The following is a 72089-nucleotide window of genomic DNA, read 5'->3' on the forward strand; positions in this document are numbered from 1 at the left end:
AAGTAGACATGGGAGCACATGGGCAGGTTCACCTTGCAATGGTCCCCTGTTCCATTGTGAATGGCGAACCAGTAGAAGATCCTACCAATGGAAAGATTACAGGGAATAACGGTAGACATCGAAGGTGCGAGCGCGCTTGCAGATTTCGAAGTGATAGAGATTTTCGATCATAGCAATCCCTATCCCATGCTACTAGGAATAGGTTGGGCTACTGATATGAGTGGGGTGATAAATTTGAATAAGCGCAAAATGATTTTTGAGAAAAAGTCACTGCACGTAGTGGTACCTTTAGAACCTGCGGAAGGATGGAACTACATAGAGCCAGTGTGTGATGACAAAAGTGACAACGATCTAGAATATATCTACAAGATAACCGCTCAGGAACAGGATTGGGTAAATCCTACAAGAGATGGCAAGATTTCGTGGGAGCACAAAAGCTCCTGCACATCGGATTCGGATGAGGAAATAAAACGATGGCTGAACCGGTTACACGAGGTAACCACACTTAATTGCAACATGATGGTAATATCACTACGCTTCGTGACAATAGAGATAAGGGATCTACCTATGTATGATGGGTTGACAGCAGTGGATGAGTTCTTGAACAAATTTGAAAGAGAAGTTCCAGAACATCAGCGTTTTGACACTCTAAAACGGGCACTGCGCGCTATGCCCGCAAGGTGGTGGGGTACACATCAAAGCAGTTTTGAGAATTGGCGCAAATGTAGAACGATGATGCTTATATAGTTTGGAAAGCCTCAACTATGGATGGAAGCCAGGTATGATGGACAAAACAACCTGCACACCCATCTCTCTAGATGGGTACAGGCATATGGTACATAGCTTGCACGAACGCACACCATCCTCACGATAGAAAACAGGAACAACAAGAAGGAGTGGGCACGACGAAGGCGCAAATGATGAAGTATGATACAACCAAGTGCGCCGAAGATTATATGCGTGGAAGCCTTTGACAAGGTGTTTGATGTGTTGAACAAGGTCCACCATGCGGGATGCACTAACTGGGACCTGCACGTACAAACAGTTCTATGGGCTTATAGGACCATGTGCAAAACCTTGATTGCGCAAGCACTTCTGAAGCTAAAGTATGAAGCAGGGGTTGTGATCCCTATAGAGCATGTGAAGCCTAGTCCACACATAGCAGCACCCGTAGACACAATAGACAACGAAGCCTAGAACGAAGGAATCACACAACCATGAGAAACAGAACACATAATACTTGAGGAAGAAATTCAACAGGGCAACATTAGACTTCGCAGACTTGAAAAAGACTGGGTACGGCTAAGGGAGAAAAGTGCTTTGATGGATGTGGAGGTTAAGAAGCTGGAAGACGAAATAAAGGAAGAATTTGTCATCAAAAAATTGAGGGTGGTAAGGCAAGGTGCATATGATCAAACTGACAAGTTGGAGAACTATCGATGTGAACTAGTTAACCTGCTTCCTTAGCTTGAACCGCATATCACCAAACACAATGACCAGGGTAACGCATTGCAAGTAGTAAAGTGCGCAAGGCTAACCACAACTATGGAAGGTGGGGATTCTCCACGAACTATGGTGGAGGATGGGATGGAGCCCCACATGGGTTGTGTGACCACCTAACTAGCCACAAGAAGGACAATCTTAGCTCTCCAGGTAGTTGAAAGGAAGCGCGGGACTATAAACTATTCTGCCCGGAAGCTGTGCAATATTGGGGATGCGCGCCAAAGCAGAGCATCACAGGGTCCACAACCATGCATGGAGGGCTACGTTGCCTTGCGGATTGGCTGAAAAGTTACCATTGGAGTCACTATTCATGATGGCATGCTTGATTTTAGGCCAAATGGAGTGGGCGGTGGGCATTTAAGACGTAATTTATGGGCAATATTTGGGAAATTCTGCTACTTAGAAAGCATTAATGGCCCGAAATTGCGGGGAATGGTTGAATTCAAATTCAAAAGGAACTATAAAACACAAAGGTCTGGCCAGTGAAAAACACTTGGTCATTTGAGAATTGAGCACTTGAGCAAAGTGGTGAGCACTAGCATTTCGGCAATAATGTTGCAACTCCTGGGCTGCCTACTTTACTCTTATCAACTCGGTAGTTCGTAACAAACTTGGAAGTGTCGGTGCTGTATGCACAAGTACTAGTTCTCACTACAGGTTATCACTTGGTCAGCCAGCACAACATCACTAGGAGCTCAAGCTAACTTCTATGGATTCCAGAAGAAGCTTTATATGTGATGAAAGGAAAGAAAGATAGATGATATTCTAGCTGCAGAAAGGAGAAAGACTGAAATGTAAAGCAAACCTATTGAACCCTAATTAACCAACTAATTCTACTTTTACAAAAAGCACTATGAAAACCATGAAAGGAATGCCATTACCTATTCAAGGAAGTAAACAACATCTAACTATGCTATTTCTAGAATTAAATAAGCAAAAAACATATTTTTGTATTTTTATGTGAAATTGACATGCATGTAATTTATTGTGTGTGCATGTGGCAGTGAATAGGTGGTGTTGAAGGGAAGTTTTGGGACTTGAGGGGATGTAGGATGGTGTGGATGCACCCTAGGAGGCCTCATGTGGCCATCTGGAGGCTTTTCTCACACTTAGCCTTCAAAACAAAGCCTACAAGAAAATCTACAAGGGGACACAAGAAATCTATAGGAGGAAAACAGGGCCACTACAGGAGGCCTACAGGAGGAGGCCAAGAGAATTTTTCACTGTTTTGAGGGCGTGAGAGTGGTTGGAAAATGTGGATGAAGGTTGGAATGAGGTGTTAGGGCACCTAAGGTCTACCATGAATAACCGAGAGAGAGGAAGACGATTGGGTTTGCTCAAGGAGAGAGGAAGAAGTTATATGGAAAATGCAGGAAACTAAGGCAAAATTGAGGTGAGGTTTGGGTGACCTGTAGGGCATGGATCAGATGGAGGATGTGATGGTTGATAATCTGGCCTACTGCAAGAAGAGATCTGCTGCAAAGGAACTGACAATCAACCAATAAGATCAAGCAAGCAATGAAATGAGTGCATCTAGAAAAACAGAGTTTTGCATCAAAATAGTCTAAACTATGATCTATGAAAGGAAATGTTGAGAAATGCTGCAAGAAAGGAAAGCATGAAAGAATACTATTGCAAATAAATAAGTGAGCATGATGAAGAAGATCTAAAGCAAAGTAGAACTGGACTATTCACCTACTAAAAAGCTACAAACACTAGAAGTCCTATGAATGAGGAAAATCTATGTTTTTGGGGCATCAATAGGGTTTTTGCCTCAAATCATGGTCCCAAAGGGAGGAAGAGAGGCCAAGGCACTATTTCTAGCCTTTTGAATCTTCTCTTTATCACTACTTAACTTGCTATAGAAAGCATAAATGGAAGAAAACTACTGAATCATCAAAAACAACATATTCTTAACCATAAAAGAAATACATCTAACAGCAACCTAATCTACAAACTGAATCAAGGAATACAAATACAAGTAAAGAGGAGATTGGCTGGTCAGATTGGGCCCTAACTGAAGAGCTTCAACCCTCTGAGGTAACTCAGTGCTAGATCAAAAATGATTCCATCTTTATTTCCAAAACAATAGCAAGATTACATGAAATTGTCACAAAAATAAGCTCGAAGTTTGAGCAGAGTTTACATAAGAAAAAATCCAACAAAAATCTAACCCTAGTGAGGCCCTAGGCCCCTCTACTTATACAAATGAAGCTACCAATAGGTTCCTTAAAATCAGGGAGGCTTGGCTCCCAAAACTCAAGATAATCATTAGTCATCCTCCACTTGCTTGGCTGCCTTCTAGTGCATGATTCAACTGCTTGTACTCCGAGCTGAATGAAAGGGAATTCAAAGTGAGGAGTAATAAATGAGGGGAATTCCCTCCTATAAGTCCTCTCCTTTGTCCACTTTGAGTTATTGCTACCATTTTTCCATTGGATCCTTGACTTTGACCTCGAAAATCATCAATAGTCTGCATTAAATACACGTTAGACCACATGGCAGAATAGCTAACTCAACTTACTCTATAAGCATAAATGTTATTAGAAAATCATACAATAAGCTAAGAGAATGGTTGATTTGACTAGGTTAGGAGGTAAAATGTGCCCATAAAATTACCCATTTATGAGGCTCATCATCACCCCCTACTGAAATTGTTGCTCATCCTCTGAGCAGCGTAGTCAATCTCCTCATCTTTTATGGCCCTCGTGGCCTCCCTAGCATCCCAGGCTTTTGGTGTGGCCTGCTCTTCTTTGCCATAGAATCCTGCCTTCCTGTCTATCTCTTTCCACTACTCCTACTCTTCTTCTTCTCTTCTGTTTTCCAACATGCCTAATAGCAGTGGGGGACTCAGTTTGGGGCTAATCCAGTTGAACTTCAACCTCTGCATGGAACGCTTGTACATTGACACCCTTCTTAATGCCTCTTTCAACCTCATGGGGGAATGATATTCCATGATCTATAGACTATATGGTAAGGTGTTCCATCTCCTCATGCATGCATGCACACAGTCATCGCCAAGTAGCCTTTTCATATCCTCAAAGTGTGCAATGGCTTGTGCCTGATCATTTAGATATCTAGGGGAAATCTAGGGATTATTGGCAAGTAATTTGTGTGTGCTGATGAGTGCAATGGGATCTGAGGCCATGGCCATTAGTTGCAGGTCCCTTAGCCTGGAATTGGGGTCCCACACATTCATGTTTGTGAGGGCCATGTTATGTAGGTAGAATTCTGCCATCTTTTCCTTATCCTCTGATGTGCTTTGGTCACACAGATCCATAAACTTCCTGTGATCTTGGAAAGGTATTATGCCTCTTTGCGCTAGGGTCTTTATCTAGAATTGTAACCATTGGTCCTTGAGATATAGGCCACAGGATTTTGCTGGTGTTCTACACTGCAATGCCTCCATGGATAAGCTAGCCATGCATGCCAGCTGAGTCTCTTTCTCTTACAGCTGCCTCCTTAACAATTCATTTTCAGTTTCAAGGTGGCTTCTTGTAATTGCTTCCCTGTCTCTGAGAGCACTCAATCTGACCATTTCTATGAGTTTTTTTTCCATATGGCCAATATCCTCAACTCCTTTGGATTTGGCTATTTGCATCCACCTATGTGTTCTTATTCTTTCTTTCTCTAATTCCAAGAATAGTGGAATTGCAAATTTTTGTGGGATTATCCTTCCTCCCTCAAGTAGATTGTAATAGGAGGCAAGACTAGGCTGGGGATTAGGTTCTTGTAGCTATGTTGCTTCCTCATTTACCTGTGGCTATCCTTCCATCCTTTTCTCAGCCTTTTGGGTCTCTTGTAATTTTGACAGTGTCTCCTGTAGAACTGCCTGAGCCTCCTGTAGGACTATTTTTTGGTCCTGTGGTTCTACCTTTTCTTTCCATGTGGAAGATCTATGAGTCCCCCTTTCATATGTGATAGGTGACTTGGAATGGGATTCTTTCCCTTTGGCAGTGGGTGAATCTTCAATTGTAATTGGCATTTTTGAAGAGTGCTGAGGATTGCCTATTTTGATTCTTGTGCTCTTCCTAGCCCTAAAATACATGGAGGCTTGTATTTTCCTCTTTTGATTTGGCTTGGTTGGGGTACTGAGGGTAGTGAGGGTAGCTACTGCCTCCCTTTCCAGAGTCTCAGTGGATCCTTCTCCTTGTTCTACCTTTTCTGCCTCTTTTTCCCCTCCTTCTATCTCCTTTTTTGTCTCTTTTTTCTCTGTTTCTTTAGCTTTCTCCTCCTCTATTTCAGTTCCTTCCTCCTTCCTTACTTGTTCCGCTAAGTCACCAGTGGCTTCACCTTCTCCCCCTTGCTGCTCTTCCTTCTCACTACCAGTAGTACTGACATCATAGGTTAGGCCGTTTATGCAATCCTCAATTGTCATGTTTCAGAAGACTTCCCATTCTAAAGGGAGTGTAAATGTATGGAAGGATTCTTCCACTAGGATTTTGATTAACCCATGGTGAGCTAGCTACTTTGAATTCGTTTCTTGAACCTTAGTGCTGGAGGTAATGAGGGACTGCAGGAGGAAGTAGGAGATGTTGAGCTTTTGAGGTGCTGGAGTGTCCATGCCATACATGGAGGATTCTAAAGTGATAACCATAGACAATGCTGTACCTCCCCTCTTAGGAAATGCATTTGATTATTTGGTAGCTAACCTCATCCCAAGGATATGGTATGCTAGGCCTTATAATGCCATTTTTATCCTCTACAGGGGTTTCATTTTTTTGGAAAACGTTTTTCTTTGCGGCCTGGCCAATTGGTTTCTCATCCTTACTCCAAGTCAGCCCAAGAGGAAGGGTAGAGACCATACTGATAAATTCAAGGAATATCTCCATGGAAAGACCTCTAAAGGTGACAGTGGCATGATTTCTTGTGTGGGGTACTAGAGAGAGAGCAAAATCTTGGGCAATCTCTTCATCAAACCTCGGAATTTCTCAAAGAAATTCATCCAATTTTCCCTTTTGAAGATGTCCACCACTTGTGGATGTGCATGGAGCCTAGTGGAGTTAGTGGGATCCTTTCTCATAAAACCTCTTGTCATATTTTCTATACTCTTTTTGGAAAACCAAATATGGAGGTGTAGACAACAATTTTTGAGAAAAACAGAGAAGCAGAGGAGACTGTGTTTTTTTTAAATAAACATAATTTTTTTTATGTGTTTTCTCCTCTCCTAAAGACTTTATTTCCTCCTCAATTTGAAACCACTTCTTGCATATATTGATATTCAATGGGGGCATGCATGGAACCTACCTCCTTAGAGCAAAAATTTTGCTAAAACGTGTGTTTTGTCCGTTCAAAACAACTCATTGCCTCTGCTGTAGAAGCCTATTGTCCCTCTTGTAGAATTCTTATAGGTGATCCTGTAGAACCTATAGGTGCTCTTATAGAAAATGCCAAGAGTAGGAATATGGGAGAGATCAATGGAGGATTATTGTTACAAGGTTGTGGGGGCACAAGGAGACTATTTTAGTTGAGTTACGAGGAGAGAATGAAGGAAAAGGTGGTGAGAATGATTGGGGAGGAGTACTTATTACCCTTTATGGATATTTCTTGTGATGGGGGGTCAGCTGGCAAAGTATACGTTGGCCATATTTAGACCGTTGGTCCCCACCTGCCTTGTCATCATGTCTTTTCCTCGTAATCATCTCCTATCATTGCATCGAAGTTCACACTTTCTCCACTACCTTTCCTTGACATCTTTCTTGAGTTGACTGTGCGCATGTGTGGGTGACATATCGGATGAGTGGAGTCAACTAGATGAAGGTAGCCAAGTTAACTAGCCACCTTTCTCTCATTCAACCTAAACCATCTCATTTCTTTTTCATGACTTCTAATTACGCAAATGCAAACAAAGGAGTGAGCTAGTTACTTACCTGTGATTCGAATGTATTTGTTGTGAGGTACTGTGGCTCTCTCTCTGTTGCATGCCTTTATTTCTTTTGATGCATGCTATCTACTTGCTGATGTGTGGCTGTGTCTTGTGTAGGTTCTTCTCTAGATGGGTCTGAGCTTTAAGTGCCTTCTCAACCTTCATGGTTGCACTCTCTTGCTGCTGGTGCTGGATTTTAATGGGATCAGCTGCTAAAGGAATTCCTATAGGAGCTCCTATGGTTGTTTATCCCCTTAAAACTTTAACTTATTTCTATGCTTGGAGCTTTGAGGATGATGCCATAGGTGTAGATAGAGATGGATAAGTAGTAGGTAGGCTTCAGGTGAGGTAGATGGTGCTGCTTCCTCTCTTATTTTTTTTGTTTTTTTTCTTTTCCTGAAAAACTAATTTTTCTATGATTTTCTTGGACAAGAAGAAGAATGATGCTTGGCGTGTGATGTAGGCTTGGAAATGATGGCAAGGAGGTTTGAAGACTATAGGTGGGTTTATAGTTTTTTCTTGAATCTTCTCTGTCTCTCGAACTACCTTTTATATCCATTTTTGGCTCTCTATAATTCCTACAGGAGCCTCCTGTAGAAAACATAGAGCCTCCTGTAGAAAACACAGTTTTTGAAAAAGAAGCAAAGTGGGGCAAAAGAAATGCCAAAAATTATGGAGAAAAGTGTGGAGAAGGTAGGATAGGTGCCAGTGTGGATGTTAGGGTTCCCTTGGCACCTTCTTTTTCTCCTTGTAGTCCTCTTGCAAACCTGTAATGCAACAAAAATTCATTTCTTTTCTCTCTCCTTTTTTTTTTGTTGAAAAACAACTAGGGCACCTCAGAGAGGTTTTCACCCAGGGATCTTATTCTTTTTCTCTTCTTTTTTTTGTGTCATCATTGGGCCGCCTCAGAAGAGGCTTTCAACCTAATGATGGGATTCAAGCACCTCATGGAGGTTTTCACTTGAGTCCTTATTATTTTTTTATTTTTTCTTCAGTGAGTGGGTGAAGTGGAAGCTAAGACATGCTCCAATACCATCACTGTTTTATTCAAACCTTCAATAAACTCTCGCTTGGAGAGGGGTTTCTTGTAGAATTTTAACCGATGTCCATTTACAAGCATGGGGATGGCTTCATCATCAATGTTTCTGATCAGAATTGAACCATTGTCATTACATTTCTCCATAGTGTAGGGTCCCATCCATCTTGTCCTTAGCTTGCCTTTGAAATATTTGTATCTAGAATCATAGAGGAGTGCCCAATCTCCCTCTTGGAATTGCTTCTCCTTGATATTTTTTTCATGCCATATCTTTCTCTAAAGCTGAACTACCTTTGTATGGAGAAGGGCCTGCAATCTGTGTTCATCCAATCCATTGAGCTGAAGTAATATTTCTTTCTATGCATGGCTGAGGTCTAGGTCCAGCTGAGCTACCATCATTAGTGTATTGAACTCAAATTCTATTGACAGCAAAGCCTTCTTCCCATAGACCAGTTCATAGGGTGTGAACCCTATGGTGGTCTTCCATGTTGTGTTGTAGGCCCAAGTGGCCTCAACTAATCTGTCTGCCCAGTCTTTTCTGCTGCTGCTCACTACCTTGGTCAGGATCCCTTTTAATGCTCTATTAGTGACCTCCACCTACCCATTGTCTTGTGGATGATAAGGGGTGGAAGTCCTGTGCGAGAAGGTTTTTAATCAAATTGGAAGTGAACTGACTGCCTTGATCTGTGACCAACTCTCTTGGATACCCGAACTCGTGGAATATGTTTTCTCTCAAAAACTCAGCTACTTTTTCCTCTGCCACTATGATTTCTTTCGTCTCTGCGCGCGTTGTCAGGTAATTGGTGCACACAATGATGTATTGTTTCTACTTTGAAAGAGGGCTGATAGGACCCACAAAGTCCATGCCCCACTTCTCAAATGGCTCAAAGGTCACTTGAGGTTGCATGGGCATCTCATCCTTTGGAGTAGGTTTCCCCATCCTCTGACACCAATCACACTGGATAATATATCTCCTCACATCCTGGTGACGAGTGGGCCAATAGTAGCCTGCTTGCAATATCTTGAAGGTAGTTCTTTTTGCTGCAAAATGACCTCCACAAGACCGATCATGATAGGTCAGGAGGATGTCAAAGACTTCCTCCTCCCTGACACATTCTCTCAAGATCTAATCTGGGCCAAGTTTGAAGAGATTTCCCCCAATCCAAGTGAAAGGGGCAATTCTCCTTACTATCTTTCTCTTCTCTTTTAAGGACAGGTGTCATGGGAATTGTTTCGAAACCAAGTAGTTTTCTATATCAAAAAACCATGGAGAGAGTACTCAGATAGAAAATAGATGTTCATCTGACATTTGGTCATCCACCATTCCTTCTTCACCTCTAGGAAAATTTACTCTAGACAAAAAGTCAGCAACAACATTTTCTTTACCAAGCTTATCAATAATGGTCAAATCAAACTGCTACAGTAAAAACAACCATCTAATAATGTCAGCATTTACATCTGGTTTTTTCATTAAATATTTAATTACAACATGATTAGTGTGCACAAAGGTTTGATAGTCTGTGATATAATGTATGAATTTGTTTAAGGAATGCATGATAGCTAGGCGTTCCTTATCGGTCATTGTATAGTTTAACTCTACCTTTGAAAAGTTTTTGCTTATAATGTATATGGCATAAGGTAACTTTTCATCAGTTTGTCCTAAGGCTACCCCTATTGCTTTGTTCAAGGCATCTGTGTGAATGTGGAAAGGTAGGGCCCAGTTTGGGCCTCTCACAATTGTGGCAGTCATGATCTTGCTTTTCAACGTATCTAGGGCTTCTTAACAGTTTTTTGACCATATGAACTTGACATCTTTGCGTAAGAGGCCAAACAAAGGAGAGGCTAGCTTGTTGAAATATTTAATGAATCTCCTGTAATACCCAACTAAGCCTAGGAAACTTCTAACATCTCTCACCTTTTGAGGAGGTGGGACCCTTTGGATAATGGCAATTTTGTTAGGGTCCACTTGCAGTCCCTGCTGAGATATTGCATGACCTAACACTGTCCTTTCAGTCATAAAAATTTCACATTTTTCCAGACTGAGGGATAGGTTAATCTCAATACACTTGTCTAGAACTTTTCCTAGGTTAGATAAAGCTTCCTAAAAGTCAGAGCCATAAGGAGTAAATTCATCCATGTATATCTCTACTGCATCATGAGCTAATTCAAAAAATATACTCAATACTGCTCTTTGGAAAGTGGCCGGAGAATTGCACAAACCAAAAGGAAGGACCCAATATGCAAAGGTACCCAAAGGACAAGTGAAAGTGGTCTTATCTTGGTCTTCCAGGCTGATTTGAATCTGATTTTACCCGCTAAACCCATCTAGGAAAGGGAAAATCTTTTTCCTGGCCAGACCATCTAACACTTGATCTACGAAAGGTAAAGGAAAATGGTCCTTTTTAGTGGCTTTGTTCAATTCCTGATAGTCAAAACAGATTCTCCACTTACCATTTTTCTTTGGCACTAGCACCAAAGGAGAGACCCATTCACTGTCAGAGATGGGATAGATGAATCCTGCATCAAGCGATTTTTGTAGTTCTTCCTTAGAAATATCTTTAAGTGCTAAATTCATCCTCCTTTGAGGCTGCTTGACTGGCTTGCAATTCTCCTTGATGTATATATGATGAGTGCATACTGAAGGGTGCACTCCCTTCATCTCCTTATAACTCCAAGCGAAGGCATCTAGGTTTTCTCTCAGTAGGCTACACAATTCCTTTTCTTGGGAAATGGATAGGGATGGATTGATTTTCAAGGTTCTTTCTGGGTCGAAATCTATATTCTTAAAATGGAGAGAAGTGGAGTTGACTGCATAGAGATTGATTGAGGGGTTGTTTTGGGTTTCTCTTACTATGTCCTCTAATGGTGATACACTGGGATGTGGATTCTGAATCAGATTTTCAATAATATCATCCTCATATTGCTATTTCCACCCCATGGTGATTTCTAATGCACAAAGAGGTGCAGAATAGACTTCATCCTCATCTTCTTACTCCAACCAAAGAGGTAGATCATGTTCTAGCAAGTGTTGAGCAGGAGGATATAGGATTAACTGCTTGGACATGTGCCCATTCTTTATGGTCATGTTCCCAGCTCGACAGCTAATGTAAGCATCAGTGGTAGCCAACCAAGGTCTTCCCAGAATTAGAGGATACCCAGTGAGATTTGCCTTTGGCTGGAGAACTAAGAAATTAGCAGGGTACTCCCAAGAATAAATGGAGACCATCACATCTTCCACAATCCCCTCAGGGGTCATGGTGGAGCAGTCTGCTAGCTGTAGCATGGTCGTGGTCTTCCTCAAGGAGACCTGGAGGTTAAGTTTGAGCATTGTGTCCTTTGTCATCACATTAATGGCAGCTCCCAGATCAATCAAGGTATGTGGGGTCACGGTGCCATTGATGTGGACATCAACTACTGGGCTTCCAGGGTCCAGATATTTCGGACAGATTACCTACCCTAACATCAGGTTGGATAGTTTCCCTATGACACTGATGGTTGGGGCATCTCTCTTGCGCCTTCCTGAATGCCTAAAGCACTTCTCTTTGATCAACCTATTGTAGATAGGCACATCTTTTATGGCTTGGAGAAGTGGTATCTTCACACATAAATGTTTCAATTCTCCTAGGAGTTCAGTTTCTTCTGGGGTAGGCTGGACTGTCATGGATAGTCTCTCAAGAAAGGGTGGAATTGATTTAGGTTCACTTTCCTCTTTATCTTCCTCAACCTCCCTAGGTGGAGGCTGGCTATCTAGGGGAACTTTCCAAGATCACAAGTTAATTTCTTGAATATACACAACATAAGTTGGGCATGATGGTTCCCCACTATACACTTTCTGAGCTTGTCTGTTGTTCGTGTTCAGATTTGGCTGGGTAGGCATTTGGGGTTGCTTTGGTGGAGCAGGAGGTAATGGTAGTGGTTGGGTTGGTGGTGGAGGCAAAAGAGCGGGAAGAGAGTTGTGTTGGGGCTTCCACCGTTATAGACATTTTTGGGCACTGTAACCCCAATCATACATGTCCATAAACCAAGGGCTTCTAAGTCCCTAAAAGTGTTGCTTCACACCCTAAAGGAACAAGGTCAACTGATTACAACATCTCCCAGAAGTTCTCCATGGAAAACTGCTCAGAACTGGTCAAAACTAGACCATATAGGCTGCTCAGTGTTAAGGGTGAAATGCATCTCACCTGCTCAGTGCAGAAAGTGCGATGCATACTAGAAAGCCCTTCTGTAGGGTGTGATGAGTGAAAGTCGACAAATGGCAGAGACAATTTGCAAGATGGAGGATCATGGAATCTTCTAGAAACTTCTCCTATGACACTTGCCTCTCTGAATTCGCCTAGGGATGAGGGATAGATCATGAATCTCCAAGTGGAAACAAGAACCATCAGAGAGAGGACACTAATAAAAAACCCAGCAGCTGACTCACCCCCCTGCAAACATCTATATATGGATCCCTGATCACAGAGATCCGGAGGCTGGAATCTTGTATTTTGTAAGGAAGTGTTGTTGGTTTCTTGGTGAAATATCGTAGTGTTGGGTGATCTGAGCTTTTCATGAGGTGAAGAAGGGCTTTCATGCTGGGAGGATGATGTTGGGTCAGAACAATAGGTTGTAATCCTCTTTGCTATTCTTGATATTAATAAAGCTATTCAAGTTTTCCTCCCAATTCTTGTATGTTTGATGATATATGCATTTGTGTGGTCAATATATATCTGGTCCTATATTGTTTATGATTGTAGATCTCTGTTCTTCGATAGTATTATGCTGCTTTGACTCCATAGGTGCTCTTTGAAGCTGGGTAAACAAAGAAGGAGCAGTAAAAATCTGTCAGAAGGGAGAGGAACCAAGCAAGGAACCAAGCACAACACTGAGGTTGATATCTTTTGTTCCCCTCTTATCTACTTCTCATAAAGGAAAGCGAAAGTAGCTTTGGTTTGTTTATTTCTAAGATAGCTACCTGTCTTAGTGGGACTAGCAGCTCCAAGTGGACACTAGATTTCCCGATAACAAAATGGCGACTCCACTGGGGAGCGAATAGCTTGTTTGCTTGTCTATATTTGTTTGTTTTATAAACTTACAGACGGAGCCTGAAGTCAAGCCAGCTAGCCTTCGAACTGCATTTGCTATGCAAGTGCAAAGTAGATCAATGTTGATCTAGTCTATCTCCAGGTTTTGTTTATAAACTGAACAATCAATTTGAAAACATTCTAATTGCCCTGGTGGTGGCTCTAGTAACCTCATTAGATCAACCCCTGTGATTTATATTTACTGAACATCACTTGCTCGGCCTAAATCCCTGAACTGAGCTGCAAATTGTGATCAAGAACTAAGTTAAAGTCTCGTACTGGTACCATCGCACCCTCTCTTCAAGGAAATCAGATGCATCGCACCTCACGTGTGCAGTAGGTGAGATGTATCCCTATTTCCCTGTGTAACAGGTGCGATGATCAGAGAAGGCTAATTTTTCCTTCAGAATTTGGTTTTTCTTCACTCTCTTCAGCTCTATTCAGGAGTTTTGCTATCTGTGATCAGTATACCACTGTGGAAACCCCCTTCCTTTCCATCATTCCGCCTCCATTTTCCAAAGAACTGTGAATGTTTTTATGTATTGTGCGCCATTTTCAGTTCTCTTTTACAAAGAAATAGCATAATCGAACTGTCATTTCTTGGTTTGAAAGTGTCATTTTCAGTCATAGAAGAGAACCCTATTGTTCTTGATGGTTGATTATACTGTTACTCTTGTATTTTATTTAAATTAGTGGTTTTTCAAGTGTCGAAAGAAATTTTCAATTCAAAAATCGGAAAGTGTCGTCATTATCTTCCTTTCGTTTTGAAGAGAAATTTGTTAGTACTATCGCTTTGAAAAGATAATTCAGATTTGTGCTCAGCAATATTTTTGTCATTCACACATTAAGAAAGCAGAAAACAAATACATGCATGTGCATTTGCATTTACACTGCTTGTTGGTTTGATTTATGACAGTGCATCTAGTGTGTTCTCTATGCTCTATGTTGAAAGAATCTCATTTCTCTTTCCTTAGTAGCTATGATTTTCATTGCGAAAAGAAGATTAAACGATTGTTTATCATCTTAGATTGTATTTTAGGAATTATATATCTACATCACGCGGTGAACCTGCAAGGAAAATTTCTTAAGCAAGATCAACTGTAAAATAAATTCAATGAACATAAAAATGCTTTGGAACCTAACGCACAACATTTCGAAGTCTAGGCTAGAGACATATTCTGGCATCGTAAAGCCTGGTAACTATCGCTCTCATTGCTGGTTGGGTGATTCCTCCTCTTTGAGATGACAAGTGCCAGTATGGACTTGTGCTCCCACGTACCATTGAGTATATATTGGGAGGCCACAATAGGCTATATCCTTTATCCTTAGGAAGCTGTGTCTGCTTCCCTATCAATCGCAATGCACTGAACACAGCATTCAGGAAGATTGACTACCATACCGTAAAAATTATTCTGCGGTTTTGTGATTGGTTTGGTAATCCCTCTGTCTAGATTTCCAGAGTAGTCTCTTTCATTCCTTTTCAGACTCCTTAAAGGAAAAGGTCCATCTGAGCACTTGTCACTTCAGGCTCATTAAAAATCGAAGGCGACTAGAGTCATCTTTTGTTTTTTCTCGACTCTTAAAAATTGAAAAAACAAGTTGTGTCAAAGCGTCTAAAATTCATTTAATTTGGAATCATTTTCCCCTTTATTTTTAGTTGATCAATTAATCCGCAATCGTGGAAGAAAGTCAATCAAAACCCCGTCATTCGCGGAGTCTTATGAATCAACTGTTGTTGGCTCCGGAAACAAAAGTATTTCGGACAAAGCGAACTCATTTAACTGGATCAAAGTCCCCTGGTTTGGTTGGAACAAGTACTCCGACATCCTCAGAGACTCCGGTTACTCCGAAAATTTCTAGTATCCCTACCTCTACAGAAGAAATTTCGCAGCCACAAAAGGACATTACAACTGATCCTAGTGTGATGGTAAACACCTCTATTCCCGAACTGACTCCATCTACAGCTGATTCGGAAGGTGTTACTCCCAAAACATCTGTCGCTGCAGAACTTATACCTTCTTCGTCACCGGAAATATTTTACAAACCTGACGGTCTACCTCTTCTGCCTGGATTGATTTCCATAGAAGAGATTGTGGAAGATCCTCCATCTAGCGCTCCATCGCAATTTGGAGCTGGGATCACCCTATATCCTTCTTCATCAGAAGTTAGTCTCCCGCCATCGGAAGTTCCTGAAGAATCACTGAGGAATCTTTTGGATAGACTAAATATGTCTGAACAACCGTCGACATCTAGGACTATGTCATCTAACACAACAGTGGCAGAACTTCCTGCTGCTACTTCGACAATGTTCGCCAGCATACCATATGTCCCAACTAGCTCTCAATCACTGGATGGAATCCATCCAGGGGTTGTTTCGATAGTATGGTATGTTCCCATTTGTTCGTCCGGATTAATATCTGGAATCTCTTATGTTGAGTCTCAGCAAATTGATCCTTCACAGTGTCAATTTGGGCAATCCGGTCCCCAAAGGCAAATCATTCCTTTGAGCACTGGATTACCGCTATATGGAGGGCAGTATACCCTTTCATTGTCTCCTCTAGGAGAGCAACCATACAAGAGTTCACAACAAAATTTAGGTTATGCTGGAATTACATCTAGCGGTTGGGTGCCAATACTGCCTCAACAACCAAGAGTTGTATACTCGATGCAACAAAGTTTACCTGTGTCAAATATCCCCACTACGCCGGCTATTGTGACGGTGTTGCAAGTACAAGCATTACCTATTGTATGCCGACCTCAGGTTTCTCAGGTCGTAATACAACAACGTCTTGTCCCTGCGACGCAACCACAATCACCAACTAGTGGGATGACCCAGGTTCAAACAGGGACCATTACCCCTCATCTTGGTCAAACAGTCAGTACTAAACAATAGCTAATGGCTTCGTAACCATGTCTGGTACAATACCAACAACCGAAATTCCAACAAGCTTATCAAGGGTCTGAGCAACAAGTCTTTGCAAGTGATGGGCAGCCATATATTCAAAACGGCCAACATCAGTCATTTCATAATGGTTATGCTCATCAACCTTACCAAAGTTACCAGCATCAAATGCATTATGCTGGTATGCAAAGACCAACTACTCAGGCGATCCCATCCTATCCTGGGTATGCTTCGCCGAACTTGAATCAACAGTTGCCTTTCGTGGCGACTTTAGAGTTACCGGATCTAAATCGACTAACGAATGATCCAATTGCTTATGCCCCTTGGTGGTCGGCAATTCCGCATCAACTTCCGTCAAATATTCCTAAATTTAATGGAAATCCGGGTGAAGACCCATCGAATCATGTGATGACCTTTCATCTGTGGTGTTCATCCAACACTCTCAACGATTATTCGATCAGACTTCACCTTTTTCAGTGAACATTAACTGGTCCGGTAGCAAAATGGTATATCAAATTGCCTAGAGCTTCGTTTGATAACTTTAGTACCCTGGCCACAACCTTTTTAACCCATTTTCAGTTACCCATAAGGTACGAAACGGGAACAGAGCTTCTTACCAATTTCAAACAAACAACGGCCACTCACATATCCGATCGTGTTCATGAGTGGCGACGTCATCGTAGAATGGTAAAAACATATGTTCCTGATCAGCTGTGGGCTGAATGGTTTATTAAGTCATTATTACCTTCTATTACAGAAGATGTGGCAAAGGGAGGAGTCATCACTGAAGAGCAAGTTATTGCTGGTGCACAATATCTAAACTTGATCTATACTCAGTATGGCACGCTCTACGATAAAATCCCTGATGCTCCTAGACCAGAATTTTCCGTTCCTCCCCCTCCTAAATAAAACAAAGACTCTGATGCTGGTGATGGCGTGATAGGTACGGCTAGCATGAAAACCGTAAAGGCTACGTCAAAGAAGGCCCGCACGGTTTCAAGTCAAAATGAAAATGAGGAACTTCTTACCTCGGAAGTAAATGCCATGTTGACTGACAAAGGAAAAGAACAGAAGCAATCAGGAGGCAAGAAGAGAAAGAAAGGGAAGAAGAAGAAATAGGAGGAGTCGTCTCCTGAAAAATCCTCTGTAGACCCTTTTGGAGGTAGGAAACCAAATCATCCATGCTTTATATGTGATGAGGATCATTGGACATCAGATTGTCCATATAAAGCTGAGCTTAGAAAATTCGTAAAGAGTTCAAAAACCTTAGCAGTATTGACTGATCCGTTTCCGAATCCAGGAACAAATATGGTTGCTAGTGATAATGCTTCCCCATCCCAAGTGCTAATGTTGTCTATTTCAAAGCAACTAAATGATGCTTTGATATCGACAAGGAGTAAAGATTACGAGAATCCACAGATGTCGAACAACAAGGATAATGACCAACCTAGTAGTTCGACAATGACTTCGATCGAAGTTGTGCCACCCATCACTCCTGAACTAATGATAAAACTGGCAAAGGGAGTAGTACACAAATGGACGTTTAATCCTCGTGCCAGAGCAGCACAACATTATAATATAGTGGAGGATCTGGCCCAATCGCCATCCACTATGTCGACACTTGAGGTACTACAAAATTGCCCTTCCCAAAAGCAGGCTTTATTATCAGCGATAGGTGGGATTGACCCAATGGATTCCAATCTTGTGTCCTTTAATCATAGAGGATATGACCCTCAGTTACCAGCTCAACTAGCTTTCCTTATTCAAGTGAAATCCCTCAACAAAACTGTTCATCGAACAATTATTGATGAGGGGTCATCTACATGTATTATGTTGATGAGTTGCTGGAAAACTTTAGGGTCTCCACCCTTGTCGAGATCGTCGATGACATTAAAAGCATTTGATGGACAAACATACACCCCACACGGGATATTAAGTAACTTGAAAGTCGAACTGGGGGGCAAAATAGTAGAAATTGATGTTGAAGTTATCGATGGAAACCTCGATTACAACATCCTACTGGGAAGGCCCTGGATGTATGCCATGGCCACTGTTGTGTCGACCTACTTTAGGAATATTTCATTTCCCTTCCAAGGAGGAATTACAATCGTCGACTAACAAACATTTCTCCCCAACAGTTCACAAGTTACGGGAAGCATTCTGATGATCCAGGGAAGCGCTAATTCACTTCAAAATATCGGAGTAGGCCTACTAAAAGACCCTACATTAATGGGGACTTTTTCCCTACCGCCTCCAATCAATTCGGCGGAAGTGGAAACCGTAGGAACATGCAATATGATATCTTCTATTCAAGAGATGTCCCAAAATGATATTAACATGGATCATCTGTAGGTATTGCCTCTAAGCCCAATGGAAATATTATAGCAATCAATGTTTTCGGCATGGGAGGCAAACTCGAATCAACGCTCATCAAGCATTTGGATAGATAGGTCTAAGGAATATGGCACCCCTTCAGACCCTTGGTCGCAAGTATATTGTACAGATGAAGTAATTGTTCAGTCAATGATGATTGATGGGGCACCATGGGAAGATTACCACCATCGTTCCCATCTTCCATATTTTAAGGAAGATAGTTCCAGTGACCTTGATCATCCCTCAGTTTTTGATTTTCTATCAAATACTATAAATATAGTGGATTCTGAGTGAAACCTATCCAATATTGAAGAGACTATCGCCATAAATATCTCGACCAAAACAGATGTTGTAGAGAATATTCATGTTGGCAAAACTTGTTCTTCTTCAGAACTGGAAATATATTACGCTCTTTTTCGCGAGTTTAGAGATGTCATTTCTTGGTCATATGATGAAATGCCAGGCATTGACTCGAACATAGTTGAATATGAAATTAAGATGTATCCAGATGCCAAACCGGTAAGACAATGGCTCCGGCAGATGCACCCCAAGAAAGCCGCTGCCATCAAGGCGGAAGTCGAAAAACTCCATGCTGGTTTTATTTACCCGGTTCCTCTAACCGATTGGGTATCGAATATTGTTCCTATAATGAAAAAACAAGGAACGATTGGAGTGTGCGTCGATTATAGGGATGTAAATCAAGCTTGTCCGAAAGATAACTACCCTACACCCTTCATTGAACAGATTATTGATGAATGCGCCGAATGTGAAATCTTTTCATTTATGGATGTATTTTCCGGGTATAATCAAATAAATATCCACCCATAGGACTAGTCAAAGACTGCATTTATTTGTCCGTGGGGCAAATTCACATATCGCAAGCTACCCTTTGGTTTAAAGAATGCAGGGGAAACATTTCAGAGGGCAATGAATTATGCCTTCCATGACATCAAGAACATCGTTCAACCATATCTCGACGATCTTCCTGCTCATTCGCGAAATCGGACCAATCATCCTCAGCATTTGAGAGCGATATTTCTACATTGCCAACACTACAAGATACGACTCAATCCACACAAATGTGTGTTTTGTGTCAGTTTTGGTTGTTTACTTGGTTTTGTGGTCTCAAAGGATGGGATTCGTCTCGACCCATGTAAGGTTCAGGCAATCATTGATTTGCCTCTACCTTCAAATTTGCTTCAGATTTAGAAACTCCAAGGGAAAGCAAACTTTTTGAGGAGGTTCATTCCAAATTACATCAAACTTGCTAAAGGTTATACTCGTCTGTTGAAAAAATAAGTACCCTTCATCTGGGATCAAGTTGCGCAAGCTTCATTCGATGCTTTAAAGGAATCCCTAATAAAAGCATCATTAATGTATGCTCCTGATTATCAAAAATACTTTAACTTGTATCTGGCTGCAGCGGATACAACCATAACAATGGCTTTAGTACAAGAAGATGATGGAATCGAACATCCTATAATTATTTAAGCTCAAACTTAAATGATACAGAAATGAAGTACTCCTACATTAAAAAGCTGGCTCTCACAGCTGTTCAGGCGATACAAATATTTCGACACTATGCCCTCTTTAGAAAAACTACCATTTGGTCAGATTTCAACCCAATGAGTTATATATTGTCACGGCAGTTGCTGGGTGGAAAATATTCAAAATGGATAGCGATTTTACAAGAGTTTGATCTGGAATTCAAAAAATCCAAATCAAAGGAAGCCCTGGTTTTCGCAGAGTTACTATGTGATCTCCCATCATCGTCCAACGATGCAACATTCGAAGAAGAAATCATGGACAAATCTTTGTTTCTGATATCTTCAAGCAATCCGTGGTATGGAGATATAATAATGTATCTCCAAACCCAAACATATAGGTCTAATACCTCACGCTCGGAACAACGACGCATTCGATACCAAGCAAAAGACTACATGATCGTTGGTGATAAGCTTTACCGTCATGGTATTGATACAGTTCTACAGAGGTGCCTCACCCATGAGGAGGCCGAAAAAGTCCTAAACGATTGTCATTTAGATGCGTGTGGGGGGCATCAATCTTGCCATGCTTGTCAAATATTCGATCGAAAAACCAAAATACCACTTGCACCTTTGCAACCAGTAGTTGATGTTGGGCCATTTGCCAAATGGGGCATAGATTTCATGACATGTAACCCCACCTCGGGGGGAGGCATGGGTATATCATAGTCGCAGTAGACTATTTTACCAAGTGGGCCGAGGCGATGCCTACATTAAGCAACAATGGTGAAATGGTTGCCCTCTTCTTTTTCAATCATGTAGTCTCCAGATTCGGCGTTCCATAGGCCATAGTCACAGATCATGGATCGGAAGAGATCAGATCGCCATCGCTTCTACCTGAGATGAGAAATCTGACAGGCTTCGACAAAGGAACCAATCGACCATTAGGGATCCTTCCCAATGTGCCTATAACGTTGAGAAGGAGAACCGTTCATATGAATGTAATGGTAGTCCAAGGACCTCTAGATTATAATCTACTCCTTGGGCGTGACTATATTTATTTCATGGGAGCCATTGTCTCCTCACTCTTTCATGTAATGTGTTTTCCACATGAAGGCAGAGTGGTCCAGCTCATAGACCAGCTTTTGTTCCCCATCTCACACATAGCAAATAGTCAAATGCCATCCATAAATGGTCTTTTCATGCAAGGAATGTCTCATCAATCTCCAGTCCATCCACCTGAAGAACGCGAGTAATTCGGGGGGTCATGACTGAAACCCAGGGGGCATGCACCCTGGCCTGCTTCGGCAGGGAAACTTCAGGTATAGGGTAGGTTTCCGCAGAGGATATATGACTGGTCTAACCCCCGTCCGTATAGGAAAGAGGGGTTAGACTGGGATAAGATACCTCCGTGAAAAGGTAGGCCTTTCCCGATAGAACAAATGTTTTGTTGGCAGATTGAGGGCTAACCTGGAAACTCTACTTCGCTATACCTGGGGGCATGCAAACCTTTTGTGAGCAAGTGGAGAGCAACCTCTATAGTTTCGCTAACTTCAACTGCTTAAGTCGGGTGAGTGGTCGGGTCGACCGTTCGTCTTCGCTGGAGGCCAAATGGCACCAACAGAGTAAAGGAAGTGTTTTCCTACCTAACCTTAGTAGTTAACTAACCCCCAGGATAGTAGTTGGTCATTCTTAACTTGCATGTGAAAAGGTACAGAGCAAAGATTTGAAAGGTGAAAACTCCATAAAAATGGAATCTATCGATGAGATGTCCTTATTATATGACTGGCATGAGTAGTTTTTATGTGAAGTTCAATCTCGTTAAAAATTAAACCTAAGCAATGAGCAAATGTTTCCCCCAGAGTTTAAGCTCATTAAAAAATGAACCAATTTATAGTAAATAACCATTGTGAATGCATTATCATCAGCTTTTGAGCCTTGGTCGTGTTCTCATCATCACCTCCACTCTGTTTTGGCCGATCATATGCCTCCATTTGATTATTTACCCCTTTTTTAGGAACATCTGCAACGAGTGATTCTATTAGCCATCCTTGTGACACTACCGTGATTGGAAAATTCCAAACCTTACCTGGAATCAGCTACTACCCAAAATTATCACTCGTTCCTCAAAAAACAGGTCTCCTTTAAGCTCTTTTCATCTGACTCGTAAAATATGAAAAGATTGTTGAGCGATTGGCCTCTCCAGCTCATTAAAGCTACCGGATGTGCTATCCCTCCTCTAGATATTAATCTTTTTGGACCTGAGGGATTATTACACAAAAAGATCGAGCGCTTGTCTTGTTCGGCTCATTAAAACTATCGAAAATTCACTCCTTTCGTATCATTTTATACTTTTTCGGACTTAAGGGATTATATGACGAAAAAGGATTATTGGAGTTTCCTTACTGTCCCTTTTCAGACTCTCTAAAATTGAAAAAGGACCAAGTTATCATTGTCGTTAAACTCGTTAAAATCAATAGCAACAAACTTGTCCATATAGACAAGAACGAGTTTCACTGTCGCTAGGCTCATTAAAACATAGCGACGGGTTCGCCCAAAGGGTGAATTATAGAACAAGCATATGTTATCCTCCTCAAGCTTGATAAAAATAAAGAGGTATTGGTCAAAAATGACTGGGGAAAATTGGGAAGAAAACTTGAAGAAACTTTATTGGTAGCAAGTCACTCTTAAACATGACACTTTCTCTTCACGTCTAAGTCGGGTTGGGTTATTCCGTTCACCGGTCATATCACCATTGGTCCATCGTACCATCCATCTTTGGGGTTACGCTACCAATCCACTTCAGTGTCGCCAGCATGTTCAAGAGAATTCGCTCAGAGAATTCACCTGTGTCTCATTCGCTGCAATACATTCACGCTCCATTCTTTCATGACCGCCACCCTGAACCTTGTATCATCAGATCATTTTCACCTCCAAAATCATTTGCTCCGTTCCATGTCATAGATGTGGGATTCATTAAGGCCCTCCTATGGCGGGTCACTTCTTGTCGGCATCAGCTCATTATCCAAGAAGTCGACCTAGGAACAGCCCTTTTAGTACTTTGAAGCTTGCATGCCTCAACGGCAAGTTTCTCACTTCCGGCGACAGGTTTACATCAATGGCCTTCGACCGAAAGATTTTATGTGGTGTTCGATGCCAAGTCCCTTTTTCACACCTTGTGAATTCTACTACCGTACCTTGAGGGTCATCATCATTATCGGTGATTCCTCTCGCACCTGTTAAAAGCTTACATCATTAGCTGGTAATCAGGCAATGTCTTTCCATGTTTGACTCTAGAACATCTTTCACATGGATCGACTTGTACTCTGGGTGAAGATTGAATGAGTTTGAAAACCGGATCTAGTTTCATCCATCTAGGCTATGATATATTCAGGGAAATAAAGACATCAAATGTACATCATTTCCGAACAGATGATCATCTGAATCAAAGGATGATGACTCCGTTCGAATCATCAGTCTACTACACAGATGGTTGTCTATCCTATGTAAATGAAAATGAATTTATAAAGATGAGAATGGGAATGCCTGCCTCAGGTAGATCATGAAAATATTATGAAGATAATGTATTGTATTGTATCTTATTACAGGTCGCCTTCCAGCTCGAAAAACCTCGGATCCTCATGATAAAGCATTTCGCTCGACATCAAAAGATTAACGACCTCATGCTTTAGGGGGCAACTGTTATAGACATTTTTGGGCACTGCAACCCCAATCATACATGTCCATAAACCAAGGGCTTCTAAGTCCCTAAAAGTGTTGCTTCACACCCTAAAGGAACAAGGTCAGCTGATTACATCATCTCCTAGAAGTTCTCCATGGAAAACTGCTCAGAACTGGTCAAAACTGGACCATACAGGCTGCTCAGTGCTAAGGGTGTGATGCATCTCACCTACTCAGTGCAAAAAGTGTGATGCATACTGGAAAGCCCTTCTGTAGGGTGTGATGAGTGAGAGTGGACAAATGGCAGAGACAGTTTGCAAGGTGGAGGATCATAAAATCTTCCAGAAACTTCTCCTATGACGCTTGCATCTCTAAATTCGCCTAGGGATGAGTAAGAGATCATGAATCTCCCAGTGGAACCAAGAACTATCAGAGAGAGGACACTAATCAAAAACCCAGCAGCTGACTCACCCCCTTGCAAACATCTATATATGGATCCCTCATCACAGAGATCCGGAGGCTGGAATCTTGTATTTTGTAAGGAAGTGTTGTTGGTTTCTTGGTGAAATATCATAGTGTTGGGTGATCTAAGCTTTTCATGAGGTGAAGAAGGGCTTTCATACTGGGAGGATGACGTTGGGTCAGAACAATAGGTTGTAATCCTCTTTGCTATTCTTGATATTAATAAAGCTATTCAAGTTTTCCTCCACATTCTTGTATGTTTGATGATATATGCATTTGTGTGGTCAATATATATCTGGTCCTATATTGTTTATGATTGTAGATCTCTGTTCTTTGATAGCATTATGCTGCTTTGACTCCATAGGTGCTCTTTAAAGCTGGGTAAGCGAAGAAGGAATAGAAAATATCTATCAGAAGGGAGAGGAACCAAGCAAGGAACCAAGTGCAAGACTGAGGTTGGTATCTTCTACTCCCCTCTTATCTACTTCTCATAAAGGAAAGCAAAAGTAGCTTTGGTTTGTTTGTTTCTAAGATAGCTACCCATCTTAGTGGGACTAGCAGCTCTGAGTGGACACTAGATTTCCGGATAACATCCACCCCTGATGAGAAGCATTCCACTGAGGTTGTGGTTGAGCATAGGATTGAAATGAATAGGTGGCTGGTTGGGCATGATATTGAGATGTGAAGGACCAAGGAGGAGGCATGGACCAGGAAGGATGAGTAGGGGGACCCCAAGAAGGTATGGAGGGCACTTGGTTGGGGTTGTAGTATGCCTGAGATGTCCCTTGCATCCCCTGCTGGTATGGTCTAGGTCCATGCGGTCTTATTTGGTTTATGTAATAGAGCTATTCAGTGACTCCCTCAACCCCTTGATATACAACTTTAAGTCTGAGCAAGGAAGGACATTTATCTGTAGAATGATTTTCTTCACAAACTAAACAAACCTCTATAGAGGTCAATGGGAATTCATTCCTAGGATGCCTCCTAGTGCATCTAGGGAAAAAAATGGCCAAAGCCCTCTCTGCTTCCTCTTGTTTCCTTTTGATATGTAAGGTATCCATCTGCATGGAAAGAGTTTGCAGCATCTCACTTTTGAAGTCTTGCAGCATGTTTCCAATTTCTATTTTAATGGATCAGTTAGAGGAAGAGGCACTGGCTATGGGTTGACTCCCCCTAGCTTTCTTTCTTGCTGCTCTAGAATGGTTTCTAAAAACAGTCTTTATGTCCTCATAGGACAGTTGGTAGATGTCTCCCCCAGCCAGTAGATGGAGGGTGTCTAAAAGATCTTCTTGAATTCTCCTCAGCAGGACCAGCTTCAGAGACTCACAGTCAAGTGTACACCCGACCATTTTGTAACTGAGCTAGAACCTCTCTTCATAGTCTTCCAGGGACTTATCACTTCTTATGGTCATTCGGAAAATTTCTTCTTTAGTATCTTTTGACCTACAATAGTCTCAATACTTGTTGTTAAAAGCTTGCTGCATCTGAGCCCAAGTTGTGATGCTATTGCCAGGTAATCCCATGAACCAGTGCAGTGCTACATCCTTGAGAGTAGAAGGGAGCGGTTTCAAATTTTGCTCATCTTCTGCATAGTCATAGGTTCAACAGATGACAACAAACTTGAACAAAAAGGTGTCAAGATCTTCTGTAGTCATTCCATGGAAATGTGGTAGGGCATAAGGGCTTATATTCTTCATTTTGGTGTCCCCATTGGTCTCCTGAATGGGAAAGGTACCCTCTATTCTCTCTCCATTCCCCCTCGCATTTCTGTTTTTAGCCATTGGCTCCAAAGGAATTTTTTCTTCCTCTTCTTTCCCTATAGGTTCTTCAAATATGTCTGCTTGTTCACCTAAGGATTCTTCCTGATCACAACCACCGAAGAAGAGAGAAGGTTGGCTGTGTGAAGAAGTGGGGGTGTTGGGAAAAACGTTTCCTGAGTTATCTATATTCCTACGGGGCATGAAAGGAAATATTTTTTGGTTGGTTTTTATTTCTTTTTCCCCACACTTATAGTACCTACAAAATTGAAATTGATTGAACAAAACAAATTGCAAATAAATGAAATGAACTTGCTGAAATTAAATTTGCAGAATTGAAAAGGAAAGAAAGGAAATGCAGAACTAAAGGAAAAGAAAGGACTAGTCTATTTTTTCTGAAATGAAATTTGGAGAATTGAAGAGAAATGACTAGTTTGCTTTTGCTGAAATAAACTATTAGTAGAATGTTGCAATAGAAAATAGAAGAAAGTAGTAATAACAGAATACTCTGACGCTTCCCAGGCAATGGCACCAAAAAGTGGTGAGCACCAGTATTGCAGCAATAATGCTGCAACTCCTTGGCTGCCTACTTTACTCTTATCAACACAGTAGTTCGTAACAAACTTGGAAGTGTCGGTGTTGTATGCACAAGTATTAGTTCTGACTACAGGTTGTCACTTGGTCAATCGGCGGAAGATCACTAGGAGCTCAAGCAGACTTCTATGGATTCCAGAAGAAGCTCCATATGTGATGAAAGGAAAGAAAGATAGATGATATTCTAACTATAGAAAGGAGAAAGAGTGAAATGTAAAGAAAACCTAGTGAACCCTAATTAACCAACTAATTCTACTTTTGCAAAAAGCGCTATGAAAACCATGAAAGGAATTCCATTACCTATTCAAGGAAGTAAACAATAGCTAACTATGCTATTTTTTGAAGTAAATAAGCAAAAAACATATTTTTGGATTTTTGTGTATTTTTATGTGAAATTGACATGCATGTAATTTATTGTGTGTGAATGTGGCAGCGAATAGGTGTTGTTGAGGGGCGGTTTTGGGACTTGATAGGATGTAGGATGGTGTGGATGGGTCCTAGGAGGTCTCAGGTGGCCGTCTGGAGGCTTTTCCCACACTCAACCTTCAAAAGAAAGCCTACAAGAAAATCTACAGGAGGACACAGGAAATCTACAGGAGGAAAACAAGGCCACTATAGGAGGTCTACAAGAGGAGGTCGAGAGTAGTTTTCACTATTTTGAGGGCATGAGGGTGGGTGGAAAAGGTGGATGAAGGTTGGAATGAGGTGTTAGGGTGCTTAAGTTCTACCATGAATCACTGGGAGAGAGGAAGAAGTTCTATGGAAAATGTAGGAAACTAAGGCAGAATTGAGGTGACATTTGGGCGATCTGTAGGGCATGGATCTGATGGAGGATGTGATGGCTAATAAGCTGGCCTACTGCAAGAAGATATCTACTATAAAGGAACTGACAGTCAACTAATAAGATCAACCAAGCAATGAAATGAGTGCATCTAGAAAAACAGAGTTTTGCATCAAAATAGTCTAAACTATGATCTATGAAAGGAAACGCTGAGAAATGCTGCAAGAAAAGAAAGCATGAAAGAATACTATTGCAAATAAATAAGTGAGCATGATGAAAAGATCTAAAGTAAAGCAGAACTGGACTATTCATATAATAAAAAGTTGCAAACACTACAAGTCCTATGAATGAGGAAAATCTGTGTTTTTGGGGCAGCAAGAGGGTCTTTGCCTCAAATCATGGTCCCAAAGGGAGGAAGAGAGGCCAAGGCACTATTTATAGCCTTTTGAATCTTCTCTTTATCACTTCTTAACCTGCTATAGAAAGCTTAAATGGAATCAAACTACTGAATCATCAAAAGCAACCTATTCTTAACCATAAAAGAAATACATCTAACAACAACCTAATCTACAAATTGAAGCAAGGCATACAAATGCAAGTAAAGAGGAGCTTGGCTGCTTGGATTAGGCCCTAAACCAAGAGCTTTAGCCCTCTGAGGTAACTAAGTGCTAGCTCAAAAAGGATTCCATATTTATTTCCAAAACAATAGCAAGATTACATGAAACTATCACAAAAATAAGCTCGAAGTTTGAGTAGAGTTTACATAAGCAAAAATCCAACAAAATTCTGACCCTAGTGAGGCCCTAGGCCCCTCTACTTATACAAATGAAGCTACCAATAGCTTCCTTAAAATCAAGGAGGCTTGGCTCCCAAAACTTGAGATAATCATCAGTCATCCTCCGCTTGCTTGGCTGCGTTCTAATGCATGATTCGACTGCTTGTACTCTGAGCTGAATGAAGGGGAATTCGAAGTGAGGAATAATAAATGAGGGGGATTCTCTCCTATAAGTCCTCTCCTTTTTCCACTTTGAGTTATTGCTGCCATTTGTCCATTGGATCCTTGACTTTGACGTCGAAACTAATAAATAATCTACATTAAATACATGTTAGACCACATGGAACAATAACTAACTCAACTCTCTCTATAAGCATAAATATATTCAGAAAATCATACAATAAGCTAATAGAATGGTTTATTTGAATAGGTTAGGAGGTAAAATGAGCCCATATAATTACCCATTTATGAGGCTCATCATAGAGCACTAAGCATTGAGATCCGAGCGATAATTGCGCCCCTAAGTTCGCAAGTGATAAAATACAGTCTAGATACGATGACAGCAACTAAGGATGGTTTAGGAATCAAAAAGGTAACCAACGACAAGGCTGCGCAGACCCCAATGGTGGAGGATGTCCTAGAAGGCATCGGGGTTGTGGCAGAAATCCCCAAATCACCATGAACGCCGAGGCCCAAGAAAGATAAACAAGCAATGGCCCCCGTACGCGTGTCCCCGAGAAACCCACTATGAAGCAAGAAATAAATGGTAGAAAAAGGGAAAGTTGTTGCGATCAACATAGAGGAGGAAGAAGGAGATCTATAGGCCCTGACGATCACAACAAAAGATGATGAAGATATGGAGGAGGACATTCAACCTATATGCTTTGCAAAAAAACTGCCTGCATATGTCCCCCTGCGGAAAGGGAAGACCAAAGTGCTAAAGGACCTAGATGAAACCAAGAGTTCACTCCAGACTCGGCTCCTCCTAGATGGCATCGTGTTTGAAAGCACGCACTTGGGCTACATGCTAGCCATGAAGTTTGAAGATTGGAACCTCGATGACCGCAAGAAGTTCCCTCACTTAGAGACCAGGAACCTTATGAAGCAGAACACTAAGGGGGTGGTGACAACGTTAGAGACACAGAAATGGTGTGCTATGTGGAAAAGGCCCAGTTGCTGCACTTACTATGGGTATCGCATTTCCACCACATGCCCATCACCATTTTCATCATCAGGAAGCTGCTCTGCTTGGTGCATGATGGGTATCTATGGCTGTAGGAGCCTATCCCAATCACAGCATACCTCATTCACCGCATTTCTCGGCTCCCCTGCAAAGGAGAGGACCTCGCAACCACAGCCAAAGGAAAGGGTAGTGATTTGGCCCTTGCAGAAGCCATGAAGACAAAATACAAGCTGGAGAAGAAGAAAAGGGGCTACACCATCTCCAGCGTCAAGGACAAAGGGGTACACGTAGCAACCCAACTCCTGGCTAGAAAAGTTATTAGGAAGTTTCGCGCCGATGAGGTACCAGCACCGGTAGTCGCACTGTCCAAGTAGTGCGCTTAGGGGATCTAGTTCAACTGGTTTGAAATCCTCTATGAAGAATTTTTGAAGAACTGTTGCAAAGCCCAAGAGCAGTGTAAAACATTCCACTACGTGTGGTTGTTGTTATCCATAATGCTCATAGCAGGGGAATTGCCGGAGGACATTCAATTCCCCAACATTGACAGAGAATTACCGGAGGCTGTGAAGTACGCTTCACTCTGGGCCACAAAGGAAATGAAATGGATATGCTACACCAAAATCTTCTGGGTGATCATGGAGATGAGCATCCGGATGTAGATCAATTGAAGGTCGCGACTGTCGCCTAAGATGTACAACAGTTTGCAATTTTTTGCAGAATTCAAAGATGACATGCATAATGTATACATCAAGGAGTGCAAGGATACAATGAAGCAGTGGATGAAGCTCCCTTTTATAGCCATTGACGATGCCATCTTCACTATCTTGGAGACATGGCCTCTGGAATGACGTGCCCCAGATCTGGCTGAACTTGAGAAGGTGGCAGTGTAGAAGAAGAAGGACGATGCCAAGCTGTGCGTCACACAATTGGCCAAGAAAAGGCGAATGGAAACAACAAAAACTAAGGAAATGGCAATGCGGGAAGTGACATAGAAATCCACAGAATAGAAAAAGGTTGTAGAAGCAACAACAACACAAGCGGTAAAGGAAGAAACAGTGAAGGTGGATGATGACCAAGCAATGTCCTCACAAGGGCAGGAGGTAGAGAAAGCAGAAATAGTAGGAGGGAGTGCAGACCCAGGGACCACATCCACACAACTGAAGCACCCACACATTGTAGAGAGAACAGGATTGAGGAAGAAGTTCAAGTCCTTGAAGTTGGCCATTGACCCGATCACCTTAACTGAAGGTGACCTCCATGATATGGGCGAGATGGTTCATGATGTCACTAATGAGGCCCTTCAATATTTTATGTAGCAGCACCAGACTGTGTTGGGGGCCGTCAGGGTGTAGCTACAAGAGTTACAGGTGCAACACCCTCAAGTGGGTACCCTTTCGACCCACCTCACAGCAGGATCCTTAGCAGCAGAGCAGATGCTGCGCGCATGGATGGAAAACACAATAGTGTTACCGGAAGGGTCCCTAGTAGCAACAAATGAGACTGACAGATCTACAATAAGCATGATAAAAGTCCTTGGCCTTAACTTTGCTGCCCTTCCGTGAGAGACACTGTATCTACTATAGGATGGGATAACAGCAGAGCTACACGCTAGGGAGAGTAGCATGATCCAGGTTCTCAGCGAAAAAAAGGTCAACATGGAATAACGCAGTCTACAGTGTGATGAATTGGTGTCGCAGAACCAATAATTGGCGTAGGTGGTAGACGACGCTTCTTGACGCGTCCCAGAGCTGGCCATCCTAGCTGATCTACCAATACAGGTATGGAATCATAGGTTGGAAACCGGAGTTTGCAAGGCTAGAGAAGAAATGACCAAGGTTCAGCTGGAGCTAAATCTTCAGATCACTGAGCTACGGTTAGAGGTGCAGCCTTCCACTCCCTCGGAGGTCTGAGAATAGCGCGCTAGCACTATTGCTGCGGGACTGGAAGAAATTGGAAGTGCAGTGCAATATTGTACCACTTTGTTGGAGCAATCACTTTAGGTCCCCACAACTCTACAGGAGGATCCCAACATCCAGCACTTGGAGACAGAGGTACGAGAACTTCAACAACAATACGACAGTGTCAGAGGAATTGCGCAGCCAGTAGTCCTCACTTAGTGGCTTGTAAGGATGCAGCAAGCCAAGGCACTGAAGGAACACGTGGACGTGGTGCGACATAAGGAGGCAGTTCTCAAAGCGTGCGTCTAGCCATGGATTGACGAGGCTTTCACTATCACAAAAAACATCAAAGGAAATCTCGCTCACATACAGGGTATGCATATGTTAATGCAGAGAAGCGCCCCAGACACGGAGTTATCAGAACAGAGGATGCAATAGATTTAGCAAACAGTGGCTCAGTGTGCTACCGACATCAACACGGTTCGAGGATAGTTGGAGGAACTCCATGCCAAGATCGCTGCACCAACAGAGTGACTCGAGGGCGAGTCATGATGTTTGTGTTGGGGGCCCGTTGAGCATGGAATACCCCGTGAAGCATGTTTTGACTGAATAATGTTGTAAAGCCCCATGAATTACGGGCGCGGAAGTATGTTAGAGTCATAGCGTTGTCTGCCCTAGTTTGTAATGTAATGTCCACCTACACATAGTCTACAGACCATGGGATTGTATAAATAGAGTGAGACTCTAAGTATGAAAGAGAGTTAGTGAGAACCAAGTATGGAATAGGAACAAGTCCAAGGGATTGAGTAGTAATTATTTAAGTGTGTCTTTGGGTTGTTGAGTAGGAGAAGGCTCTACAACTGAGTGTGCAAAGGCCTAGTTGTCCACAGCTGAGTGTGTGGACCCTTACAGCTGAGTGTGCAAGGTGGAGTCGAATCTGTAACCGGAGAAGAGAACAATAAAAGAAGTTTTATCCAAATTCTGTGTATATGTTCTTAAGTTATTACATGTTTGATATCAATTGCAAATATACTGTTTATGTACTGCGCGCACTTGTATGAATGATTTATATTGCTAAGCATACTTTACACATGCAAGTAAGCTAAGTTAATCAATTAATGGTGGAATATTAGTAAGGACTTGGATAATAACAACGTTTGGGCCCCGAGTAGGGTTGCACGACGACAGCATCTCAGGCTACGAGGAATGGGTAAGTGCGCGTAGCGGCATGCACACATGGTCAAACCATGGATTACTTGAACTCATCAGACTTCTCCAGGGTGCAGAAACCTAGTTCTAGCACCCTCCCCTACTACTTCAGGTGAGACCTCACTCTGCGCTCCGTGGACTGTTGCTGAAATGGACAATAGTACCGGCATTTGTTTGGCTAAATCACCTATGAACCTGGGTCAGGCCCCAACAAGCCAACAGAAGGAGAGGGGCATGTTAAGCCTCTATAATACTAGTGATTCCCCTATTACTATTGTCATTGTATCCTTTATTGTTATTATTGTGCCCCTACTGTCTCCATATTGTTATTAGTATGCCCCATAGAAACCCATTGTTGTTATTTTTGTTCCCTTATGTTATTACTGTTATGTCAGCTTGATTATATTGTTACCCCTTAGACTCCTATATATAGGAGGGAGGTTTAGTCATTTGTATCATCTAAGAATTTTTCATTTGTGTAATGTAAAGGAGGTTTCCCCCTCAAAGAGGCTTATTTCTAAGGTGTTGATATGTCTTTTCTATCTTTTTGTGAGCTGGTTTCATAACACCATGGCAGCTCAGTTCATTAGCAGCTTCTCATTCAGGGATGATGATAAACGCATGAATGAGACACTACATGCAATTAAAAGAATCTTGTTCACCTGAGGACAAATGGTTGAAGGTGATGTTGATGACAAGCTCCTCTAGTATCTTTATGACACAGGTTCTCCAGAATATGTGGCCTATGACAAGGTGTATGCAGAACTAGATGAAGATGGGTTGGAAGGATTGAGACATTTGACCTTTGAGGAAACAAAAGTCAAAAGGAATATCCAATAAAGCCCTGTAGGAGAAACCACACACCTGCTACCAATGAAATTGAAGAAGAAAAATATTGGAATAGAAGATAAACCCAAGATGGCATCTATGGGGTATTATTGGGATGAGAAATGTAGTATATCTAGGGGGATATTATGCGGTATAGATGGAGGTACCCAAGGGAATAATATAATAATGGGATGGGCCATAGTAATAAATAAAGTGGTTAACCCGAATCTTGTAAGGGACCACAAGTAGTTAGCAATAATGTGATAATCCCATGGTATTATATAGATGGTATTGAGAGAATCATAGTAATGACCCATGGTATTGTATGTATGAATCCTATATAGAGGCTAGAGACTCCCCATTGAGAGGTGTCAAGGAATATTGTATGGGAAAGCTTATGGCTTGTGGAGTGTTATCCTTCCTTAAGGAGTGATTGTATGGTGTTGCCCACCTCAAGGGTTTTATATTAATAAAGATATGAAGTTCTTATCCTATATTGTGTTATTTCTTGGGCATATTCGATATTTTTATTATATTTGCAAATCAGTTATATTACAAACAGATGAAAAATTAATTTTTTGACTTGTTGTAGGAATACCAAGACTTGTTCCCAGTGTCAGTAGCAAAGCTAAAAGGAATAAAAGGAGACATAGGGGAGATAAAGATTATTCTGAGGCCGGATGCTCGTCCAGTGAAGCATAGGCCATATAGATTGAACCCCAAGGTGCATGAAAAGGTGAAGAGGGAGATCGATAAAATGTTAGAAGCAGGAACCATATTTCCGGTAGATAAAGTGGAATGGTTATGTCTGATAGTCATAGAGAACAAGAAGGACATGACATAAATCAGAGTCTGCTTTGATTATAGATGTCCGAACAATGCATGTGTGCATGATCCCTTTGCAACACCCTTCAGTGATGAAGTCCTGGACAATGTAGTGGGAAATGAAGCATATTCATTCACGGATGGATTCTCAGGCTACCACCAGGTCCAAATAGCCAAAGAGAACAAATGGAAGAAAACGTTCACCATTGAATGAGGGTCATATGCTTACCATGTAATGCCTTTGGGGTTGAAGAATGCACCTACGGTCTTCTCGAGGATTGTTATAGCTACATTTTGAGATTACATACACAGGTTCCTAGAAGTGTATATGGATGACTGGGCAGTATATAGCCTACCGAATAAAGACACAAGATTACTAAGGGTCATGTTCGAAAAGTGCTGACAGTTGAAAATTTCCTTAAACTTAAAGAAGTGAATTTTTGCGGTTCCATTTGGAACACTACTGAGACACATTGTCTACAAAGATGGAGTTTGCGTAGATCCAGCAAAGGTAGCGGTAATTGTTAACATGGAATTGCCACACAATGTAAAGCAACTGAGGTACACTCTAGGCCATATAGGGTATTATCGGTGCTTCATTAGAAATTATGCATCAATCACAGCCCTAATGGAGAAGTTACTGAAGAGGGCAGAAGTATTCACTTGGATGGAGGACTGTCAAGCAACATTGGATAAATTGAAAGAGAAACTGGTAAGTGCTCCGATCCTTGTCTATCCATATTGGAACAAAACATTTCATGTACATATTGATGCGTCAAGGATCGTGCTAGGAGCAGTCTTAGTGTAACCAAGAGAGAGAAATATGGATCACTTGGTGTACTATGCCAATAGGAAGTTTTCAACTATAGAAAGGAATTATACGAAAACAGAGGGGGAGGCATTGGCCATGGTCTACTCTCTACAGAAATTTGGACATTACTTGTTGGGGACACCATTCAAGTTTTCCATATATCATTCAACATTGAAGCATTTAGTGAACAAACCAGTGTTAGAGGGAAAGATATGCTGATGGTTATTAATCTTGCAAGAATTCACATTCGAGGTGGTCATCAAAAGTGGAAGACTGAATGTGGCGTCGAATCATCTGTGGTGACTAGAAACTGGAGAGAACAAAGGGGCATTGGATGATCAGCTACATGATGATGACTTATTCAGAATAGAAGTAGTCTTGGACTACTTAGAAGAGATTGATGGACTATCGACAACAGGGCACTTCCCAGAGGGGTGTACACCAACACAAAAGCAGCACCTAATTGTAAGGGCAACAGACTACCAATTAATGAAAGGACATATTTATAAGATGGGCCTAGATCAGGTCTTAAGACATTGCATACCTCAACACAAAAGAGAAGATGTGCTATGGGAATGTCATGCTGGTGTCACGGGATGCCATGTAGTAGGAAAATCAATCACAAGGAAGATATTACGTGTAGGATTATGGTGGCCAACCCTCCACAAAGATTCTAAAGAGTATGCTAAGAATTGTGATTTATGTGAGAGGGTTGGGGAGCCTTCCCAACAGGATGAACTTCCCTTAAATCCCTTTCAGACAGTGTATATCTTTGAGAAGTGGGCAATAGATTTCATCGGACCCATAACACTACCAGAAAGATATTCACACGCAAGATAGATAATAACATCCACTAAATATCTCACCAGATGGGCAAAAGTAGCACCTACAATAGACTGTAGATTTGACACTTCCACAAGGTTCATTTTCGAGAATATAATTTCATGATTTGGATGCCCAAAAATCTTGAGAAGTGATCAAGGAGCACATTTTATAAATGAAACCGTTGAGTCTCTTCTCAAGAATTTTATGATTTAGCATCATAAAATTAGTCCATACTATCCACAAGCCAACGAGACTATCGAGGTATTCAATAAAATACTGGAAAAAGGTATCACAAAAATTATATCAACTAACGGGGATGACTGGGATGAGCATTTACCAGCAACTCTATGGGAATACAGAACAACAGTGAAAAGACTTCATAAACAAACACCATTTCAACTGGTATATGGGAAGGAAGAAGTAGTGCCAACAAAGTTCATAGTACCTAGCATGTTTATTTATGAGGCAACAAAAATGACAGATAATGTAGCATTAAGAGAAAGACTTAATCAACTGATGGAACTTGAAAAATCTATATTCTTGGCTTAATTTCACCAGTCAGTAGAGTAGAGAAGGAAAAAATCTTGGCATGACAGGCATATCAGGAAAAAGAAATTCAAAGCTAGAGATCACATATTATTATATGCATCAAGTTCCAAAATTTTCAGAGTAAATTGTAGATACATTGGTTGGGCCCATTCATAGTTGCAAAAGTCAGTAAGGTTGGTACAATTGGATGGAGATATGCTACAAGGTTGGGTAAATGGTGCACGCTTGAAACCTTTCCACATGAAAATAGAATGCATGGGGGTTCCCTATGGCTTGACAAGGAGTACCCAATTTACGTAGACAATATTCATCTTCTCACAGGGCTATCAGCCAGAGGAAATCCGGTAAACACAACTATTGAGGGACAAAGTCCCATAGGGTTTTGGGTGAATACCCTAGCGGAGTGGGGGTTATCTACAATGAAAAACAAGCATTCCACACAACCATGATACTAAAATAAGAAATCTACGTGAAGAGAGGTGCACCTGGGGATCCTTCGTTCGGGTAGATCTAGCCAGGGTCCAAACCCTCTTGGAGTTCCTTTCGATCCTTAAACCTACAAAAAAACCAATTCAAAGAAGCATAGCAGTATATGGACCAAGCATCACATAGTAATCAACTTCATAAAATATTGAAAGATAGTTAGTTAAACAATTGAAACAACTATTCATATGCAAATCATAACAACAACATCATAAGCATGAAGAAGATTGATTTCAGGAGCAAGACAAATGTTTCTTTATTGTAGATAACTAAAACAATGAAGGAACGATATCACCTGAATCTTCCTCTCATTGGCTCCAAGAAAAACTGTCCTCCGGATCCGTCCAATCCCAAGTCTTCAAAAGGCTCCTTCCATGACTCACACAATGATATCTCAACTAGTGAAAAGACATCATAACTCAAGGAAGCAAGAGTTTCCTGTAATGGGGGAAGTGCTAGAAGCACAAGGATCTTCAGACCTAATCAGGGATAATCTCAGTAGAGTGATTTTTCTCTCTATTCTCTCCTCCTTTAGGCCTTTCCATTGAAGCCTTTTTATACTTCTCCCAAAGTAGTTTTTTAGTTGGGAATTCATTGGGAATAGTTGGGCCGCGGGAACTAATTGGTAATCAACAGTTAAAACCCGTGATCTCCTCTCGCAATTAAGGAGATTTAATTTTTTTAAGACATATACGCGGGTTGGGTATACACAGACCCGCGTACACACGCATTTAGCTCAGGTCAATGTCGCGTATAGGGAGTAAAACACTATTTTTTAAGTATTTGGACCAGGTCTGGAAGGAGGGGTTTCCCTAGGCCATGAGTGCAGCATCATAGACATCAAGAGTGATATTTGGAGCTATAACATGTGCCCCATATGAGGTCAGAAGGGGTACATGATTACCAAAATGTATTAAGTAAGTACATGGAAAGGAAACTTGTTAAAATTGAGAAGGACTTCACCAAAATTCAGCCTTCCAAGCCATAAAAGGAGATAAAAAAGAAACACTGTCTGAGGCGGGCATACCCATGCTCAGAGAAAGTAAAGCATGTCTGCATATTAAGTACAAGCGGATCCACTATGTATACAAGTATAGAAGACTGGAAAATACATAATGGATCATTTGATCACGATTGACCAAGTACATGTCGGAATATCACATATAAGAATGTTAATGATGCTGAAGGATGAATCTGATCAGTGATATCAAAGACTGATTCCAAAAGTACCAAATGAGCATGATGGAGTAAGATGGTACTACACTACAAACTCATGTGCTAGCATATAGAATGTCGCCATGAATGTCTGCAACATATAAGGTGGAGCGGTATCAACTAGCAGCAACATGAGCAACTGTCAAGTGAACTAATGAATGCTGATGCAACCCGACGTCTTCACCGACCGTCGTGGTACATTTCTACACCATGGGAATAAATGATCTGAATTCGACCATGTGAGAAATCGTTTGATTACTGGTCATTGATGTATATCGTTAACAAACGTGAGACTACTCACCGATAATGATAATGAGCGTCAAGGTACCCAGTACAATCTAACAAGTGTAAATAGATGAGCTGGAGTTGAACGCCTATAAGAATCTATCAATCAGGAGACAATGATGGTTTCCCACAGTTGATAGCGAAGGATCTAACACTGATGTCTTTGTTAGAGTCCGTCTGATCAGTCCTTTGTCAGTGATCAAAGCTCTTTATTGCACTTCATTCTAGGTGTCCCGCTTCATCCGCTCAGTTGCATTCCACTAGGGGCATACGATAAATCTGACGGAGAAGGTCATGATAGCTATTTTTCCCTCCAGTCTGGTTCCTGTTGGCTCAGGTCTTTTGTCGGTAATCACTAAAGTCCATGACAATCAAGGTCTGGTCCTTTACGGGACCAAGGTCATTTTTTGAGTTTGGGACTAGGAATCCATTGATTTGGTCTTGGAAAACATGTCCAGTAAAGCCATGCAGGCCAGATTGAGGTTCTTATACAGCTATGGTTCAAAGAGTTTCATCTTCAAGTGAAAAGACTTCAAGCTCCTCTTTAGAACTCTGTTTCAAAGGAAAAGTCAAAAGAGGTCATTTATGATAAAATGTTCCAAATAATGCACAAGTTGAGTTTTCAGGTGTAGTCATGGCTTCCATGACCAGATGACCAGTCACACAGTACCCGCAAGGAAATGCCAAAAATTTCGTCAGAAGAGCCAAAATTTCAAAGAAAAAGGTGAAAATCAGGGTGTTTAAAATCAATAAAGGGGTGCAAACAAAAACATTTGAAAGTGGGTTTTCAAAAAAAGAAAATCAAACCCATCTCTCCTTAAAGCCTATATATACTTGTTGAGGCCCAAAACTAACTCATTATGCTATTGTAAGTTTGAGAGAGGCATTGTTGAAAGGAAGAGAGCTAATTTGGAGGAATTCGAGTGAGTGAAGGCCGATTCCTAGGCGCGCGACGCATACACCAGGGCATGCGACGCATACAGAGGGTGCAGCGCACTGGCAGTCGACCCGCAGTGCAAAATCAACAAGGGCGCGGCACACTCAGGGCGCGCGGCGCACTGGGCTTGGTGCACAATGCACACAGCCAGGGAGGTCAAAAACACTACCGATTGCTCCATATCCTAGTGGAAAGCTAGCAAGCAAGAGGTAGGCTCAAAATGAAACCTTTTCTCTATCAATTTGGTCAATGTTCAGGTGTTTCTAAGATGTTAAATGATATCCAAAGCACATTGGACATCCTTGGAAATAATCATCAAGCAAGAATGATAAATGGGGTTGCAAATTTGTGAAGATGCCACCAAGGTTTTACTCCCCTCCCCTTGTCCCCTTACTCCTCATCATTTTCACCTCCATTCCACCTTGTCTCCTAAGAAAACCCCCTAAAAATCTCCACTAAGACCCTACCTCTGGTGTTCCAAGCAAATTAGTGTCATTTGGCAGCGCGCGGCGAACACAAAAGGTGGCGCGGTGCACTGGGAGCCCGGCCATAGTGTTAATATTACACTGGCACGATGCATACCCGGCCCGTGGTGCACTAGGCAAAGCACGCGGCACACAGGCCTGTGAACCTAAAAATCCACCAAATCACCCAAATTTTTTTGAAGAGCTCTCAAAATTACCAAGGTGGCCCTAGATACCTTCACCATTGATCCTTAATTCAAAGAGAAATATGATTTTGGTGGGCATGAAATCAAATGCAAATTTTTTTAAGTAAACCCAAAAATGACACAAAGAAGGTCAAAAAGCTAGGGTTTTGCTACAGTGACATCATTCCTAAACATGCTCTTACCCTAACCCTATTAAACTAATCCCTCTGTAGCATTTTCCCCTAATAATCACCCAACCTCCACTGTGATCATATTCATTTAATTCCTTTGATTCCTATGGCTAAACACCCAAAACCTACCTCAAAAAAATCCAAACCCTATCCCGTTAAAACTATACGCAAAATACTCCTAAATCCCTAATAACTTTCTCCTCTTAAATCCCTATTCCGCTTTCATCATTCCCCTCCTAACACCCCCTATTTTATTGTCCCCTTGGTGACAGATTCTCAGGGAAACCACTAGTTTCATTAGATTCAGAGGGAAGCAATGGAAAACTCATGGTACATACATCAATAATGGCATCAGGAATTTCATCAGATTATGAGGGGGATACACACAGTGACACATCTTCAGGAGAGAGGACCCATAGGAGACATCACTGGAGTGGCAGACATGTCAGAGACGAGCCAAACACCCTCACAGAGCTACAGGCATGCCCACTTGCCCTGTCTTGTTTCCAGCACTTGGCATGTTATGAATTTTGCCAAAGGGTGGCAAATGTCAGAGTACACCATAAGTTGGCCCGCCTTTTTGCACTACATCTACAGGGAGGTCAATCCATATTGTCTGGGGTCACTTTCACCTTGATATCGGAGGCTATATCAGTGGCAACAGGGATACCAAACATTGGGGAGCAATGGCATAAGAAAAGGAAGGCGGAGAGGCACTATTATGAGCCTTACATCAAGAACAACTGTCTGAGCCAACTCACTAGAGTCTTTCCGTTCAGGTTTTTGAGGGATGAGTATGCACCACTCATGAGATTGATCATAAAATATTTCAGTTGTGAGGGAAGGTTTTCCCGCCTCGATGCATATCACATCCAGCTACTCATGCACTTCACCAGGATGCGGATGATGAACCTCCCATTTTTCATATGCAATAACATAGAGAAGATGAAGAACTTTATGCAGCACAAGACCTCACGACAACAACTGAATAGTGTATATCATTTTACTCTCATCAGGATTTTAGTGGATCATTAGATGGGGTTACAGGGTATTGCTTGGGAGGACTTCATCTCCCGTGATTTCTTCAGTGCTCCATCAGTGGTATCAGAGGCAAAGCATGAGGTGGGGGGCCCTTCACATCAGTTTGAGCGCCACGAGGCTGCCACCATGCTAGTGTATATATCATATCAGAGGGGTAGTAGACCACTGTTTGCAGCAGAAAAGCTAGTGTTATCTCCACCCGGGGTGGAAGGGGCCTCGCTTCCGACATCAGTACAGTAGGAGCAGAGTAGACGCAGAGATCCATTTCATGATGAGGGGCCTTCGGGAGTGCCATCAGGTGAAAGAGAGACCAAGTTTGTTCTCCTCCACGATGACGACACCGACAGAGAGCCAACCAATGAGGAGCTTAGAGAGGTAATCCAGGAACAATAGGCAGAGATAGAAACCTTGTCCCTTGACTTAGAGAGGGCCAAGTGGAACATAAAGTACCTGGAATAGAGAAACAAATAGCTAGAAGACCAGCAGGCGATCATGGAGCTGCGAGACATTCGTGAGCATCGCCAAGCTGCTCAAAGGGCAAGGATTGAGCTCACTTCCTTGGAGCAAGAGGTAAATGAAGATCGGGAGGCCAACCTTGAGAGAACCAATATGCACTTGGAGAGGCTGCTAGACAAAGTAGACAAGGACCTTGCGCTACTGAGGCATATGGCATTTCACTACCGTGCAAGAAACATGAGCGCCAAGGCCCGAATAAAGAGCTTGAAGGCTAAATTGAGGAAAGCAACAAGGAGAGAAAAAGAGGCTAAGGAGCAAGATAGACTTAGAATCTTGGCTGAGGCTTCCTTGGCTTAACATGTCACCCCATAGGGGACCTCTAGTCCAAATTTCAGCAAATTTGGAGAAATTTTGAGCAAATTTTGATTTTTTGTGCAAAAAACAGGAAATTCCTCCTTGTGCGTCGCGCCACTGGCGCAACGCTAAAATTCTAGGGCTCCAATCGAGGAATGGTTTGCATTTTTGGATTTAGCATCAAGAATCACGACTACTGGTGTCCGAGCAAGAAATTTTGACAAGATATGGGCCTCCTAAAGGTAAAAAAAACACCCAAAAATGGCATCTCTTCCACTTTTTTGAAACACAGAAAGCAATCTTGGGAGAATGAAGTTTTGGAGGGGAAAATGAGCTTCAAATTCAGAAATTATAGTTGGGTTGGAAAGTAGACAAGACAAGCTTTCCAACAAGCCCACTTGGGCACATTTTGGACACCTGCAAGTGCCCCAAAAAGGGCTCCAAAGTGGCACGACGCACAGAGAATTTGGCGCGGCGCACAAGGGAAAAAGTGCCAGTTTGCTCCCGTTTCGCGAAATTTCTGTTCGCGACTTCTCCAAGTGGGCCCGGTCTTCTATGCTTCGGTTTTTAGCACCCAAGGCAGCATTTAAATAGATTTTTCTCTATATTGGCATCCATCCAAGTGGAAAAGGAATACAAAGGGTCATCCCATGCCAAATATCATGTTCATGAGCGTTGCACCCGTAGCTGATGGTTGGTTCTCCAGCTCCATGTTGTGATCATTCGAGTAACTCACCAAACCTTGGGCATTCTATCTATTCCTCACTCATTCTATATATTGGAGGCAAGCTATTTGCAAATGGTTGGTTGGCTTATAACTTCTGGGAGACTGTGGGAGAGAAACTTTGTTTCTCCACTATGTAATTTTGACAAAGAATTAATGAAAGGCAACGGCTTTGTTTCATAAGATTCTTGTGGTTGTGAGTGTAGCAAATGTGTTCGTATGTTTCATATGTATTCTGTTATGTTCCATATTTCATTTCATGTTTCACTTCAATGAAATTTTCTGAGTGAGATTAGGTAGAATTCAATTTTTATTGCTCTGCTTGTGGGAAAATTTCATGCACAGTGTCATTTCTTCTATTGAAAAGGATTCATACCATTATTCCCTTTTCACTTTCTTCAGCAATCTATTCATGCCGTGGTGACTCAAACTAAATTGCTACATTTTCCGCCTACCTTGCCTCACAGAATAATCTGTGCCTTTTTATTAAGTTCTCTGTTCATTGTTGAGCGCCAGTCCCATACATCCCAGAAGCTTGGCCATTCATTAAAATTTGTTCAAAAATCCCCATTCACTTACTAGCCTAAGCTAAATATTGTGTTTCAAGTCACCTCAGATCATTTCCAAGCATTTATTTAGTGAACGTGACTCGGAGAGAGCCCTCTCCTATTCTGGTAGGGCTAGGTACCATACTGAGTGTGGTTAGTGGTTACCCTAGTTTTTGCCCTCCTTCAGACTAGGGGAAAATTCAGGTGATAACATAGTGGTGACCATACTGGGGATGATATCAAACTGAAATCAAATCCCCATGTTTCATCATAATTCTAGGCTTCCGGATGATGAGCTTAGGATTGGATAGGCTGATTAAATTCGCTATGTCCCGTGATTTTTCTCAATAGCACGCTGGATTCAAGACGATATACCAGAGCCAATCCAAACCTGGATGCTCCTCAAATCTACGAAAATCCCAATTTGATTCCAAAACTCCTTCGTCAAGAAAGTGCCATACCTCCCATGTTCAAATCCCATTCTTGTCCCGACATTTCTGAGTATCTTGAAGAACTTGAGTTTGACGAAAGGTTTGAGATATCTCTGTTTGAGTCTAAGTCCGAAAGGGCTGCCGATTATACTGTTCCCAATCCCCAATTCCTTGTAGACTTGGAAACAGAAAGAGCTAATCGATTGATAGACAATTACATTGCGGAACAGCCCCAAACTCCAAGTGTTATTCCCTCGCAAACTGCACACACTCCTCCAACACCGCCAAGGTTGAATCCACCGAGAGTGATGGCTACCCAGTTCGCACCCCTTGTTCTGCCCCAAGTTTTAGACGATATGCCCTCAGATTATCAAAGTAAAATCCCATTTTTTGATGGCACTCCAAATGGCATCACTGCTCAACAACATGTAGACAAAATGGCAGACTTTTATGAACTGCACGAGATTGATGAAGAAAATGTGGCAATGAGACTCTTTGTGCAGACATTCGCGGGTGATGTAAGGAAATGGTTCAGAGGATTGGCAACAACGAGTATCAACACCTTGGCTGAACTGCAGAGACAATTTTTGAATCGGTGGGAAGTGAAGAAGAATCCTCTCCAAATTCTAGCCGAATATGAACAAATCAAAAGAAATGCTGGTGAGTCGGTTCAAGATTACTGTGTTAGATTTAATACGGTCTATAATGAAATTCCAGATCATTTGAAACCACCTGTAGGACTAGCCATGATGAAGTTTCCAGATGGTTTCGATGCTGATATGGCATACCAACTAAGAGAGAGAGAACCGACTACCATGGAAGATATGCAGAAAATGGCGGTCAGCGTTGAAGCAAATCTGCTGTCAAGAAGAGCTAGAGCGAAAGCAGAGAAGAAAACTACGGTGAAAGAAGAATCTTCTTCAATGGACCAGCTGCTTAAAAAGGTAGAACAAATGCTTGAAAGGGTAAAACTTGACAAGCCTGAGCCACAAGTTAGGAATCCTAACTTTCGTGGCCAGCAACAGCCACAATATAGGATTAGACAGAAAGATCAAAGAAACCAAGAGCAAGCTGCACAACAACTGGTACAAACACCTTTGCAATAGAATTTTGTACATGGACCTGAATCAGATGAGGATGGAAATGTAATAGGTGAAGAGAACCACCTTTTCACTCTCGATGAGCTGCCTACTTACATCACCGAAGAAGAAGAATGTGCAGTCAATTCAGCTACACACCAAGACACGGATTTTATTCTAGCTAGTGACACGGTTTTGGAGGAAGAATCAAAAGAATATCAAAGGGGTTATATGAATGCTCTCTCCGCACAACAGCAGAGATATTCACTTAGAAATAGAGATTTTCTAGCCAAACCAATTCAGAAAAAGGAGGAGGTTGAAGCAGCGAAAAATGACTCATCAGCCACACAAAGAAAAGGAAAGGAGGCAGTTGGTCCGGAGAGCAGCAAATCCAAATCAGCAAAACAACCAAAGCATCCAGCTATGTCTAAAGAAAAGGAAAGGAAGGAGATTCCAATCAAAGAGGCAGAAAAAACTCCCACCTTTAGCCTAGAGAATGAGATTTCTAAGTTAAAGGTATCCATCCCCTAGATTGAGATAATGAAGAACAGGAGTTATAAAGGATAGATTTCTAAGATGTTGAATTCAGATCCATTGTCCGACATGGTGAACGTGGAGGATGATCAACCTGAAATGATCTTTGGACCCACAACAAATGGTGAGCCTCATGATAGCGATGTGCCTCCATTTTAGATCAGTTTGAGATTGCATGATTTTGTGTTGCATAATGCCATGTTCGATTCTGGAGCTTCTCACAATCTCATGCCCAAGGCTATCATGGATAAGCTTGGTCTGGACATCACCCGGCAATATCATGATCTCTATTCATTCGATTCCAGTAGAGTAAGATGTATAGGGCTCATCAAAGACTTAGTTGTGAGTTTGGACCAACTTCCTATGAAAAATGTTTTGATGGATGTAGTGGTAGCAGACATTCCTCCAAGGTTTGGCATGCTTCTTTCAAGGTCTTGGGTAGCAAAACTGAAAGGGACACTACAGCTCGATTTCTCCTATGCGACAATCCCGGTGTTTGGACAGATGAGGAAGTTATACAGGGAGCAAAAGATGAAATATATGATCACAAGCAAGGAGAAACCTGTAAATCATCCTATAAATTATGTACATACAGATTTAGAGTCTTTTGCTTTGTTTTCAGATAGTTTAAATGAGATAGATAGCCAAATAGTAGAAGCAGATGACATTCCAGAAATCACAGAAAATTTCAGAGAAATATTGAAGAAAGAAAGACAAGAAAAGCAGCAAAAGATTGGGAAATCAGCTGAAAATGACGGACAACAAGCAATCAAGGGGCAACAAACAGATTTCCAGCACTTGCAAGAAGAAGAAGAGGGCTTATGGACCATGGATTTTGATGGAGCTGTAGGCAATGATGGTGCTGGGATCGGAATTTGGGTACGCAGTCCTTTCTCCGTCCCAAACAAAGTGCCCAGCAGCGTGAGAGTTTGCTCTTACAAGCTGGCCTTTGAATGTTCAAATAATGAAGCAGAATATGAAGCTCTGATTGCTGGTCTCAAAATTCTCAGAAAGCTGAACGCAAAAAGGATTTCAGTGTATGGCGACTCTGAATTAGTGATAAAACAGGTCAGAGGTGAGTATCAAGCGAAACATCCTAGGATGCGGGCCTATCGCAATGTAGTTTTGGACATTTTGAAGTTATTTTCAGAGTACACCTTGACATGTGTGCCTCGTATGCAAAATAGTATTGTTGATGCTCTTGCCAAGGCAGCAAGCAGTCTGAAAATTCCCATGAACTCCAGCAATAAATTCAAAATCCATGTCAAGCATCGTCCAACCATTCCAGACAATCAGCGATATTGGCAGGTGTTTCAAGATGATGAGGAGATTAAGGATTTTATGCTCAACAAAGGCAAATTCAAAGAGACATCAATTGATGTGGAAAACGATGAAGACAAAGGGAATGGTTTAGATGAAGCACAGATCAACGAAATGGACGTATTGCAGCTGAAAAACAATGTGATTCCGAAAGGCTTAATACCTCTAGAAGAGCTGTTTGATCAGGATGATGTAGCCTGAAAGCCAACATTGCAGCCAACAGAAAAGGGCATAGAAGAGGTTAACATAGGAACAACTGCTACTCCTAAGATGGTAAAATTGTCAAAAGCATTGCCGCCAAAGACCAAAGATAAATACATCAGTTTGATGGCCTCATTTGCAGATGTGTTCTCTTGGGATTATTTAGATTTGAAGACCTATGATACAAATATTATCCAGCACACAATACCGATCAAGCCCAATCAAAAACCATTCAGACAGAAGCTGAGAAGGATAAATCCTAAGTTGTTGCCATCAATCGAAAAGGAGGTAAATAGGTTGTATAAATCAGGTATCATTGTGCCTATCAGATTTTCAGATTGGATATCTAATTTAGTGCCTATACGTAAGAAGACCGATGAGATCCGCCTATGCATCGATTTCAGAAATTTAAACAAAGTATCATTGAAGGACAACTACCCCCTACCCAAGATGGACCATATACTTCAACGAATTGTGGGGGCATCTCGTATGTCACTGCTTGATGGTTATTTAGGATATAACCAAATTTCTGTCCATGAAGACGACAGAAATAAAACAGCGTTCGCCACTCCATGGGGAACCTTCCATTATGCTAAAATGCCCTTCGGTTTGAAGAATGCAGGTGCCACATTTCAGTGGGAAATGGATTTAGCTTTTGCGAATGAGAAAGATGTATTTTTGGTAGTGTATTTGGATGACTTGACGGTGTTTTCAAAATCTGATGAAGAACACATGCACCACCTAAAAACTGTCTTCCAAAAATGCAGAAAATATGGTCTATCGCTGAATCCAAAAAAGAGTTTGTTCACCATGGAGGAGGGTAAATTTCTTGGGCATATTATTTCAAAAGATGGCATTCGTATTGATCCAGCATGTGTGCAAGCCATTCAGCAAATTGATCTACCCAGGAACAAAAAGGAGATACAATCTTTCAATGGTAAGATGAATTTTCTGCGTCGTTTCGTGCCTAATCTTGCAGAACATTTGAAAGAAATGACCAACATGCTCAAAAAGGACAGCCAAGTGAAGTGGATAGAAGAGGCTGTAAAATATTTCAACCTGTTCAAATTGGCTCTTTCTTCAGCACCAGTTCTAGTCAGCCCGGACTATACTCAGGATTTTATATTGTTTTCATTTGCTTCTGAACACACTATGGCAGCAGTATTATTGCAGAAGAGGGATGATCATGAAAGACCCATTGCATTCTTCAGCAGGGCTATAAGGGATGCAGCTTTAAAGTACAACATCATTGAAAAACAAGCCCTAGCATTGGTGAAGGCACTGAAAGATTTCCGGGTGTATATCCTACACTCTCACATTCTGGCCTATGTTCCCAATACTGTTGTTAAAGATGTTTTAGTACAGACTGATCCGGAAGGGAGAAGAGGCAAATGGATTGCAGCTTTGTTGGAATATGATGTAGAAATAAAGCCCACTAAGCTGGTCAAAGGAAAAGGGTTGACGAAGCTGATGGTTGAATCAAACTTGCACGCATTGGACATAAATCTGATTGCTGCCATGTCAGATGAAAATTAGGAAGGAATGCCAGTTCAAGTATCCGAAATGTTTTCTTTGTCCCCATGGTATGTTGATATAATATATGTGCTGAAAAATCTATCGCCACAGCCCGGCATGACTAAAAACAAGGCAAGAACACTCAAAATGAAGGTAGCCAAGTTTTGTATTTTGAATTTCGCATTGTATTGGAAGGATCCCGGTGGCATTTTGTTGAACTTTTTGGTGGAAGAGGAAGCGAAAAAAGTCATGGAGGATTTTCACGGAGGAGAGTGTGGTGGTCACCTCTTTTGGAAATCAACAGCAAACAAAATTTTGAGAGCAAGGTGCTATTGGCCTACCTTGTTTGCTGATGTGCATAAGATGGTCAAGCACTATCATAAATGTCAGATTTTTGAAGGAAACAGAAATTACAGCCTTTGCCACTTAAGCCTATTGAGGTGAGTGCTAGTTTCCAGTAGTGGGGATTACACTTCATTGGAGAAATTCATCTTTCTTCTTCTGGACAGCATAGATGGATCCTCATAGCGACAGACTACTTTACGAAATGGATTGAGGTAGCTCCTACCAGACAAGCAACAGACACGGTAATTATCTCCTTTCTCAAAAATAACATATTGTCTTGATTCGGTTGTCCAAACAAATTGATCATTGATAATGCAGCAGCTTTTAAGTCAAAGAGGATGGTAGAATTTTGTCATAAGTATCATATCACTTTGGGTCATTCAACTGCCTATCATCCGCAAGGCAATGGATTGGTGGAATCTTCGAATAAATCTTTGGTCAACATCATCAAGAAGCTGTTGGAATTAAACAAAAAGAGCTGGAACAAGAGGCTGGTTCATGCACTTTGGGCGAATCGAATCACTCAGAAAAAATCTATTGGCATGTCACCATTTGAGCTGGTTTATGGAGTAGACATAGTATTTCCCACTTCTCTTGCTGCCCCGGTGGTCAAACTTCTTCAGGAGGCAGGCAGTGAGGAAGATCCCATGCAGAGAAGGTTGAATCAAATGATCCACTTGCAGCAAACAAGAGAGGAAGTTTTCAGGAACACATCCAAACTGCAGGAAAAGATAAAGAATATTTATGACAGAAAAGTGAAAGCAAACAAGTTTTAGGTGGATGATGTGGTGCTGAAGTGGGATGCAAGGAATGAAGAGAAAGGCAAGCACGGAAAGTTCAAAAATCTTTGGAAAGGGCCTTTTAAAATTGCAGCATATAGGGGTCAGAATGCTTTTCTTCTGAAGGAGATGAACGGGGAAGATTTTCCTGAAGGGCCGATCAATGGTCAGCTGCTCAAATGGTACCATTATTGAGAAATCAACACTGCTTCCAATTTCATTGTAAATACCATTTTTTATTTCAGTTTGGTTTCAGTCTGTAAAGTCAGTTTTCAAAGTTATTTCAATGTCGAGTTTGAGTTAGTTTCTTAGTTATTCCATTTTTTTTTTAATAAGTCAGAGTCGTGTACTGTTTTTCATAATTATGACTCTATAGCCCAATGGACCATAGGCACTGTCTAGCTCCTCCAGAGATCTTCTGTTCTTGGCACCTCCAAGGAGCTACCATCCCCCATTGGAGCCAATGTTAGAGTCGGTCTGGTCAGTCCTCCGTCAGTGATCAAAGCTCTTTATTGCACTTCATTCTAGGTGTCCTGCTTCATCCTATCAGTTGCATTCCGCTAGGGGCATACCATAAATCTGACAGAGAAGGTCATGATAGTTATTTTTCCCTCCAGTCTGGTTCCTGCTGGCTCAGGTCTTTGTCAGTAATCACTAGAGTCCATGACAGTCAAGGTCTGGTCCTTTACGGGACCAAGGTCATTTTTTAAGTTTGGGTCTAGGAATCCATCGATTTGGTCTTGGAAAACATGTCTAGTAAAGCCATGCAGGCCAGATTGAGGTTCTTACACAGCTATGGTTCAAAGAGTTTCATCGTCAAGTGAAAAGACTTCAAGCTCCTCTTCAGAACTCTGTTTCAAAGGAAAAGTCAAAAGAGGTCATTTATGATAAAATGTTCCAAAAAATGCACAAGTTGAGTTTTCAGGTGCAGTCATGGTTTCCATGACCAGATGACTAGTCACACAGTCCCCACAAGGAAATGCCGAAAATTTCATCAGAAGAGCCAAAATTTCAAAGAAAAAGGTGAAAATCAGGGTGTTTAAAATCAATAAAAAGGTGCAAACACAAACATTAGAAAGTGGGTTTTCAAATAAAGAAAATCAAACCCATCTCTCCTTAAAGCTTATATGTACTTGTTGAGGCCCAAAACTAAGTCATTATGCTATTGTAAGTTTGAGAGAGGCATTGTTGAAAGGAAGAGAGCTAATTTGGAGGAATTCGAGTGAGTGAAGGCCAATTCCTAGGCGCGTGACGCATACAGAGGGCGCGGCGCACTGGCAATCGAACCACAGTGCAAAATCAACAAGGGCGCAATGCACTTAGGGTGCGTGGCGCACTAGGCTTGGTGCGCGACGCATACAGCTAGGGATCTCAAAAACACTGTTGATTGCTCCATATCTTGGTGGAAAGCTAGCAAGCAAGAGGTAGGCTCAAAATGAAACCTTTTCTCTGTCAATTTGGTCAATGTTCAGGTGTTTCTAAGATGTTAAATGATATCCAAAGCACATTGGCCATCCTTGGAAATAATCATCAAGCAAGAATGATAAATGGGGTTGCAAATTTGTGAAGATGCCACCAAGGTTTTACTCCCCTCCCCTTGTCCCCTTACTCCTCATCATTGTCACCTCCATTCCACCTTGTCTCCTAAGAAAACTCCCTAAAAATCTCCACTAAGACCCTACCTCCGGTGTTCCAAGAAAATTAGTGTCATTTGGCAGTGCGCGATGCGCACAAAAGGTGGCGCGGCGCACTCAGGGTGCACGGCGCACACAAAAGGTGGTGCGACACACACAAAAGGTGGCGCGGCGCACTCAAGGTGCATGGCACACTGGGAGCCCGGCCACAGTGTTAATATTGCACTGGCACGGCGCATACCCGGCGCATGGCACACTAGGCAAAGCACGCGGCGCACAGACCTGTGAGCCTAAAAAACCACCAAATCGCCCAAATTTTTGTGAAAAGCTCTCAAAATTGCCAAGGTGGCCCTACATAGCTTCACCATTGATCCTTAATTCAAAGAGAAATATGATTTTTGTGGGCATGAAATGAAATGCAAACTTTTTTTAAGTAAACCCAAAAATGACCCAAAGAAGGTCAAAAATCTAGGGTTTTGCTACAGTGACATCATTGCTAAACATGTTCTTACCCTACCCCTATTAAACTATTCCCTATGTATCATTTTCCCCTAATAATCACCCAACCTCCACTGTGTTCATATTCATTTAATTCCCTTGATTCATATGGCTAAACACCCAAAACCTACCTCAACAAAATCCAAACCCTATCCCATGAAAACTATACCCAAAATACTCCTAAATCCCTGATAACTTTCTCCTCTTAAATCCCTATTCCCCTTTCATCATTCCCCTCCTAACACCCCCTGTTTTATTGTCCCCTTGGTGACAGATTCTTAGGGCAACCACTAGTTTCATTAGATTCAGAGGGCAGCAAAGGAAAACTCAGGGTACATACATCAATAATGGCATCAGGAATTTCATTAGATTATGAGGGGGATACACACAGTGACACATCTTCAGGAGAGAGGGCCCATAGGAGACATCACTGGAGTGGCAGACATCTCAGAGACGAGCCAAACACCCTCACAGAGCTACAGGCATGCCCACTTGCCCTATCTTGTTTCCAGCACTTGGCATGTTATGAATTTTTCCAAAGGGTGGAAAATGTCAAAGTACACCATGAGTTGGCCTGCCTTTTTGCACTACATCTACAGGGAGGTCAATCCATATTGGCTGGGGTAACTTTCACCTTGACACCGGAGGCTATATTAGTGGCAACAGGGATACCAAACATTGGGGAGCAGTGGCATAAGAAAAGGAAGGTGGAGAGGCATTACTCTGAGCCTTACGTCAAGAACAGCTGTTTGAGCCAGCTCACTAGAGTCTTTCTGTTCAAGTTTTTGAGGGATGAGTATGCCCCACGCATGAGATTGATCATAAAATATTTCAGTTGTGAGGGAAGGTTTTCCCGCCTCTATGCATATCACATCCGGCTACTCGTGCACTTCACCAGGGTGCAGATGATGAACCTCCCATTTTTCATATGCAATAACATAGAGAAGATGAAGAACTTTATGCAGCACAAGACCCCGCGACAACAACTGAACAGTGTATATCATTTTGCTCTCATCAGGATTTTAGTGGATCATCAGTTGGGGTTACAGGGTATTGCTTGGGAGGACTTCATCTCCCGTGATTTCTTCAACGCTCCACCAGTGGTATCAGAGGCAGAGCATGAGGTGGGGGGCCCTTCACATCAGTTTGAGCGCCACAAGGCTACCACCATGCCAGCGTATATATCATATCAGAGGGGCAGTAGACCACTGTTTGCAGCAGCAAGGAAAGTGTTATCTCCACCCGGGGTGGAAGGGGCCTCGCTTCCGACATCAGTAGAGTAGGAGCAGAGCAGAGGCAGAGAGCCATTGCATGATGAGGGGCCTTCGGGAGTGCCATTAGATGAAAGAGAGACCGAGTTTGTTCTCCTCCACGATGACGACACTGACAGAGAGCCAACCAATGAGGAGCTTAGAGAGGTAATCCAGGAACAGCAGGCAGAGATAGAAACCTTGTCCCTTGACTTAGAGAGGGCCAAGTGGAACATAAAGTACCTGGAATAGAGGAACAAATAGCTAGAAGACCAGCAGGTGATCATGGAGCTGCGAGACATTCGTGAGCATCGCCAAGCTGCTCAAAGGGCAAGGATTGAGCTCACTTCCTTGGAGCAAGAGGTAAATGAAGATCGGGAGGCCAACCTTGAGAGAACCAATATGCACTTGGAGAGGCTGCTAGACAAAGTAGACAAGGACCTTGCACTGCTGAGGCATATTGCATTTCACTACCGCACAAGAAACATGAGCGCCAAAGCCCGAATAGAGAGCTTGAAAGCTAAATTGAGGAAAGCAACAAGGAGAGGAAAAGAGGCTAACGAGAAAGATAGACTTAGAATCTTGGCTGAGGCTTCCTTGGCTCAACATGTCACCCCATAGGGACCTCCAGTCCAAATTTCAGCAAATTTGGAGAAATTTTGAGCAATTTTTTTTTTTTTTTGTGCAGAAAACAGGAAATTCCTCCCGCTAAAATTCTAGGGCTCCAATCGAGGAATGGTTTGCATTTTTGGGTTCAGCATCGAATATCACGACTAATGGTGTCTGGGAAGGAAATTTTGACAAGATATGGGCCTCCTAAAGGTAAAAAAACACCCAAAAATGGCCTCTCTGCCACTTTTTTGAAAGACAGAAAGCAGTCTTGGGAGAATGAAGTTTTGGAGGGGAAAATGAGCTTCAAATTTAGAAATTATAGTTGGGTTGGAAAGTAGACAGGATAGGCTTTCCAACAAGCCCACTTGGGTACATTTTGGACACCTGCAAGTGCCCAAAAAAGGGCTCCAAAATGGCGCGATGCGCAGAGAATTTGGCGCGGCGCACAGGGGAAAAAGTGCCAGTTTGCTCCCGTTTCGTGAAATTTCGGTTCGCGACTTATCCAAATGGGCCGGTCTTCTATGCTTCAGTTTTTGGCACCCAAGGCGGAATTTAAATAGATTTTTCTCTAGATTGGCATCCATCCAAGTGGCAAAGGAATACAAAGGGTCATCCCATGCCAAATGTCATGTTCATGAGCGTTGCACCCGTAGCTGATGGTTGGCTCTCCAGCTCCATTTTGTGATCATTTGAGTAGCTCCCCAACCCTTCGGCATTCTATCTATTCCTCACTCATTCTATATATTGGAAGCAAGCTATTTGAAAATGGTTGGTTGGCTTATAACTTCTGGGAGACTATGGGAGAGCAACTCTGTTTCTCCAATGTGTAATTTTGACAGAGAATTAATGAAAGGCAGTGGCTCTGTTTCATGAGATTCTTGTGGTTGTGAGTGTAGAAAATGTGTTCTTATGTTTCATATGTATTCTGTTATGTTCCATATTTCATTTCATGTTTCATTTCAATGAAATTTTCCGAGTGAGATTAGGTAGAATTCAATTTTTATTTCTCTGCCTGTGGGAAAATTTCATGCACAATGTCATTTCTTCTGTTGAAAAGGATTCATACCATTATGCCCTTTTCACTTTCTTCAGCAATCTATTCATGCCACGGTGACTCAAACTAAATTGCCACATTTTCCGCCTACCTTTCCTCACGGAATAATCTGTGCCTTTGTATTAAGTTCTCTGTTCATTGTTGAGCGCCAGGCCCATACATCCCAGAAGCTCGGCCATTCATTAAAATTTGTTCAAAAATCCCCATTCACTTACTAGCCTAAGCTAAATATTGCATTTCAAGTCACCTTAGATCATTTCCAAGCATTTATTCAGTGAACGTGACTCGGAGAGAGCCCTCTCCTATTCTGGTAGGGCTAGCTACCAGACTGAGCGTGGTTAGTGGTTACCCTAATTTTTGCCCTCCTTCAGCCTAGGGGCAGATTTAGGTGATAACAGTCTGCAAACCCCAAGGTATTGCCAAGTGGACTCTAGATCTTTTCCCTAGAGAAATGAGTCGTAGTCGATGGGGAAATACTCGTTAGAAGGAAGGCATTAAGGCATCATTCATCAATCTAGTGCGAGTGTAACCTGTAGGCCAATAATGTGGAAGGAATCAGATGAAAAAGATGTAGTAACCCAACCGAAGCATGTTTCCAGCATACACAAGATGTGGCTAGTGCATGACAGAAACCCTCTGAACCAACCAATAATGAAAGTTGACACTGAGGTGAGGTATCCACCAATAGGGTCAAATTGAAACCAAGGTATTGCACGAATCCCAATGTGTGATATTGTAAGCTCATGTTGAACACAAGGAAAACCACTCGATCAAAGACCCATGATATTGATCGATGCTGAGCATGAGGTGACCTATCAATAATAAAATAGGGCCAGGGTGTGGCTCTAGGCCTGTCCTAAAAGCAAGATGTTGTCGTCGATAAGGACAAGACCCACCAACAAGAAGTCTATGGGGACCTTCTCAAATTGGCACGAGTAAAGGACCAATATAATTGATGTGATGATAGACAAGACACTGACAACCAAGGATGGCTGACTGAAAAATGAGTCAAGAGACACTGCAGAGAGGCCGACTCGGGTTAACTTCCCTTGAACAAAAGCACGACTCAATGTGACTATATGGCTGCATATGATGACTCTGTATAAGTTCGTCATATAGGAGGCACGAACGAACCCTCCATATGATTGGAAGAGATAACCAATCAGGGGAGAACTAACTCAATAACAAGGTTAAGGGTACCTAAGTCAAACTAAACCCAACCCAAATGGAGGTGACTTTGTTTTGAGTACTTTGTTCAAGGGTGACACGACTGACTCTAACTGCCAATAATAAGTGGAAATATTGTCCTGTTCCTGCTATTTTTTGTCTTTTTCCTTAAGATGGAAAAAGAATAAAAGAATTCTATAGTACATTGGAAAGAAAGAGTGTCAGTAAAATAGATGATCTAGTTCTTGGGATTGGAACATCCTATGCTCAATGCAGGGAGGCGAAAACTGGTCAAAGACACTCAAAGGTGTGTTCCTTCCATGGGTTTGGGTGTGTCAAGTTGTAGAAGTCAAGGCGATGCAAGTTTTATTTTGTAGACGTCATGGTCAAAAGTTGGCTTAAACACAAGTTGAAGTGAAGCTGGCTCAAAGCCAAAAGGTGAAAATGGTCAAAATGGAATGTAGTAGTACAACTCAACATGAAGGAGCCTCTACGGTATAAGGCCAAAATGAAGCGAAGAAGCAAAGAGGAATGAGTCTTCATTGCATAAGTCATGGCAAGACTACAGAGGACTCCCGAGCTTACTCAAATCGAAGCAGCATGGGAAACAAATGACAGTGAGGTACTAACTACGATGCCTATGAAAAGGATGGCTCTACCATCGTGCCATGATTTAAAAATCGGCGAGTGAAGATGGTTTACGAACCATAACATGATGGGATCGACCCTATGGCAAGTGTATCGACAAATGGAGGCTAGTATGCATAATGCAACAGAAAAATGGCTTCCCTAACCTATATGCTAGTAAGAAAATGATACTTGCCATGATGGGTCAACAGTCATGGAACCGTCTCGAAACTGTCGAAAAAGCATCCAAAATGTCCTGAAAATCAAACCATTCTCGACATTCCAAGCTCCTAAGTTAAAAGTTATAGGAGACAAAGCAAAATCAAGTTTTGAAAAAATTTGACATTTTCAAAGCTTATAAAATATTTTTTTGACTCACCATTATTACCGTTTGAGTTGAGAGCACAAGGAGTGAAGAAAAAAAGAAAGCTTTTCCATTTGCCGAATTCGACCATTAAAATATTCCCAAAATCACCAGCTAGCCCTTAAACTCATCTTGAATTCATTTTTGATTGGTTTTAAAAAAATTAATTCAAGTTTCACGGTTGAATTTATGTCAAAACGTTTTTCGCGGTGTATACAAGGGTTGGCTATGTGCAACCCGCGTATACGTAGGCCCTAGATGCAACTGTGTATGAAACAGATCTGCGTATACGTCGTGAAAACTTCAAAACAAAAAACTAACAGTCAAAACTTGTATTTTCCTCAGGATGCCAGTCACTTGGAGGGAAAGAGAGCATGCCACAGTGGATCTTGAGGTTATGAACGATCCTCAGGCCTTGGATGCCTTAAGAGGATGTGGTTTGCTAAAGTTTTTCAAAATGCCAAACATGAAATCAAACCCTTGCTTGCTCAAAATGCTCATTCACTACTAGAGCATCGAGGATGACTCATTCATGATCGATCAAATGCCACTCAAGATAGAGATTGAGGATATTTATTTCATCACAAGCCTTTCTCGGAGGGGAGAGGTAGTACATTCCATGGGAAGATCACGAGGTAGCCTCTCTATCAAGGACTATGTGCATATCTATTGCCTGGGCCATCCAGAAAAGATTGGAAACCAAATTCCAATCAAGCACATGGAGAGTTTATCATTGAGGATCATCCTATTCACTATAGCCAGAGTGAATGGAACAACTTCCTTACACTAGGCTTCACGGCTTGCCATGAGCTTGGCGGTAGACTATCTCACCATAGTATTTGATTGGTGTACTCCTCTTCTCTACAACTTGAAGAGCCAGCTGACATCTATCAAAAGGGGCCAGAACAAAAACTTTGGGTACGGAACAATTTTTTGCTCTTTCCTTTTTGAGAGGGTCCCAACACTCCATCCTATAGTATCAGTTTCGATCAACAGCCCACGAGATCCACGGATGGGCAGGTAGGATGTCCTGGTGAAACAACTAGGAGGTGCGGATGTTCCACAGACTACTTTCGACGATAACTTCTTCTCCTTGTGGGAGCAGTAGATCATCGCAGTGGATGATTACCCTTATGCTAGCTTGGACTTTCGAGGAAATCCTAATCTAGCTTTACCACCAGCCGCGGCATGGGGCAATATAGGTAATGAATGTTTTTGATTTGATGATTTTTATCATTTTTATGATTTTTCAAATATTAAAATGCACTTGAAAAATATCTTTGATAGGATTCAAATGACTAATATGATGATCATGTTCCAGATATTGGGCCGATATGACCAGATGGATTCCCACAACATGGATGTCGTGGCCGAGGTGCTGAAGAGGCGACTGCCGACACATAGCGACTCCTACACATAGTTTAGTGGCACTTGGTGAGATTAACTCACTGATTACCGATGGAGGCTGTAGAGGATCTCCCTATAGATATGCAATGTCACGTGGTTGGCATGCCACGGGATTGGGTTCGGACTCTTAGGCGTGTGGCCAAAGTAGTAGTCGCATACTTAGCCGCTCATCTTGAGCCAGGGCATTAGATGTACTGAACATGATTATGGGCATTTGAGTCCCAATTTTTTTATATTATTTTGGACACACATTTGTAAACTCGAGATGTTTTATGATATATATATATATATATATATATATATATATATATATATATATAGATATATATATATATATATATATATATATATATATATATATACAGTTTCGAAATTTTTGTGCTTGATTTTATTGTGATGAATGAATGATTTGTCAGTCTATAGTTTGATTAGCGATAGAATCTGCTAACCAATTATGATATCTTGGAATGTGCAAATAATTAATGTAAGTAAATGATCTTTGCAACAACCTCACCCTTAAATACTGGCGAAATAAACATGGATCCCTTACTCGATAAATGTTATTCAATTGTGACACTATCAGTTGTGAATCAAGATAGACCACTAACGAATCGATTCCATAAGAAATAGCATCAGATAGTAAATTTATGATGGCAGTGTACTCAGCCATATTATTTGATGCAGGACCAATGCAGACTCCCCTTGATACCAACAACTAACCAATTGGATAGTAGATCACTGAAGCTATGGAAGTGAGGTTCCGAGTGTGCCAACTAGCACCATCGACAAATCCAAAATAGACCAAGTCATCCATCAGCACCTGCCACAACAGACCAAAAAGTGTTGATATCAAAAAACTCCTAATGAGATATGTACAAAAATACAAAATGTACAAAGAAGCCATTGCTTAGCTACTACTTAAGGTTCTTCTTAAGTTAGAGCCCGTTTCGAGGTTTTGCCAACTTGTTTCCTTCAAAATTGACTAACTCATACGCCTCTTTTTCTAAAATTCATTTAATTATAAAGGGACCATACCACAGAGGCTTGAACTTGCCTGCCCCCAAGGCATCCTTATCTTGGTCATAGACCAAGACAAGACCGCCTTCAAAAAAGACTTGAGGACGGACAACTTTATCATACTGACTTTTAACCCTTTTCTTATGAGCCTCATTAATTGTGGCGGCATCTCGATGCTGCTCATCAAGATGTTCCAAATGAAGGAGGCACTCTTCGAGACTAGAGATCTCTGGAAGGAGCTCAATAACTAACTTAAGAGATGGAATTTCTCATTCAACAGGGAAGATAGATTCCAGCCCATAAACTAACTGAAAAGGTGTAAAACCTATAGCAGTCTTTACGGAGGTTCGGTATTCCCAAAGAGCTGGATACAGCATAAGATGCCAATTGGACTGATTTTTGTCGATCGTCCTTTGCAAGATCATCTTAAGGGTTTTGTTCACCGCCTCGACCTATCCATTACCCTGAGGATAATATGGAGATGAGTGCTCCTACCAGAAACCCAATTTAAGAGCCAATTCAGACATTAGTTGGTTCTAGAAATGACTGCCATGGTCAATGACAATCTCTCTTGGGATATTGAACCTTGAGATAATCTGATTGAAAAGGAACAATGCCGCTATTTCACTATCATTTTTATAAGTGGGCATAGCCTCAGCCCACTTCGTGAAGTAGTCTATGGCCATGATAATGTACTTGTGATTCGCTGCTGAAGGTAGATTACAAGTTGTAAAATCAATACCCCACTTAGTAAAAGGACCAACAATGACAACGGGGAAAAGAGGAGTTAGATGTGCACGCATCTTCTGAGTATAAAATTGACAGGGGTGACAACGTTTGACTGCTTCAACACAATCTTTGAAGAGCGAAGGCCAAAAATAGCCGGCACGTAAGATACGCTGGGCTGTAGCAAGCCCTGAAAGATGACCACCACAAGCTCCACTATGGCAATCATTGAGCACTGACTCTGCTTCCTCTAAGGTTAAACAATGCCTAAGGATTGAATCAACCCCTCGATGATATAATGTGTCACCAATGATGACATAGTTCTTAGCTAGGTGACGTAATTTTTGGCGTTCATCCTTAGAGAAAGTAGAGGGGAACTTCGAAGTCTGGAGATAGACAATGATATCTCCATACCAAGGGTCAAGTGAAGAGATGAGGAATAGATGTTCGTCGAGAAAAATTTCCTCATAAACAGTATCCTCTCCACAAGGCAGCTCGGAAATTAACTCCGCAAAAACCATAGATTTCTTAGACTTGGCAGACAAGAACTTGAGATTGAATTCTTGTAAAATGACGATCCATCGATTATATTTGCCCCCAATCACTCACCTACTAAGGACAAATTGGAATGGATTGACTGTCACTAAGACAAAAGTTTTGCGTAGCAAGATATAATGGCGGAGCTGCTGGACAGCATGGACAACTACCAAAGCCAACTTCTCAATAGGAGAATAGCGAAGTTCAGGACCTACAAAGCCTCGACTCAAGTAATAAATCACATGCTCCATGAGGGCATCGTCTTCCTAAATGAGAACCATACCTATGTTTGATTCTACAGTGGTGAGATATAAAAGGAAATCCCTACCATAATTCGGTGGACTCAAAAGCAGGGCAGAGACTAATGCCCTTTTCAAGGCATCAAACGACCGCTGCGCAAAGTCATCCCATACGAATGGAACTCCTTTCCGTAGCAAACGCATAAACCCTTTAGTGATCTTGGCATAATTTTCTATAAACCTTCTTAAGAACTTAGCCTTCCCTTAAAGACTTTGATGTTGTCGAATCGAGGACGAGGGAGGAAACTGAATTATTGCCTCTACCTTGAAGTGATCAACTCAAATCCCTTTAGTTGACACAATGAACCCTAATAACTGACCAGATGTAACCACGAAAAGGCACTTATTGGGATTCCACCAGATCTTGTAAAATCAACATCACTCAAAAACCAATCGAAGATGACTAGGATGATCAATTCTCTTTCGAGAACGAGCAGCTAAATCTTCCAAGTATGCTTCGATGATATGTTTGATGTCGTGGAAAGTGTATGACATGGCCCACTGGAAGGTAGCTCTAGCATTTTTAAGACCAAAAGGAATCTTTCTGTATGAAAAGGTACCCCAGGGACATATAAAAGCTATCTTATGCTGATCTTCAATATGAATAGAGATCTGATTATAACCGGAAAAATCGTCCATGAAGGAGAAAATCTCATTACCCACACATTCATCAATAATCTGATCAATAAATGGCATGGGGTAATTATCTTTGGGACAAGCTTTTTTTAGGTCTCTAAAGTAAATGCATACTTAGATTGTTCCTTGCTTTTTATCTATAGGGACTCGATTAGAAACCCAATCCGTAAGAGGAACAGGGTATATAAAACCTACCTTGAGCAACTTCTCTACTTCAGCTTTAATAGTTGCTGCTTTCCTAGAATTAACCGACTAAAGCTTCCGACGAATCAGCTTGGAATTATCATACGTCTTGATCTCATGTTGGACTATGGATGGATCAATGCCAGGCATTTCTTCATAAGACCAAGCAAATACAACTTGAAATTCCTTAAAAAGGTCGGTGTAACTTTGAATTTCTTCAGGGGAACTTTTGGCTCCGATGAAGAGATTCTCGATCACGTTAGGGTTCCTAGAGATGTTTATAGATATCATTTTTGAAATCACCGACATATTACCTTTGACCCTAAAGTGTGTTGGAGCCAAAGGATTTGACACCATACAAACATCACTAGTAAACAGCTTGGAGAACCTAGATTCTACTTCCTACAACATAGGAAGAAAATATGAACGATGGTGTAAGTCTTCCCAAGGTCAATCTACACCCATCATTACTTCTAGGATTGCTTCCTCGGATTGTAAAACTATATCTAAGAAGTCCATAACAAATGTAGAATCAAGGGTCCAAGCTAGGGCCACATCACCATCTAACTCTTTCTCAGAGAAAGGAGTAGAATGGTTGTCTGTAGAGTTGACAATAGACTGATATCTAAGCTCTGCTACAGACATAGGAAATTCCATTCCACCAACTTGTCCTTCAACTAATGTGGTCGTAGGTGAAGACAAGATCCAAGGGTCTAAAAAATAATGAGTTCGAAAGAACTCTTCCTGTGAAGACTCCTTGGATGATGAAACAACATTGATTCTAGAAATAGGAGAAGGAAAATCAAATGTACCCATCAATGAAGAATACATCCCAACTCCTAGATTCCCAGTAGGTGGATGAAGGCTATCCACTAAGGGAACAATAGAATCCGAAGTTGCTCGAGGATCAACTGGCGAATAATCGAATTGGTCAACCTTAACAATTTTCCCCTCATGAGGAAAGCAAATTACACGAAACAGAGTCAAAACAATGACATCCATTTCATATACCTAGTTCCTTCCTAAGAGGAGATTGTAATCTAGGTTAGCATCAATGACTTCTACTTCGATTTTTATGACTTTTCCCCCAACACATATGGGAAAGGTCGGGATAATCCCATGTGCCTTATGAGAATGCCCGTCAAATGATGTCAAGAGGTTAGGTGAAGGAACAGCTGAAGGTGATCCAATGGCCTTCCAACATGACATCAACATGATGCGCGTGGAAGCTCCTTCATCGATAACAGTTCGAAAAATGTTAATTTTCCGATATGTAGACTTTATTTGAGAAACCATGTGATGAGGGAGTCACTTTTTGACATTAAGCATGTCAAAAGTGAGGACTAATGAATCATTTGGATCAACTACCCCTATCACCGAAAGCAAAGCACTTCGTTGAGCTAGACATGACTGGAGAACCTCTAAAGCAAACATAGTGCATGGACTCTAAGCTAGATCCTCAACAATGGAGTAATTCAAGGTGGCCCTAGCATTAGGATTGATAGTTGTGCATTTAGTGGAACCTTTCGGTATCCTAGGTATGGTCTCGACAGACCGTCGCTCAATATGAAGGTTGGTAGTTCCAGGAGCAGATTTTTCCTTGGATGTTTCAATTTCATCGTAATCACATGACCGAGTGGCCACATGGATGTTAGAACCCATCCTGAAAACATTTGATGATTTCTCCCCTTCCTAGTTACCCCATGCAGAGGTACCAAGATTTGAATTCGCACCAAAAAGCATCTACTACCCTTGGGGAAAAGGGTTGGTTAACACAGATTGAGAGCTAGAAGTCCTTTGCTGCCCTAACAAGTGCTGAGCATCTTTAATTTTTAGGCAGAGATGAGTTAAATGGTCTCCACTTCATAGCTTGCATGGAAACTTGACTTTCTTTCTAGACTCATTTCCACCACTACCAGCATTATTTCCAGGTTTATTTGCATCATTCTTCCCATATTGACTCTTTTTATTACCTCATCCTTTCTTTTTCCATTGGAATTTTGATTTCCTTTGGGGTTGGAAGATTGGACGGCATTAACGGAAGAGGGTTGAGAAGATGAAGGGTTAGATGATGTGACCTGATTGGTAGGAGCAGTTTGTAAAGACAACTGCTGCAATTGGCTCAACAGGTTCACCGCATTGGTGTCTATGGATCCAATGATACCATCCACATGGGGACCTAGCTTCGACTTGGCTATATCAACCTTAGTCCCAAGAGCATCAGGCAAGATTTTTTGTAGAATCCCAGACTGAGAGTAAATCAATTCTAACTGCTAGGCCCTAGAAATAGCTTGCTCTTCAGAATAAACTCTAGATAGAGAGACATCCTTAGAGATATTAGGTTGTAAGGATTTCAAAAACCATTCGAGATGGTATTTAGAAGGAATTTCAGCTTTAATGAGCCTCTTTATTCTTCTCTATTCTTGAATGTGATCAGAAATGTGAGCTGCCGTATCCTGACGAAAATTGGCCAGAAGTTCAGTTCCAGCATCATAACGGATGGGCAACTGGAAATGGTTTAGAAAAATGTTAGCCAAATTAGTGAAAGATGTAAAGCTAACCCTTGGCAACTATATATACCACTTGGCCACATTACCAGTTAAGGTGCATTAAAGAAGTCTCAACCTAACTGAATCATTGATGAGGGAGTTTGATGAGCACCACAAATGGAATGTGGTTACATGGTCGCCTGGGTCTTCACCACCCTTCCCCTCAAACTTTGGAATGTTCGATGGGAGTTTGGTTGGGACCGAAGGCCAGGCCAGATTGTATTTGATTGGATCGTTTGTCAATTTCATGAGATCTGGCAAATTCAGCATTTCCAGAAAAGGAAGCCTAGGAGGACCTTGGGGGTTCCACCCAGATTGGGCAAAGTTCCCAAAGTTCTAAAAAGATTGGCTTGGATTTTGTAAGGCACCAGGCTGCCCAAAGTAACCAGTAGAACTAGCTGAACCAAAAGGCGAACCTTGTGATCCAACAAAACTCAGAGTTTGACCACCTTCGGCCCAAAAACCTCCATAACTTGCAAAGCTCCATCCTAAAGCATTATAAGGAGTTGATAACCCCTGATAAGGATTCCAAGCAGAAGATAAGGGAGGAATACTTCAAAATGAACTAACTATGGAGTACGACCTATTCCCTTACTGGCCGAAAAACGGATTCCCAGTTCTTATGCCACTAACCAAAGGGTTAGTCCAACCTTGAAAGGGATTGCTAACCTGTCCTGTAGAAGAAAAAGGCATAGATCCTATCGTCGGGTTGGAATGTGGTATGTGACCACTTCCAAAAGGAAAACCCTGAAATGGAGCTGCACCACCCATCATGGATTTGGAGGCACTAAATGGAACTGATGGAATACCTTGTGAATGGGTGCCAAATGAGAAGAACCCAGAACTAGATGCATTGGCTTCGGAATTTCCACTCGTAGAAGGAATGGACGTAGACCCAACTAAGGATGTGCTAGCAAAAGACCCAAATAAATATGCGGAAGGGATGGAAATAGTTCCTCCCCCTTGTACTGATATTGGAGTCTGCATGGTTGTAGCACTTGTGGTAGGAGCCATGTTTCCAGTGGTGGTCATCAAAGGTAAGCGCGTAATATGACCTGGACTTAATGGTCTATGCGTCGGAGTCCCAACGTATTGTAATATGTCTGGATGACTAGAAGGTAGAGAGAATTTGGAGCTGCTAACAACTCTGGGAGTTCTTCTACCTCAATGTTATCTTCCAATTGAAAGAGAAATCGAGAAAGAACTGGGGTATTCCTCTCTAGTTCTGTGGAAGTACCAGGTCTATCTTGAACACTAATGCCCCCAAGGGGAGGATTAATCCCCGATGCATGGGCTGCTGCGGGATGAAACCCACTGGCAGTATTACCTCTGCGCCTTCTAGGAGAAGGCTCTAAACTTGGTGGTGAAATACCATGAAGTCTTCAAGACCGTCTAGGCGACCAGTGAGCCACTTTGATTTTTTTATTAAGATCTAATTAAAGAATCAAGAAAAAATGAAATCTAGGCCAACTAAGAGCACAGAGCACAACTGTCAAGTATTTTCGCTCCGAGTGATGAGGACCGGACACCAAAATACAGGAAAGTGAAGTAAGGGGCCTTCCGGAGATAGTCTGGTATAATGATAGCCCAGTCCTACTAGCGAAGGTAACAAAGGAAATTATGCTGACCTCGTAACAACAACCTGTGACGGTGCAAGCCCCCAAGCTTTGCAAGGGTGCCCTCCAGAAGTACCGTTGAGAGTGATACAACGTCAACCTCAGGTGCCACGGGATTCCCCTGTGCAGCCACCTATGTAGATCCCTAAGAGAAGCAACTAAGGTTACCAACTCGTGTCAGAAGCCAGGTGGAACAGTCTTGAGGTAAGATTTGACAAGTAGGAGAGAAGGTATCTCTCTTCCTTATCTTCAAAAATCCTTGCGCTTAACTCCCAGATGCGGAGCTTTCTTGGTCTCCCTAACGCTATTGGATTTACACTCGCTATTCACACTTCTATGTTTGACAGTTTAAAGTGGCCTTGGAGAGTTTTCTCTCCACTCACCTAATCCAAGGCCCTAAAATATCCTAAAACTTGTTGGTGTGTCTAAATTGACAATATAAAAGTTATAGTATATTTTAATTAGCGCTTGTTTTTAAATGGGCTATTCTTAAATCAAGGGATAAGGGGAAATGAAACTTGTGGTTTTTTTCGACGCAAAAGAAATTAATAAAAACCAAACTATATGCAGATGCACTCATTTCATTCTTCGATGAAAGAAATTTCTACCAAGTTCTAAGGAACTTCTAAGAAAGCATTAAATTTCTCCTTTCTTTTCTTTTAACAAGCTTCACACTCACAAAAATTAACAAAAACTATGGATGCCCTAAAAGATGCACAAACTATCCTAATGCAATGAATATATAAAAGTAACTTGTTTATCGCTTCTAATTAGCCACTTAAGATGTTTAGATAGAATATAAGTTGCTAATGCTCATTTTCGTCCAAACACTAAAAGCAAATCTCAAGACAAACAAAAATTCACTTTCACTCGCAAAAAGAAACTAAATCAAAACAAGGCCAAAGAAAGCAAAAACCAAGTTTTCAAGAAGTTTTCTTCAAAAGCAAAAACAAAAAATGACTTTTCAAAAGTGCTCCAAATACTATTGAAAACTTTGAGACCAAAGAATAGCAAACAAAACACTTTGCAAGTTATCAACTCAAAATTGGTGAAAACCCAACAAAATAGGTGTTTCAAGATGCTCTCAACAACCAAAAAGTAGCAAAAAGAGCTTGGTGACAATGATCAAAAGATCAAGAAAGACAACTCTCAAAATCGTCACTCAACAACTTTCAAAAAGCAAGAAAAGCAAATGGCCACAAGATGCAGTTTTGACACAAAGCAAGAAGATCACAAAGATAAAGTTTATCACAAAGGTTGAAACCAATCTTTTTATTCTGGAAGACCAGAACAGCCAAGATTCTCAGAGAGAAATCTTGTGTTCTCAAACACAAGTGATGACACTTTCAAAAAAAACAAAACAAGACCAAAACTTTCCACAACCAGAGAGAATTCAAAACCAGAAACTTGTTGTAAAAACAGAGATTGACAACCAAACTTGACTACTCAGGAAACACTCAAACTAGCAAACAAATTTACTGAACAAGAAAGTTTTACAAAAATCATGGAAAATTAGGGTGTATGCCACTGTGTCAATGCACAGTTGTGTGTATACACGATTCAGCCCAAAGAAACCTGCGTATACGCAAGTTCATATTGGGAAACTTGCGTACATACGCTTTTGTAACCTGGAAAAACTGCATATATAACAATTCTCAAGAAAAAAAAGGGGGGGTCTAAAGAAACTGATCAAACTTAAAGTCTAAGATCCTATAAGAATAGACAACTTGGTTATAGCAAGAAAATCAAAGGTTGAGCCCTGATTGGCTTAAATTGACCCAAACTAGGAACAACAATAGTGTTGTCCCAAGTGGAGTCACCAATTCTGTTGAGGGAAAAAGTCCCCTAGGGTTTTGGGTCAATACCCTAGCAGAGTTGGGGTTATCTACAATGAAAAACAAGCATTCCACACAGCCATGATACTAAAATAAGCAATCTATGCGAAGAGAGGTGCACCTGGGGGTACTTCGTTCAGGTAGATCCAACCAGGGTCCAAACCCTCTTAGAATTCCTTTCGATCCTTAAACCTGCAAAACAATTAATTGAAAGAAGCATAGCAGTATATGGAACAAGAATCATATAGAAATCAACTTCATAACATATTAAAAGATAGTTATTTATACAATTGAAACAACTATTCATATGCAAATCATAACAACAACATCATAAGCATAAAGAAGATCGATTTCGGGAATAAGACAAATGTTTCTTTATTGCAGACAACTAAAACAATGTAAGGAATTATATCACCTGAATCTTCCTCTCATTGGCTCCAAGTGGAACCATCCTCCAGATCTGTCCAATCCAAAGTCTTCAAAAGGCTCCTTCCATGACTCACACAAGGATATCTCAACTAGTGAAAAGACATCATAACTCAAGGAAACAAGGGTTTCCTGTAATGGGGGAAGTGCTGGAAGCACAAGGATCTTCAGACCTGATCAGGGATAATCTCAGTAGAGTGATTTTTCTCTCTATTCTCTCCTCCTTTAGGCCTTCCCATTGAAGCCTTTTTATACTTCTCCCAAAGTAGTTTTTTAGTTGGGAATTCATTGGGAACAGTTGAGCCATAGGCACTAATAGGTAATCAACAGGTAAAACACGTGATCTCCACCTGAAATTAAGGAGATTTAATTTTTTTAAGTGTTTTAAGACATATACGTAGGCTGGGTATACACAGACCCGCATACACACGCGTTTAGCTTAGGGCAATGTCGTGTATAGGGAGTAAAACATTGTTTTTTAAGTATTTGGACCAAGTCTGGAAGGAGGGGTTGCCCTAGGCCATGAGTACAGCATCACAAACATCAAGAGTGAGATTTGGAGCTATAACAACAACGTTCCAGGCAAGCACCAAAAGAGAAAAGAAGCAGGGAGAAGAGAATTATTATGAAAAATATGGAACAGAGTGAGGCGGAAGGGGAGAAAAAATTGACATGATCAACAAAATTGAGATAAGGTTCACCTACTACATCATAGTAGGTAAGACCATGAGACACTTTGCAAGGAATGAATGCACTCTAGATGCAATTTCAGTTGTGGAGCACTGCTGCAATGGAGAAGTCCTCAACTGGTATGCTTTCATATTAAACGAGCTATTCGAAGCATGTGAAGATATTTATAGGCAGAGTACCAGTTTCATGTTTGGATACATTCTATTGTCTCTATAAATGTGGAAATGGCAGCCACCAAGGGGGAGGGAAATGTTGCAGGTCATTGAAGGACAACCCTTAGCACTCTGGTACAATCCATGGAGAGATTTGGGGGATTAGAGCAGTAAATAAATTAATGAAGTAGCTTTCAAATAATGGTATGAGATGATTTTTATTACAATGCATTTGATGGAGAGGATACCAAACCACTGTTAGATGAGTTCTCTGAGGAAATCTGGTTTGGAGCCTCACATGGGCACACTTACCTTCGACCATGGTGTGTCCATCCTGACACTTTCAAGATGAGGCCACAAAAATTTGTTTTGACTAAAGAGGCACTCCATAGTGAGATTGGATCATGGCCAAGGGTCACCTGCAAAATTATGAAGGGGAAGTACCGATATCTATTCGGTGGCTTAAAACCACAGTTGCAAGTGAGAGAAGTAGGGGAAAGCAGCAGAAAGAGGCCAGCTGAAGATGACATTCACCCGATGGTGCTGCAAATGGAATAGGAAATGTTTGCAGTAACGTAGATGATCACAAGCTTCGATGAGCACTCAGCTTAGGCCAACCCTCCCATGCAATTTCAAGATTCTACTACATTTTTTCCAATTATTACAACTCTGTTGCCTATGGAAATCCCCACTGGGGGTGCTCGAACCCCATCCTAGCCAATAGTCCTGAAACCCAAAAATAAAAGAATAATTTAGAACCTGGTCGTTAAGAAGTTGAGAACTACACCGACAATTCACATTGTTGACCTTACTGATGAGGTTGGATAATCAATCTCTGCATCCCCAGTAATTGAAGAAATCACCCCCAATACCTCTACTATCCTACCTCAGTCGTGAGAATGTTCTTCCCACACGGCCTCCACTTCTGCAACCTTGTTAGAAACTCTCCCCTCCGACACACAACTCGCAACTGTAGAAATGGAGGTTGAATCAACACATAAGTTTTGAGGGGCCATCTCTGCCAATGGAACCGAGTAGACCTCGCTAGTCTCTCTACTTTTTGAGTCGAACCCACTCTATGAGAAATGACCAACCACAAATCTTTCGCAGGAGGGGTCAGGGGTGAACCGTACTAGTCATTTTTCCCTATAAGTTTCCCGGTGGTCCCTAACCCTAATATCATTCCTACCACTCCATAGTTCATGCCACAATCACAGCTACTTCATTTTCCTACCTCCCATTCTGATAAATCCATCGTAAACGACCTACCAATTTAGAAAATTTTTCCAGAAACAAGCGGAATGCAAGCTGACACCCTACAACATTGGTCTTCGGTACAGCTATTTGCATTTATTCAACAAGTGGCACAAAGAGCCGAAAATATACATGACGATATGGCCATAAAGCACGAGCAGCAAAAACAGTAGCTACAAGAGTTGATAGAGGAGAAAGATCAACTGTGACAAGAAAACATAGATTTGTAGGCGTAGGTTGATCACTTAACAGAGAAGTTCTAGTCATTATGGTCGATGGTCACAGATGCCAACATGGAAGCTCCAAAGGACATTACATCCTGCAAACTGGCGATTTGTTGCGATCACATCCAAGCAGCATGTTCAAACCTGGTAGCAACCAACGTTGATATGAGGAGGAAGATGGAAATAGGAATATTAGCGCTGCTAGACCCGGTAAAAATATATGTGAGAATAATAGAGGGAAATATTAGTGAGGTAGAATCCAAGAACAAAGCACTCATTGATGCACTAGAAGATGGGTATGCCCTGATGGGTAGAGTTCATGACTAGCTGGGAAATCTTGCATTGAATAATAATTTAGTATACCCTATGAGAGAGAAACTACATGTACTATTTTCTAGTAGCAGGGACTGCATGGATTCCAACCAACTCCAGTAGATTGATGAGCAGACTACCACCATTCAATCATAGGTTGAATAAATTGAATAAGAGTCAGCGAGAACCAAAAATCTGATAAGGGACCTGCGGCCACTGGTCCATCTACAGGTTCTGGATCTGAAAGAAGTCTGAAAAAACAATGGAGAATAGTGGGACCATTTGTGAAGTCAAAAGCCAACTGAATTAACGTCCAATATAATCAAATACTTCACCCAACAGGTTGACATAATCATTATCGGATGGGAGGCTACCCTCCAAAAGTACAATGAATTCAGGCAGCAAATGACCACCATTGTTTCGGAGTTGGGGCCTTCATTTGGAAAGGAAGGGCAACAGGTGGAGGAAGGTGTAATGGGAGCAGAAACCACCCCAAAAATGACGATCGAGACAACAAGAGCATTAGTTCATCATCCAATAGAACCGGAGCAGCCACCAACAGGAGTACCCACTGAGACACCAACATGACCGGAAGAGCTCAAAATGAATTGACTCGAGGATGAGTCAAAACATTATGGTCAGGGCCTGTTGGGGCCTTCATATGGATTTTAAAATATTTTGTAAGATTCTTGAAGATATAAAGAAGAGGAAATAGGTGGCAGTACCAATGATCATGTTGTGGTGAAGATAGCTGGGGCAGAAGGCAAGAACACCAAGTTGCGGTATGGTTGCAGAAAAGTGTCAACAGAAGGCAGAGGCAACCGAGAGGACAAGACATATTAGGGGCATCCAAAGAAAGCAACAAACAAGTGGGAACTGGTAGTGCAAGCGGAAGAAGGAATACAAAAGGAGAAAGTCATAAGGAGGAAGGGGTTAGTTGCAGTTTGATGGATCAGTAGCGTTTAGACACGGATGAGCAGAACCTCTGGGTTGAATATTGAACCAGTAGCCGAGAAGTAGGTTGAGTCTGTCATAGGCAGTTAGATCCTATAATCGGGTATTTCTTATAGTTACCTATGGCTAAGGCTGATGTATTATGTATTTCTCTTCTGTTGGCTTAAGATGAATGAAGATCTGAATTGGTTTCTTAGTACGATGTATGTGTTTTCTTATGATATATGGACCCACTAAAATTTTAAATATACTGCAAGTCTATGTATGTGGTAGCTTCATGGTGTTGAATGATATGTTGTTGTCCCGAATGTGTGTATGATGTTGTTTACATATTGATGGTTGATATACCCTTGACCCCATGGTGAACCCTTATTATTTTTGGTCGCGGCACACCTCGGGTGAGACTCCTTACCTTTTGGGTAAGGTGAAAATGTTGGCATTGTCATAGACTACAACGAGTCATTGTTGGCCCTCTGTGCCTGAACCCAGGGTCTCCCCTTGATGACATTTTTGTGCCAACAACTGACATTCTATACATGCCAATATTTAGAAGTGGTGCATCCTGCTACAACTC

This window comes from Pinus tabuliformis, chromosome 2_1 (assembly GCF_031772625.1).
Source record: "Pinus tabuliformis cultivar Carrire ecotype Pingquan chromosome 2_1, CPIR1, whole genome shotgun sequence".
Lineage (NCBI taxonomy): Eukaryota > Viridiplantae > Streptophyta > Pinopsida > Pinales > Pinaceae > Pinus > Pinus tabuliformis.